At 36.3% G+C, this 72,089-nt stretch overlaps 2 protein-coding genes and 2 long non-coding RNA genes across 4 annotated transcripts in view; 3 read left to right on the top strand and 1 right to left on the bottom strand.

Annotated features, from left to right (window-relative positions):
- Positions 1-33,751: 33,751 nt before the first annotated feature.
- LOC129263018 (golgin subfamily A member 6-like protein 25) lies at positions 33,752-36,258 on the bottom strand. The gene has a single exon (XM_064103127.1). The coding sequence runs from the start codon at positions 36,118-36,120 to the stop codon at positions 34,732-34,734; it is 1,389 nt and encodes a 462-aa protein (XP_063959197.1). The 5' UTR covers positions 36,121-36,258; the 3' UTR covers positions 33,752-34,731.
- A 5,571-nt stretch (positions 36,259-41,829) lies between these two features.
- On the top strand, positions 41,830-48,420 carry LOC135155114 (uncharacterized). The gene is made up of 4 exons (XM_064103814.1): positions 41,830-41,891; positions 42,749-43,096; positions 43,593-44,003; positions 44,419-48,420. The coding sequence occupies exons 2-4, from the start codon at positions 42,967-42,969 to the stop codon at positions 44,505-44,507; spliced, it is 630 nt and encodes a 209-aa protein (XP_063959884.1). The 5' UTR covers positions 41,830-41,891; positions 42,749-42,966; the 3' UTR covers positions 44,508-48,420.
- Positions 48,421-55,493: 7,073 nt separating this feature from the next.
- Positions 55,494-59,083, top strand: LOC135155113 (uncharacterized). Its single transcript, XR_010294469.1, has 3 exons — positions 55,494-55,776; positions 56,527-56,568; positions 58,853-59,083. It is a non-coding gene; the product is annotated as an uncharacterized LOC135155113 (long non-coding RNA).
- Positions 59,084-70,588: 11,505 nt separating this feature from the next.
- The window catches only part of LOC135155112 (uncharacterized), a 3,281-nt gene continuing 1,780 nt past the window's right edge, over positions 70,589-72,089 (top strand). The window contains exons 1-2 of the long non-coding RNA XR_010294468.1: positions 70,589-70,660; positions 71,881-72,089. The exon at positions 71,881-72,089 is cut by the window's right edge and continues 1,780 nt beyond it. This is a non-coding gene — a long non-coding RNA (uncharacterized LOC135155112). The remainder of the gene's footprint in view (positions 70,661-71,880) is intronic.

Here is a 72,089-nt window from a genome sequence, read left to right as displayed (position 1 = left end):
GAATTATGTTTTCAGACAATATTTTACTCTTAAATCACAATTATATGCATGTTATGGTGCTCACTCACGTGAAAATTGGTTTCCCAGATCGATTGTACATAATACAGTCAATGTCTTTTGGCGGCCATTTTGAAAGTCAAAATACAATATTTAACACAAATATGAAACCCGAATAATATATTTCGTTGCAAATTATATTTGAAGACAGTATTCCACTAATTTACCACAAAAAATACGTTTTAGTGCTCACCTTGTGATTGTTTTTGTCCTCTCTCACATCGTATAGATCATAATTTTAGGGCCTTTGGCGGTCATATTAAATATCAAAATACAGGGTTTATCACATACATGGCATGTTAAATAATAAATTTCGTTAACAAAAATGTTTTTAGTCAGTATTCCACTCGTTTATCTCAACAAAATGCATTTTAGTGCTCACTCTTGTGATTTTTTTGTGTCACCATTCACATTGTACATAATAGTGTTAGGGCTTTTGAAGGCCATTTTGAATATCAAAATACAGGATTTATCACATGACTGACAAAACAAATGATATATATCGTTAGCAATCATGTTTACAGACATTGCTTCACTCATAGATCATAATTACTTGCATTTCAGTGCTCAATTTTGTAAAAATTAATTTTCCCCATTCATATTGTACAGGGGTCTATGATGGCGGCCATTTTGATATCAAGAAAATAAATATTTTGACAAAAATCATTTTTTCGGATATTATTTCACTCCGGCAGCACAATTGCATGTACTTTAAAGCCAATGTGTGGACAATTTTATGATTTTCATGGGTAATTTGAATATTTTGGCGGCCATATTGGATTTTGCCAATTTGCAGAAAATGCTCAAGGTTACACGAGTGGCATCATTCAGATTCGGAATCAGCACCCTCGAATTGACAAGAAACCATAAAAAAAACATTGTATATATAAAAAAACAAGGTTCGACCCCTTCTATCCTGGACTACAACACTGCTCTCATAAACGCCTACACACTATCTATATGCTTCTATGCTCCAGTTACTCGATCCGGTCTTCTGTCAGTTCCAAAATGAAGAACAAAGTGGGGTGGGGGGGGGGGGGGCATTCATCGATCTATGCGGGGCCCCTCGCTATGGAATAGACCGGTTTTCTAATGTAGTAAAATTTATGAATGTGTCTTCCCTCGGGGCCTAGTAACGAGTTATTCCTTCAACCTGTACCTCACAATGGTATTTCAATACTTGGAATCCACTTTGCATACATTAGTTGTTTCTACGTCGGACAAACCTCAGGCAAACTTTCCGGTTGTTAGGGGCAACCTTTGTTAATCTGGTATGCATAAAATTTGAATATGTTAGTAAACCGGTCTACCCCCTTCCGCGAGAGATCAGTAATAGCAAGTGTGTCGAAACTTTTAAAGAGGGTGGATAGTTTTGGTAATTCCTCAAAATCGGCATGTCACCATTCTAATTAATTTGTATATTATATGAATGTGTATGTCCTAAAACAGTCATGATGTGGATGATATAAAATGAAAAGGTGTTTTTCATGATAAATTATGCTCTTACATGTGTGGATTTTACTTTGTCGGGATACCCAGCTTTTTGAAACGTAGCTGCATGCAGACACTCAAAGTGCGCACCACCGCCTCTGCCGTGCGTGTGTTACGCGAGAACGATAATGTAGTCCTCGCTACACAATTGCGTTGTCAATCAGTTTTACCATAGAGCTATTACAGCTCTATGGTTTTACGAAGCTCATAGTCGTAGATACATTGCCGTTTCCAGACTTTCCTTGCATGATTGCATCACATTACAACGAACGGCAGAGCAGACTTTAGATCTAAACAGCCTTGATCGATATTAGGAGTACGTACCTCATTCCTACCTTCCTTGAAGTTTGAACTTGCCCTTGGCTGGGGGCCGCTTGCATATAACAAACCTCGACCGTCCCATCTTCCCCATTAAAAAAATGCAACCACGATATTAGCTGTTGCAAATAAGAATCTGCTCTCTGATTGCTAATATAACACTGGAACAATTTATAAATCAGAATGAATATAACGTACAGCACAGAATTAGAATTGGAAAAACTTCTTTTTTTGGTTCTTCTCCGACTTCCCGCGTATTAGCCTCAGCTCATGTTGTTTCAGATTGACAAAAAGTTTTATTTTACGATTCTAATGATTCAAAAGAAAAGAAAGGAAAATGAAACCAACAGAAAGAACCCTTACATTCAAAGAAAATTCCAAGATTGTGCATCCTGTTTATGTTTTGGAAATGCATTGATTTAATTCTCACTAAAATGATATATAAGCAGTCTTTGTGTTAATTGTGTCTGAATTCGTAGACTAGTACAGTGTGCACGTTTGATGTATGTTCTGTGTATGCAGTAGGACTGGCCGGGAATTTCATTCACTTGTGCGTGGGTGTACACGTGTACGGTATGAGTGTGTGTGTTTGTGTTGAATAGTGCGTGTGGAGACGTTACGTAATAAGGTCAACAGATACATTGCATGCAATGATCTTGTATACCGGGCCTCCTAAAGGTCATGAAGAGTTCAGTTCACTGGTCATGTACATGGAGAGATCCTGCGTGTCCCGAGATAATTTGATTCAATCGAAACCATGGGCCTAGTATACAGCTCAGCATGCCGAGTTTCAGAAAACTGGCTCTCCTATGGAATAAGTAATTTATTGGATAAAGTTCTGTAAATAATGTTATTCAGTTTGATCGTATATCTTTCCATAATATGGCCATTTCACATGGTAATAACCACTATCTCACTAACTAAATAGGCCTACCAAAAGAACAATAACAATAATAATGTGGGTCGGGTGTAACGTCGATATAGGGCCTCGATATCATTTTATATATTTCCCCATAATTTTATTTTTTTCCTGAATATGTGGAATAACCGCTGAGGATTATATCTATGGTTCAGTCAAGTTGGTCCTTATTTTCAAATCTCTAATTAAAATATAATTCAAACAAGCCAGGGGGGCGGTGGGGGCGGTCGCCCCCCCCCCCCAAAAAAAAAAACGTCCCCAAAAAGAAAAAAAGAGAAAAAAGAGAGGAGAAAAGGAAAAGGGAAGGGAGGAAAGGGAAGAAAGGTAGCTTTGAGTTTTTTTTTTCTTTTTATTCTTTTTTTTTTCTCAAAAGAGAAACTCCTTCACTCTAATTGCTCTAGATTTATATATGAATTTTGCTTCCGCGCTGCGCGCGGTTAAATGACAATATTGAAGATCTCCATTGTTCCCCCACCCTTTCTCTAACCCTGTTTTTCCACCTCAGCTATATATGTGTTTCTTGCCGGGTAAAGTTCAAATGTATACATTAGGGCATGGTTAGGCCGAAGTATATGAAGTTATCTTTTTTTTTAATTGATCGCGCAACTTCTGGTCGGGTCGGCTCCGGTTGGGTGAAATCTTTATATCAATTTCTGCCGTCACCTCCATAAAGTCAACTTCTCCCGCTTTTCAGCTCATTACTAAACAACCATAATTTTGGGGGCAAACAGGTTCCTAATTTAAAAAGAGGAAGGTATAAAATTCGTATCTTATTAAATAAAAAAGTACAATATTTTTTATCAAATTCTATTAAACTTCATGTCATTTCCCTGCACATTCATCTCCTGTCCTGTTTTGCGCCCTCAGTTTGAAATTTTGAATGACACCAAAGTTTCTTTATAATTCAAAATGAAGCGCTTCAGGATAAGTCAAAGAAATTAGGTATCCTTTTTATATAATTTCAATAAATCACAGAAGTTTCAACTTTTTGCGCACTATTTTCCTTGTAATGAAGTTCAATAATCTTAGAAAATTAATTGAATTAGAGCCGATCGGGTATTGGAGATATCTGCATTTGATGAAACGTCTGCCCTTTGAAATTTCAGAGTTTCGTTGTTCTGCGCGGGGAGGAATATCTTCCTCCCGGCATATACACTTCTTCTCCTCTGTTTTGCGAGTTAAAGATATGCACTGTCGCTAAATTATTTGTAATCAAATCTGATCTTTCCAAGGGAAGTATCCAATATGTGTTTGAGAATACCGTTTTCTCGGGACCCTTTTCATGGCAAAAAATTGATAAAACGCTTTAGTTTCCGCGCTTCGCGCGGGGTTATTATCATTTTAATTTCCTCCATTGTTTTCCTTTTTTGTGCGTTCACAATCTTTTTTGAAAACAATGTTCAAAATCACAATATAGTCAACTGAATTGGAGCTGATATATAGGTACTAAAGACAAGAGAGACGGCTCCTTTTCATTTTAATTTATGAAACACCAAAAGCTTCGCAAGGGAGGGGGAAACTCCCCCTCCCTGCACCCACCCCCTAGGGAGCGCGCTTCGCGCGCTCTGTAAGTGTTGGCACGCTTCGCGTGCATTTACCGCCCCCTCCAAAATGAAATCCTGGCTACGCGGTTGGTAGTGATCGAGGGACATCATCAACTCTCATTTGCATAATACTGAGTTGTGCATATAACTATTTTGTGAAAAATATAGGCTATGTGAAATTTGGAAATGCCATACTGATTTACTCATTTTTACATCCAATTTTGATGAATTTTTCAAAATTATGCTTGTTGGATTTTTTTTCTATTGATTCAAATCAACATTTCTTTTTTCTGGGGTGGACTTGACCTTTAATTAAACATTGAACTGTGGGAGAGATGCAAAAAAATGGCAGGGACAATGATTTACAAGCCAAGCACTGATCGACTTTCAAGTCATTATCAGAAAAAGGAGGTGAAAGAACGGGAAGGGGAAAAAATGCAATGAAAGAAAGAAATTATATAGAGAAAGAAAGAACGTAGGGGAGGGGGGTTGGGTGGGGATCGAGCTGCATGGGAACGAGTCGTTGGGAATTTGTCTAGTCTGACAAACTTTATTATTGCAATTCTTTGTTTCTAACTTGACAACCAAACGATACACGTCCCTCATGAATAACCGGATATATATTGTCACTCGGACTGTTATGAGTGAGAGAAAAGCAAAAAAAACCCAAAACAAACATGTTGCGATATCGGCCTAAATTAATTGCATCATAATTCATAGTGTATTGAAGTAATATTATTTCTTCACACACACTTTCTTGTGAAAATGCCTATTTGTTCAACTGCATGGCCTATCCCTTCCCCAATAGGCCTACCCCCCCCCCCCCCCCCCCACCTCACCAATCGCATAGGGTGGACAAAATAATACTGCACGAGCAAGTATTTGGCCTTCGGCTGTATAAAACGTGTAATTTTTGTTTGTCAACGAAACAAAGTACGAATCTCTTGAAATGAAAAGATCTCTGACTTCATAATTTTATAAAGTCAAAACTTATTCCCAAAATATTTTATGAATGTGAGAAAGACCAGCGGTCGAGAATACAGCATATACGCCAGTTTTCCCATAATTTTTCTTTCCACATGTAAATTGGCGGATCAGGGCTGGGGGCGACCAAGGTATATTTTGAAAATTGCTCATAGACATACATTTTTATTTATTTACTTTAATAATTGTATGCATTTATTCATTCATTCATGCATGGTCATTTATCATATATTCTGTTTCATTTCCCCAGTGTAAGAGAGTCTTGCACAATAGAGCTAAATGTACGAAAATTGCTATTATAAAATATGGGCCCGTCTGTTTTGCTGTTTCCACCAATTTTTATTTCAAAATCCAAAATGATACATTTTCTTTTGTTCCACGTTCCAATAAATAAAAAAACTTACTTGACATCTAACACGAAACGAGTGACCATTTTTTAACTTTCTTCACAACGTAAAATTTTATAAGAATCTTTTTACTATAATTGGCGACCTTGCCTGACACAGTCCAATTCGATATTGCCATAAACTATATAAATCGCTCTTGTACCATGATTGGTATACCCTGGCCAAATGGCACTGGATGCATGATCAGTTTCAAGTTTCCAATTTGCACCTTTCTAATGAGTCTGAGCAGAAACACAAGTAAAGAACTGTATATAGCTCCTTTATAGAGGCATATTTACAAATGATATGTTGGGTACAGGGGCGGATCCAGCTTCGCTGATATGGGGGGGGGGGATTTTTCAGTCACATTTTCCACAATCGGCCGCTCGAAGTTGATTTATGTATGTTTATTTGAAGGGGTAGTCCATTAGCTGTATTCCTATAAATCAACATAAATATTTAATAATCTCATAAGCCTTATATAAATAGTTCGAGCGCGAAGCGCGAGCTAATTTTGTATTTGAAATTTTAACATTCTGGGCAATGTTTGTGAGCCTGAACGAATCATGTATATATGCAACTAAATAATTACTGCGAAGCGTGAACAGAAATTTTAAATATACGTTTTGATCTGATCGAAAAGGAACCATGCACCTGTCAAGGACGTCTTGCAGTTAGCCATGAATGCGTTGCATATTTCAACAATCAAATAGAAGTACATTTTTACCTAAAGAAGGGAAATTCTAAGCTTTTTTGTAAACGTAAACAGGATATGTATATCACTGAACTATTGATGCGAGGGTGAAGCGCGAGCGTAAAAAAAAAGAGATTTAGACTAAAACGGGACACATCATTCATGTTTTGTAAATAATGAAAAGGATGAGTAATTTGGGATCTTTCTAGATTAATAACATGAATAATGCGAGCGCGGATCCAGGGCGAAGTTCCCGGGTCCCTCTAGGAGTGGGGAAAATAAAAAAAGGGAAAAGAGAGGAGAAAAAAAGGAGGAAAAGAGGAGGAAGACAAATGAAAAAAATAAGGTGAGAAGAAGACTTGGAAAATACAAAAAAAATAAGAATCTTTCATATCACTATATGAATTTTTCGCTCGCACTTGCATGTTTGATATCGAGATACAAATAATCCTCAATGGGCTGATATGGAGCTTAAAATATCACGTTGCTTGATTTACAAATTGATTTTTTTTAATGTGCAGCCGTAGTCCGTTTATGGTCTGATCGAGTATCAATGCAGCTCGCGCTACGCGCTCGCATTATTTGTCAAGTACCCAATCTCTAGTCTTCGTATTTACAATAAATTCTCAAAATATTCTTATTCAGGTCTGATTGTCAAAACATATCAGCTCTGATTGTCAAAACCTATCAGCTAGCGCTGCGCGCTCACATTTCGATTGGTTAGTTATTTATCTCTATAACAAACTATTTAAAATCCCTTTTCATGACAATTTATTAAAAAAAATCGGTTCGTGATTTGCGCTCGCATTAATTGTTAAAGATATATCAACCAATGCCTTCTATTCATAAATAGAAAAATACTTAGAATATCCAGTTTTCAAAAATTGATATTAACAAATTTCTCGCTCTTATTGGGCTTATTAGAGTAATAAATAAGATAATAACAATAACATTTCATGAATTGCTAATCACTATATTGTCTTTTTTTATAATTGAAAGAATTTTCATCTCGCGCTTGGGGACACTTAATAGGTAGATAATTTCTATTTTCATATGACAAAATGTCCTTAGAATGTTCCCGTCCTAGGTCAGAATAATTTCCGAAAAATATCCGCTCGAGCTTCGCGCTTGAATCATTTATTGAGTGCGATCCACATCCAGTCAGTTTCATTTTCAGTGTTTGAAATAGTTTTCAGATTAGAATTCTGCTCGCACTTCCCGCTCGCATTACGTAGGAAGATGCCTAATTACCCATCTTCACGCCTTACAAAACATGAACTAGTGTCCCGTTTTTAGCTCTAAATCTTAATTTTCCCCATCGCGCTTATTGCTCGTATTGTCTAGTTATATACCTATTCAGTTCAGGATTAATGCTTAGAATGTCAATTTTCTTGTTGGAATGTCAAAAATGTTCAGCCCGCACTTCGCGCTCGCATTATTCCATTCTTGAAATAGGCCATCATAATTATATAGGCCTATGTATCGTCTTCATGGCTACTATCTACAATCAGAACAGGTCCCTTGTTTATCAGGCCAGAATATATATGAAAAAAAAATCTGCTCGTGCTTCGTATTTGCAGTATAGTTATTAGTTAGATGTTTTATTTTCAGGACAAAATATGACATTTACGAAAAATTTTAACTCGCGCATCACTCGCACTATATTGAATAGTACGTATAGGATTATACATTTCAGGGGTCGCGGAAGCGAGGGGGGACTCCAGCCCCTGCTTTTTTCCATAACCGTGTTCAAAAAAGTAAAAATGACCATTTGATTGTGATTTTTTGCATGGTCACCCCCCCCCCCCCAAAAAAAACATTTGACTCAGCCCCCCTCACTTTGAAAACCATTCTGCGGCCCCTGCATTTATGTTGTTTTATAAGAATAAAGCTGACTGTTAGGTATACACCTTCAAAGAAAGAAACAAACAAAAATCAACTCAGAGCGGTCGATCGTGGAAAATAATGGGTGAAAAATTCCCCCCCCCCATATTCGTGATATTGGCCGCGAAATTGATCTGCCTCTGCTATCATGTTAGCTCGTTCCATTCTTATTTCCTGTTTCCCTTGCCTCATTTGTTCTTTCTTTTCCTTTACTTGTTATCCTCTTTTTTTTTACCTTTCCCTTTCTTCTTTTCTCCCTTTTCCCACTTCCAAATTAATTTCCCTTCCCCAATGCATGCGCTGAAATATGACGTGAAAGACATGAACACATCGTACACGCAAAACTGTGTATGAACAGAATGCATAGAGTTGGATAAAGCGTGAGAGAATGTCAGGCCGAAGCGCCGAGCTGAGCGAGCGTGACCAATGTCCATCGCATCGCATCGCATGCAGCATGCAGTATAATGTATCTCGCAGTTTCAAGAACCATGAACCAATCTTGTCGCACGTGGAAATTTGTAGCCAAAATTTTGACAGACTCATCTCTAATACGTTTTCATGAACGTCAAAATAAACTACTGTAACATGTGAACTACAGGTTGGAGGGACAGCATAAGGGGTAAGTTAGTCCACATTTTTTTAAATAATTATCTAACCCATCTAACAAAAATTCATCGGTTTCCTAGCTGTGCTCCTCGCCGATCTCGCTGGCGGAGAAACTCGACGGAGGCCATGCTAAAACTAAGGAACAATGATCGACGAGCGCGCACACGGAATTAGCAGACTACGCTCGCAGGGATATTTCGGTTTGCTAAAAGTGGAACGGCTAGTGATCAACTAACAGGGGGAAAAATCAGTCGTGGACGAAAGTGGGCGCTATATAAGTGCGCATAAATTCAGCGAACTGTCTTTGAAATTCAGCCGAGGAGAATGATTTTATTTCTCGGAGTTTATTTAAAATTTAATATTTCCAAGAAGAAATTCTGTCAATTTCGCATTGAATCATCATCAGCAATCGTTATTCAATAGGAAAGATCCATTCAACTGGAATTTTTGTATCCTTTACCAACACTATCCACGAGCTTTAAGATTAAGCTAAAACTCACCTCTATCCTTTTGGGGACATCCCGATAGACCGCGGGTCCGATAGTCCGCGGGTCCGATAGACCGCGTGTCCGTTAGTCCGCAGGTCCGATAGACCGCGGGTCCGATAGTCCGCAGTGTGAGTAAAATTATGATCAGATATATCAAATGTCATCGAGAGGTCCAAAGGTCAAATGATACGAGACCATGGGGTTCTATCAGGTGCGGATCCATGGGGGGCCGAGGGGGAACTGCCTCACCCCCCATTCACCCCAGCTCAAAAAAAGAGGGGGGAAGAGCGGGAAAAAAAAGAGAGAGAGAGGAAGATGGGAAAATAAGAGAATAGAAAAGAGAGTAAGAGGGAGAAAGGAAGAGAAAAAAAAATAAGAAAAAGGGGGAAAGAAAGACAAAGAAAAAGGGAGAAGAAAAGGGGAAAGAAGAGAAAAAAAGAGAGGAGGGAAAAGGAAGAGAAGAAAAGAAAGGAGAAAGGAGGAAAAAGACGGAAAAAAAAGAGGAAGGAAGAGAATAATATTTCAATAGAGAGGAAGATGGGAAGAAAGATAAGAAAAGAGAGAGAGAGAGAGGAAGAGGGGAAAAGAAGAGAAGAAAAAGAGAGGGGGAAAGAGAGGTAGAGAAGAAAAATAAGATTAAAAGAGAAAAGGGGGAAGGAAAGAAAAAGGGGAAGAGAAAAAAATAGGAAGAGGGAAAATAAGGGGGGAGAAGAAAAAAAAAGAGGAAGGAAGAGAATAATATAAAAAAGAGAGGAAGATGGGAAGAAAGATAAGAAAAGAGAGAGGGGAATAGAGGAAAAGAGAAGAAAACAAGAGAGAGTAAGGGGGAAGGAAGAGAAGAATAGAGAGAGGAAAAGAGAGAAAGAAAAGACGGGAAAAAAGAGAAGAAAAGGGGGAAAGAAAAGATGGGGGAAAAGAGAAGAAAAGGGGGGAAAGGAAGACAAGAAAAAAAAAGAGAAGAAAAGGGGAAAATAAAGAGAAGAAAAGAGAAAGAGAGGAGGAAGGAAAATAAGATAAGAAGAAAAGGGGAGAGGAAGAGGGGGACAGAAAGAGAGAAAGGAAGGGGAATGAGGATAAGAGAAAGAAAAAAAAAAGAAAGAAAAGTATCCCGTTTTTACGATAATAGACATAAACAATATAAAAGGGTTATTATCAAATTGAGCTCGCGCTACGCGCTCGCAATATTTCATCTGTGAGGTATGCATCCACTGTATCAATCCCACATGTAAGTGTTAGTGTTTTTCAAGTCAACATACATAGGCCGATCCAAGAGGAAAAGATTCCCCCCCCCCATGGTGGCGCTAAAAAGGGGTAAGAAACAGAAAAAGAAGAGAAAAAAGGACAAGCAATTAGAATAGGAATAATACCTTAGTCTTTCTTAAGTCAGTATATAAAAAAGTGAGCTCGCGCTGGCATCAATAAATTGTTTAGTTATATAGGCATCCCGACCTCACAGTTTTTTATGCGAACAAGAAGCACAAGCTGAAAGTATTTAATATTCTAACCTGACAACTGAAAATGTATTTTTCATTTCATCATTATAAAAGTTTTCAGCTAGCGCTTCGCGCTCGAATTCATTTCTTAATAGATATGCATCGTGTTCATCATAACAACTACTAACATAGGCGGATCCAGGGGGCCCGAAGGCCCTTCCCCCTATTGACGGAGCAAATAAATTGGGGAAAACGGGGAAAGAAAGAAAAAGAAGGGGAAAGTTAGGAGGAAAAAAGACGAAACATAAAAGGAGGAAGACGAGTGAATAAAATAAGGTCAGGAGAAGACTTGGAAAATACTTTTTGAAAATATTTAATGTCACTATATTAAAATTTAGCTCGTGCATCACGCTCGCATTGCCTGTTCGATGAGATACATATCTCGGTCAATATAGGCTGATATATAGGTCAAAATATCAAGTTTTGAAGTCAATATACAAAACATAATTCAGCTCGGACATCGCTCTTTCTTTTTTTTTTTTATTTACCAATTTATTTTTTAAGTGCTCTGGAAAACGTCCGTTTCATGGTGTGAATCAACATTTGCAACATTTTGTGCGCTCGCATTATTTGCTAAGTAGGCCTACCTATTGTCTTTTTGTATTTTATATAAGATTATTTTCAGGTGTCTCGATTCTAAAAAAAAAATGAAGGCCTATAATAACGATGTGCTCTCGCATTTTGGTGAGTTATGTACACCTATATATTAATTCTGTAACAAACTACTGAAATCCACCCCCCCCCCCCATTTAAAAATTTCGGATCGCGATTTGCGCTCTCGTTATTTGCTAAAAATATATCAACCAATGAATCCTATTCATGATTACAAATATTCTTAAAATTTCCAGTTTTCAGGCCTCATACACTGTCAACAAATTTCACACACTCATTAGGCTTATTAGATTAATAAATATGAAATAAAATTTTCATGAATTCATAATAACTAAAGTGTCCCTTTTTCATGAATAAATATCGACAGTTTTAGGAAAAGAAATAGAAGATAGTCATCATTATTTCATGATGACAAAATATCCTTAGGCCTAAAATGTCTCAATCCTAGGTTAGAATGATAATAAAATATCAGCTCACGCTTCGCGCTCGCATCATTTAGTGCTATCCACATCGACGACACAATTTCCGTATATATACAGTGCTTAAATTGACTCATTTAATATCGGAATTTCAAATATTATTTTCAACTCGCGCTCTGCGCTCACACTATTGATTTTCATGATGAAAAATGAAATGTATTCAGAATGCAGATTCTGTCTAACTCTAAAACAAGCGCACGCATGTTTTTTTTTAGATACGCAGCTTGATCTTATTCAAAACGTACTAAAATTATCCAGTTTCAGATCAGAATATCAAATATTTTCTGCCCCCGCTTTGCGCTCGCATTATGAAGATACCAAAAATTACCCATCCTTTTTCATGATTGACAAAACATGACTCGAGTGTCCCGTTGGGGGGTTTGAAATCTCATCTTTTTAGGTTGGAATATCAAAAATGTTCAGCTCGCGCTTCGCACTCACATTATTCAATCGTTGAAATATGTATCGTCTTAATGGCTAACTGCAAAACGTCCTTAACAGGTCTCTTTTCGACTAGGCCAGAATGCATATTGAACACTTCTGATCGCGCTGAACGCGCTCATGGTAATTATCTAGTTACATAACGCGTTCTGGTCAGGTTCACAAACATTGCCCAGAACTTTCAATTTTCAGGACAAAATACATAAAATTTCATTTTTTTAGCTTGCATAGGGCTTATGAGATTATTACACATTTATGTTGTTTATAAAGTCTCCTTCCAAGCCACTGCTGCGTATTAGTCTATTTAAAGGACAGTATTGACTAACACATATTAGTGGTTTCGAAGGAGACCAATAATAGACAGATATAATAAATAACGATAGTCTTCATATTCGCTTTGTTTCATGTGTGTGTGTGTAATTTAGTTTTTGTCAGACGTGTATCAATCAGATTTATATACTTTGTCTCCTTCCAAGTCACTATTGTGTACAAGTCTTTTGAGGGGGCTCCATAAACGTGTACACAATATTACAGTAACTTCCAAGGAGACCAAATATGGAATGACTAACCAGAGTGAATGATTATCATTATTTGTATTGAGTCCCCCACACCCCCTGTACTGGTTTTAAGAAAAAAAAACGTTGTTTCTGCCTATACATGTAGAATGAAATCGTTTCGTAATCAGAAATCGTTGTTTCGATGAGGAAACACGGGTTAAATCTAGGTCACTATCATCAATTGGTGTGCGGGAGTTTCGCATCGAGAACAAAAGAATTCTTTACAAAATCACTGAACCTGATATTTCATTGAAATTTGCATGCAAATATGAAAGGTTTGAAACTTAGCGACAACAAGCGCGGCAAGTGATGATAGATATTCTTGGGCAACTAATAAAGTCCCCATAACACCCTAAACGGATCAGATGATACTACCTTATTGGACTTATCTGAAGGAGTAATAGTCCCAATTAATGTTTATGTGATGAAAAAGTTCTCAGATGTGTATTATTGATTCTATATGAAGTGATTTTTTAGGCATAATGAACAATTCAAAACAATGTTCTTGAAAATTACAAAGAGACAAAACGCATGCTATATCAGATCTCTTTAATTTCAGCATGTCTCAAAATCATGATTGATTAATATTTTAAGGCCACCGAAGAAGAAGATATTTAATTACAGCATTACAATTTTTTTTTAAACTCTGGAATTCTGCTGCTTGTATAGTGACCCTTCATAACAAATTTACCCAAATGTTTTTTAAATCTTTACATTCGTTGCCCATAAGTGAACGTGTCAAATTGAAAATCCTTTTGCTGGTATATTACTCAGTTCATGGGCCTGCTTCACAGTACAACACTGCTCCCATCATCTATAGGCTTCTTCGCTCCAATGACTCTGGTCTTCTTACAGTTCCAAAATGTAAAACAAAATGGGGGGGGGGGCATTCATCTATGCGGGGCCCTCGCTATAGAATTTCCTCCCGCGAGAGATCCGTAATAGCAAGTGTGTCGAAACTTTTAGGATTAAGCTAAAACTCACCTTTATCCTTTTGGGCCATTCTTGGTCTCTTGTGTGACCAAAATTATGAAAAAAAATTGACTTTCATCAGTTATAAATATACAAATTTTATAGATTTTGTCATTCAAAGGTTATGTAACATGAACATGGTTAGTCAGCTATCGTTTGGAAATATTTGTTGTCTCCGGTATGCAGGTTCAAGGTCAGAGGTTAAAGGAAAGGGGTCACGTCTGTGACTTCAGACCAACACCTTATTCTGAAAGTTTGATTCCTTTTTGAAATTCATGTTAATTTACAAATGAAAGTAAGCTTCACTATCATCGTAATCAGTTAGAAATTTCTAAAATTGTTATACTTATACCCAATTAAAGTCATGATTTGTCACAATTTATGTCACACATGTGACCAAAAATTACCCTTTCGTCAATGATGCCCGTGTTCCTCTGTTATTTTGTTTGCTTCCCCTTCACTTTTGCGTTACGAGCATCTCTAGCGAGATTGATATGGCGCCTAATAAATTGCATTTGTTATGATTATGGTGATCTCCAGTGGCGTACCGTGGGTCACGGCATTGGGGGGGGGGGCACGAGCAACAATTTTGAGTCACTTAGTGAGCGCAGCGCGCCCAGTTGCCAGGTATACTGACCTAATAGAGACATTTTAAGGACAGTGCCATTAAACGGATATGTATCTCACTGGTCAAATAATGCGAGCGCGAAGCGCGAGCTTGAAATTTTTGATATTCAGACCTAAAAAAGGACATTATAAAATTCTTTTGTAATCATGATACGTACCTGTCTCGCTAAATAATGCGAGCGCGAAGCGCGAGCTGAAATTTTTGTAAATATTGACCCCAAACAGGAAGATTTTAAGGACTATATTTTAGGAATCCGTTAAGAGTATACACATCTCACCATAGTCATCTAATGCGAGTGCCAATAAGCGCTTGCTGATTTTGTTAGAATTACATCTAAACATATGCACATAAAGCACTTGTAATCATGATTAACATACCCATCTCACTAATCAAATCTTGCGAGCGCGAAGCGCGAGCTGAAAATTTAGGAAATTCAGACCTGAAGAGGGGCATTTTAAGGCTTGTTTGTAGGAATTCACGAAGACCATACGTAGTTCACTAACCAAACGGTGCGAGCGCGACATGGGGTCATTGGATTCTGTTTTCCAAGAACACAGATGAGGAAGAGATAGTGAAATCACAAAGTCATATCTTGTAGACAAATATTACTACATCCTACGTTGAAGTAGGTAGTATTAATCACTTCTTCAACTGGAGCAGAGATTTTAATGATTTCCTAAGTGAATTTGCCATGGTACCTGACTGAGTTTCCTAATCAGATTATGTTCCCACCTAACATGAGTGAGGCAACTAGCCGTCAGGGAAGGGTAGTTCACTAACCAAACGGTGCGAGCGCGAAGCGCGAGGTGAAAATTTTTGATATTCAGATCAGAAAAAGGAACATTTTAAGGACTGATTCTAGGAATTCATTGAGAGCAGACATATTTCACCAATCCGCTACTGCTAACGTAAGCACGGACAGGAAATGTTTTATATTAAGACCTTAAAATGGGGCAATCACTTTAGTCATGAAAAAGAAGCATACTGTTGTACATAAAACAATAACTCGAAGTGCGAGGAAATATATTTGGCAGTTTGGTATATATTGACTTGAAAACGGGAGGTTTTAGTTTTTATCAGGGTTATATATCTCGGTAAACAGACAATGCGAGCATCAGGAGCAATGAAAACATAGGCCCTGAGCAAATTATGTTTCATTAAGTTATGAAAAATGTTTCTTATGTAATATAACATAACATATTATTATGAAATAATATAACATTATAATGAACAATAATGTCTTTTTCCCCACTACGTTTCTCTCCCTTTCTCCCTCTTTTTCTCCTTTTCCCCGTTATTTTTTTTTTTTTTTGGTCAGCCGATTGGGGGGGCACGTGCCCCCCCATGCCCCCCCCCCCCCGTAGTTACGCCACTGGTGATCTCAATAGGTATATTTTAAGACTAGCCATTTCTAACACACAGTCAATGAGAACAAGAAAGAAAAAATGTCTGTACTTGGTCTCCTTCCAAGCCACTACTGCGTATTAGTCTATTTAAAGGACAATATTGACTAACACATATTGTGGTTTCGAAGGAGACCAATAATAGACAGATATCATAATAAATAATAATAGTCTTCATATTCACTTTGTTTCATCTGTGTGTGTGTGTGTAATTTAGTTTTTGTCAGACGTGTATCAATTAAATTTCTATAATTCGTCTCCTTCCAAGTCGTGTACACAATATTATAGTCACTTGGATCCTTGGAGACCAAATATGGAATGACTAACCAGAGTGCATTATTATCATCATTTATATTGAGTCCCCCCCACTCCCATTGCTGGTTTTAAGGAAAACATGTTCCTGATTATGCATGTAGAATGAAATCGTGTCCTAATCAGAAATCATTGTATCATTGGGAAAATACGGGTTAAAGCTAGCTCACTATCATCGGTTAGTGTGCGGGAGTTTCGCATAGAGAATAAAAGACTTCTTTACAAAATCACTGAACCCGACATTTCATTGAAATTTGCATGCAAATATGAAAGGTTTGAAACTTAGCGACAACAAGCGCGGCAAGTGATGATAGATATTCTTGGGCAACTAATAAAGTCCCCATAACACCCTAAACGGATCAGATGATACTACCTTATTGGACTTATCTGAAGCAGTAATAGTCCCAATTAATGTTTATGTGATGAAAAAGTTCTCAGATGTGTATTATTGATTCTATATGAAGTGATTTTTTAGGCATAATGAACAATTCAAAACAATGTTCTTGAAAAGTACAAAGAGACAAAACGCATGCTATATCAGATCTCTTTAATTTCAGCATGTCTCAAAATCATGATTGATTAATATTTTAAGGCCAGCGAAGAAGAAGGTATTTAATTACAGCATTACAATTTTTTTTAACTCTGGAATTCTGCTGCTTGTATAGTGACCCTTCATAACAAATTTACCCAAATGTTTTTAAATCTTTACATTCGTTGCCCATAAGTGAACGTGTCAAATTGAAAATCCTTTTGTTGGTATATTACTCAGTTAATGGACCTGCTCCGCAGTACAACACTGCTCTCATCAACACCTACAGACCATCTATATGCTTCTCTGCTCCATTTACTCGATCCGGTCTTCTGTCAGTTCCAAAATGTAGAACAAAGTGGGGCGGGTGCATTCATCGATCTATGCGGGGGCCCTCGCTATGGAATAGACCGGTTTTCTAATGTAGTCAAATTTATGGATGTTTCTTCCCTCGGGGCCTAGTAACGAGTTATTCCATTAACCTGTACCTCACAATGCTATTTCAATACTTGGAATCTACTTTGCATACATTAGTTATTGCTACGTCGGAAAACCCTCGGGCAAGCTTTCCGGTTGTTAGGGGCAACCTTTGTTAATCTGGTATGCATAAAATTTGAATATGATAGTATACCGGTCTATTCCCTTCCGCGAGAGATCAGTAATAGCAAGTGTGTCGAAACTTTTAAAGATTAAGCTAAAACTCGCCTCTATCCTTTTGGGCCATTCATGGTCTCTTGTGTGACCAAAATTATGAAAAAATTACTTTAATCATTTATAAATCTAAAGATTTTTATAGATTTAATCAGTCATAGGTTATGTAACATTGACATGTTCCGTCCTTTGGAAATATTATTTGTTGTCTCCAATATGCAGGTTCAAGGTCAGAGGTCAAAGGAAAGGGGTAACGTCTGTGACTTCAGATCAACACCTTATTCTGAAAGTTTGATTTATTTTTGAAATTCATGTTAATTTAAAAATGAAAGTAAGCTTCACTATCATCATAATCAGTTAGAAATTTCTAAAATGTTTAGACTTATACCAAATTAAAGTCATGATTTGTCACAATTTATGTCAGACATGTGACCAATAATGGCCCTTTCGTCAATGAGATTGATAGCGAGATTCATATGGCGCATAATAAATTGCATTTGTGATGACCGTCTCACTAGGTATATTTCAACACTAGCCATTTATAACACACAGTCAATGAGAACGAGAAAAAAAACTGTCTGGACCTGGTCTCCTTCCAAGCCACGGCTGCGTATTAGTCTATTTAAAGGACAATATTGACTTACACATATTAGTGGTTTCGAGGGAGACCAATAATAGACAGATATAATAAATAATAATAGTCTTCATATTCGCTTTGTTTCATGTGTGTGTGTGTGTGTGTGTGTGTGTGTGTAATTTAGTTTTTGTCAGACGTGTATCAATCAGATTTCTATACTTCGTCTCCTTCCAAGTCACTATTGTGTACAAGTCTTTTGACGGGGCTCCATAAACGTGTACACAATATTACAGTAACTTCCAAGGAGACCAAATATGGAATGACTAACCAGAGTGAATGATTATCATTATTTGTATTGAGTCCCCCACACCCCCTGTACTGGTTTTAAGAAAAAAAAATCGTTGTTTCTGCCTATACATGTAGAATGAAATCGTGTCGTAATCAGAAATCATTGTATCGATGAGGAAACACGGGTTAAATCTAGGTCACTATCATCAATTGGTGCGCGGGAGTTTCGCATCGAGAACAAAATAATTCTTTACAAAATCACTGAACCTGATATTTCATTGAAATTTGCATGCAAATATGAAGGGTTTGAAACTTAGCGACAACAAGCACGGCAAGTGATGATAGATATTCTTGGGCAACAAATAAAGTCCCCATAACACCCTAAACGGATCAGATGATACTACCTTATTGGACTTATCTGAAGCAGTAATAGTCCCAATTAATGTTTATGTGATTAAAAAGTTCTCAGATGTGTATCATTGATTCTATATGAAGTGATTTTTTAGGCATAATGAACAATTCAAAACAATGTTCTTGAAAATTACAAAGAGACAAAACGTATGCTATATCAGATCTCTTTAATTTCAGCATGTCTCAAAATCATGATTGATTAATATTTTAAGGCCACCGAAGAAGAAGATATTTAATTACAGCATTACAATTTTTTTTTTTTACTCTGGAATTGTGCTGCTTGTATAGTGAGCCTTTAAAACAAATTTTCCAAAATGTTTTTAAATCTTTACATTCGTTGCCCATAAGTGAACGTGTCAAATTGAAAATCCTTTTGTTGGTATTTTACTCAGTTCATGGGCCTGATCCACAGTACAACACTGCTCTCATCAACACCTACATACCATCTATATGCTTCTATGCTCCAGATACTCGATCCGGTCTTCTGTCAGTTCCAAAATGAAGAACAAAGTGGGGCGGGGGGGGGGGGCATTCATCGATCTATGCGGGGGCCCCTTGCTATGGAATAGACCGGTTTTCTAATGTAGTCAAATTTGTGGATGTTTCTTCCCTCGGGGCCTAGTAACGAGTTATTCCATTAACCTGTACCTCACAATGGTATTTCAATACTTGTAATTCACTTTGCATACATTAATTATTGCTACGTCGGACAAACTTCGGGCAAGCTTTCCGGTTGTTAGGGGCAACCTTTGTTAATCTGGTATGCATAAAATTTGAATATGTTAGTAAACCGGTCTATTCCCTTCCGCGAGAGATCAGTAATAGCAAGTGTGTCGAAACTTTTAAGATTAAGCTAAAACTCACCTCTATATTTTGTGCCACATTCTTGGTCTCTTGTGTGACCAAAATTATGAAAAATGACTTTAATCAGTTATAAATCTAAAGATTTTTATAGATTTAATCAGTCAAAGGTTATGTAACATTTACATGTTCCGTCGTTTGGAAATATTATTAGTTGTCTCCAATATGCAGGTTCAAGGTCAGAGGTCAAAGGAAAGGGGTCACGTCTGTGACTTCAGCCAACACTTTATTCTGAAAGCTTGATTTATTTTTGAAATTCATGTTAATTTAAAAATGAAAGTAAGCTTCACTATCATTATAATCAGTTAGAAATTTCTAAAATGTTTAGACTTATACCAAATTAAAGTCATGATTTGTTACAATTTATGTCACACATGTGACCAATAGTGGCCCTTTCGTCAATGAGATTGATAGCGAGATTGATATGGCGCATAATAAATTGCATTTGTGATGACTATTGTAATCTCACTAGGTATATTTCAACACTAGCCATTTATAACACACAGTCAATGAGAACGAGACAAAAACTGTCTGTACATGGTCTCCTTCCAAGCCACTGCTGCGTATTAGTCTATTTAAAGGACAATATTGACTTACACATATTAGTGGTTTCGAAGGAGACCAATAATAGACAGATATAATAAATAACGATAGTCTTCATATTCGCTTTGTTTCATGTGTGTGTGTGTGTGTGTGTGTGTGTGTGTGTGTAATTTAGTTTTTGTCAGACGTGTATCAATCAGATTTCTATACTTCGTCTCCTTCCAAGTCACTATTGTGTACAAGTCTTTTGAGGGGGCTCCATAAACGTGTACACAATATTACAGTAACTTCCAAGGAGACCAAATATGGAATGACTAACAAGAGTGAATGATTATCGTTATTTGTATTGAGTCCTTCCACACCCCCTTTACTGGTTTTAAGAAAAAAATGTCGTTCCTTATTTATACATGTAGAATGAAAATGTGTCCTAATCAGAAATAATTGTATCATTGGGAAAACACACGTTAAAGCTAGGTCACTATCATCGGTTAGTGTGCGGGAGTTTCGCATCGAGAACATTCCACTACTTTTGAAAATCACTGAACCCGAACTTTCATTGAAATTTGCCTGCAAATGTTGGCACAGTAGGTTTTTTTTTTTAATTTAGCGACAACAATGATGATAGATATTCTTGGGCAACTAATAAAGTCCCCATAACACCCTAAAATGATCAGATGATACTACCTTATTGGACTTATCTGAAGCAGTAATAGTCCCAATTCATGTTCATGTGATTAAAAAGTTCTCAGATGTGTATTATTGATTCTATACGAAGTGATTTATCTGTATGACGTCATTCTACGGGTCAGGGGGAACTCCCCGATATGACCGGAACCTATTCGTAGTGCACTGCCTTCATGACACATCATGCCGCTGTAGCTGAAGATGGCGGGTTCCAAAAGACAACTGGCTCTCTGGATATCATCTGTTGTGAACCTTTGCCTCCTTGTGACGTTTTCAGGTTGGTGGTAATTAATTAAAGATTTTGAACAATAGATCATGCTATTGTTTTTTGACAAAAAAATAGTGTTTGATGCTTGCATGGAAAGTCTGCAAATGTAAATAAGTTAAGGGCGTTCCACAGTTGAAATGAAATCTTCGTCGTTTTAATTTTGCACAGGGTTGCTTAAAGCCCTTACATATTCACATAGTGCAAAACAAATAATAACATGGGTTCATGCGCTTGATATTTTGCTATCGATATTTGAAATTCACCCAATTGAAAATGTTCAAAGATGGTGTAATCAAAGGAATTGGGCGTCTATAGGCGTCGTGACATCACACCGTTAGTTTAAACTTCTATTTTTCAGTCAAAATCTATGTAACTTTCATCGAACTTTACAGTTTACTTTAAAATTGTATACTTTAGATGGAGAGTCTATTAATATTGCAATTCAACGGCTTTTCAATGGATAATGCCACCTTCAATTCAGGAAATAGTACTAAAAAAAATCATGATTGGATTAAAAATGGAATCTGATTCACAAGGTTAAGAAGTAGAATCTATGGTAAGGTCCCCCAAGTCTGCGCAGTGTCCCTTCTCTGTGCATGGACGCTATCTGCGTGATTCTTATGTTCACCTTACGTTCACCTTATGTTCAAAAGGTAGTCAATGATGAAATTATTTATAAAGAAAAATTAGTGTCATCATAATCTTGAACAAGAATAGACTGGGGAACATTCATAAGATGATAACCAAAGTGCAATCTGCTGGCACGAGTGCCCTTTATATTAAAATAATTTACAAAAACCTTTGATTTGTAGAGAATATTTGCGATACGAAAGAAAATTACTTAAGATATGAGATAGAAATTGGTGCACAGACCATTCTCCCCTTTCCTCTCCCCCATCTTATTTACAATAAATCTCTTTTCATCTAAAGGCCTAGCTATAACCTATTTCAAAAACTTATCTTCATAACGTTTGTTTTATATTTCATTCCCTTTGTTATTTCGGCGTTCAATCTGAATCTATATTATAACTTCATTTGCATTTATTCAATGGACAGTTGGTAATTTTGTTCTATTTTCGTCTTTATTTGAATTTGTTGTTGTGCTTTTTGTCGTTTACTTTAAAATTTTATACTTAAGATGGAGAGTCCATTAATATAGCAATTCATCGGCTTTTCAAAGGATACACTGTAAAAACTGTGGTGTTAAAACTGACACCAATTGGTGTTAATAGAGGACCACACCCTGAGGTGTTAAAATAACACCCTGAGATTGAACATAACAATCTTCTAATCTTCTAAAAACTTTGCTATTTAACTCTTAGCTCTATGCGCCTTGAGCAGTCTACAGAATGGATTTGGCGCTTTACAAGTCTCATTATAATTATTATTATTATCATAATAACACCAAAGAGTGTAAATGTAACAACCATAGGTGTTGCAATAACACCTATAGGTGTAAAACTAACACCACCAATTTAACACTGGTGTAAAATAACTGGTGTGGTCCTCTATGTACACCGGTTAACACCATAGTTTTTGCTGTGTAGTGCCACTTTTAATTCAGAAAATAGTACTAAAAAATGGCATGATTGGATTGAAAATGGAATCTGTTTCACAAAGTTAAGAAGTAGAATCTAAGGTAAGGTCTCCCGAGTTTGCGCAGTATCCCTTCTCTGCGCATGTACGCGTATCTGCGCGATTCTTAAATAACACATGCAACGACACCAACTGTACACCTGCGATACACATATCTACACAAATAATTATTGAACGGTCTGACTCAAAATGGTGGGAAAAGGTTATTAAATTTTAGGCATTTCATGTTACGGCCTCAAATTTCAGCCACTGTCAAAATCCCCGAATGGTGTATGAAGTTAATGGGTAAGCAGACATGGGGCATTTTTCTTTATCTTTTTAAAAGTTATGACATTTTTAAGTTTAGCTTGATTTAACAAAATAGTTATATGCACATCCTGGTCGGTATGCAAATAAGGGAACTGATGACCTTACTCACTCACTTTTTTTTAAATTTTATCATATGACATATTATTTTTTTATTCTCTCCTCATTGTCCTGTGACAAAAGTTTTACTTTTTACTTAACATGAGGAATTCCCATTGTTCAACATTTTATGTTTCATTGGAGTTGGTTCTTATCATAAAATGTGTAAGAATTTAAATATTGTTTAACTCAAACAATAAAAAAAAGAAGTAATGATCTCTATTTTCAACAAGTGCACACCTAGTTACCAATAATGCTTACAGCATTTATGTTAGCAGGTTAAAATAGCATTGTAGATTAAACGCCTTGCTCACGGACATAGGTGCCGCGGCCTGGGATCGGACCCCGGCATTTCCATGTATAGCCAGGCACCTTAGACCACTCGGCCACGGCACCTACAGTGAGAAACATCATCGATTCTCTCATTTGCATGTGACTAATTGTGCATATATCTATTTTGTGATAAATAAGAAAAATTGTAAAATGTCTTGTTTATTTTACATCCGACTTTGATGAAATTTACAGCGTTATGCTTGATTGATTCAAGTGAACATTCTTCTGAGTTGGACTTGATCTTTAATTATTTGAAATAGTCAAGAAATATTGCTTGTTACCACCTATATTTTCTGATACGTTGTACGAGCTGCGAGAAATATCCCCCCCCAAAAAAAAAAAAAAAAAAAATCAATCAATCAATCAATCAATCAATAAATAAAATATAAAAAAAATAGAATAAAATAAAATTTAAAAAAATGAGAAAAATTCGTAATGAACCTGGCCCAGATAACAATAATTAGTAAAATTAGTGCGCTTCGGGAAACAGTTGAACTAACACTTGGGGTAAATAATCGACTAGTAAGGTTAACTTTGGCAGGGAAGGGTGGGTGGGGGTGTGGACTTGCCCTTGCAGCCACCTCTCCCAATGACGTCATATTGACTCATATCCTGACGGCATAACCTTGCCCCATCTGTCTGGTATTGTTTAGGGTTTGCAAATTTAGTTAGCCATAGCCCTGAATATTTATGCATATACCCGTGTCATCGTCATTTCACACAGCAATTACAATATCACATTTTCTTATATGTGCGCACGCATGCGCACTGCTCCAAGAGCGCAATTTTGTTTATGGTGGAATCATTTTCCCTCCATTCCAATCATACGCAACAAGTGAGCATGTATGCGCTGCGTCCCCTAGCTTAAATTCAAACACACGTGCTATTTCGATTCTTATGTTCTTGCCATTTTTTTATCAAAATATTAATGAGTTCATTGAAAACATGATCAGGGAGTAGGAACTTGAATGTATCGACCTCTTGACACTTTTTAAACGTAAGATTAAGTTGAGCATGATCAGGGAGTGGGAACTTGAAAGTATCGACCTCTTGACACTTTTTAAACGTAAGATTAAGTTGAGGAATGTACCTAGTTCAGTACCATATATAAGACTAACTATAGGCCTTATTTGTATGATTAGCAGTTTGAAGATCTGAAGAAGAAGGTTTGACTCTGAGAGTCATTTTGCCAAGGGTTTCAGAATCGGTTGTTCTACGTGAATGTGAGAGTGAGAGAGATTTAGTTCAAGTAAACTCACTTTTTTCTTCAAGGAACACATTCCTCAAGTGGTTACAGAGTATAACCGACTGTTGGATATTATATGGATGAGTCCTCTGTCAAGTTTTTGTTTAAGTGTATTATTCGTTTATACACCTTAGTTGAGTAAGGTCAGGCTGCGTGGTCAGCGTATAAGCTGGGTGAGCAGAGGCGGTTAGAGAGTGCCCAACGCAGAGTCACTAAATCCTAGGTATTAAGCACTTTGATACATACTTTCATTCATACTTCGCCATCTGAAATTGCGGTCACTCAGTCAAAGACGAAAAAAGGGACACATAACTGATCTGTACAAATGTATGCATGGTTACTATGAAACAAGTTATGAGCTTTTCTGTCTGAGGAATAGTGGGAAAACAAGTGGTCATTGAAAAGATTTTCACGTTTTGATGTGCGTATACATTTTTCTTGTTGCAAACAGATCTGAGTGATTGTTGTGTGGAAAAGTCTCCCAGAAGAGGTACTTACTGCCTTTTTAGTAAATGAATTTAAGAACATACTTGATAAGGATTGGGAGAAGATTGCCAGATTTTGAGTAATTTTCAAGTGTTTTTGGAATTTGTTGCTGTCCATGATACCCATGCCACCCCTCTCTGCTAACACAAGTGTATTTATTTCTAAAGGAGAGCAGCAATGGACATTAATTTTCTCTACTTAGATCGATGAACTTGCTTAGTTTAAAAGTGTAGTTAGTTAAGTGAAATGGAAAGGATGATTATGTCCAGAGAGACCCTATTAAAACAATTTGAGTTGTGGATTTGAAATTACAATATCCCCAGCTAAGGCTAAGGCTCTAACATTAATATCTGTTTGAGTGTGCTTTAAAGCAACAACAGTCGATTTACACCCAACTTTTGGAAGTCAACGTAGATTTTTTTAACATACCATGACTGTTCTTGTAACTTACCCTAGTGTATTACTTGAACCTTTAAACCATGGTTAAGACACCAAACTCATATTCCCCAGACAGATATTGAACAAACTATGTCCTTTTATAAGTGACATACATTTTTTGCTCCATTTTTGGAAGCCCTCTTGGAATTTTGGACATACTAGACCTCTGACTGTCATTGTAACTTGTCCTAAATTATAATTTGACCCTTGAAATCATACTTTTCACAGGTGGATATAAAATGAGCTATGCCACTCTTAAACATCAGCAGCATGGGTGTCGATCGGTATTCTTGGTGGGGGGGGGGGGTGATTGACACAAATGTTCTTGTGGATGGGGATCTTTCAACATTACCCCCACTAAAATCACAAGTTAGGACATTTTGGAGTGGTTGATATGCATGGTGTTTTTGGAAATTCCTTCATTGTTGCAGTGTACTGTACTTATATATTTTTTTTTGAAAATTCAATTTGTGTTACCAGTAAGCCTATTCTAAACTCATACGAAAGAAAAAATGACAAAAATTGTTTATTTAATAACAATATACACAAAGTGCGAGGAAAATAAACTGATTGATGGCATACTATAATCATCATGATCAAACTTTTCATTTTTTATCATCATTATTATAATTTTTCTATCCTAAATTATTGGTTACACTTCGTAATTCCGAAGGTTCGTAATTCCAAAGGTTCTTTATTCCGAAGGTTCGTAATTCCGAAACACGCAAATTGCCTATACCTCGATGTTCGTTAATCCGAAAACGTAAAAGGGTTCGTTAATCCGAACATTTGTGGCGTTATTACGAAGGTTCGATAATGCGAAAACGAAATAAGGTTCGATGTTCCGAAGGTTCGTTAATCCGAAAAGGAAATAAGGTTTGTTGTTCCGAAGGTACGTTAGTCCGAAAACGAAATAACATTCGTTAATCATTTCGTTTTCGGACTAACGAACCTTCAGAATTACGAACCTCATTTCGTTTTCGAATTAACGAACCTTCGGAATTACGAACCTCACTTCTTTTTCGGACTAACGAACCTTGGGAATTACGAACCTATAATGGCTGCTGATCATGGGTGTCGATCACGGGGGGGGGGGGGATGGGGGATATATCCCCCCATCTCCCCCCCCCCCCGTGATCGACACCCATGATCAGCAGCCATTATAGGATCAATTTTTGGAAGCCATATTGGATTTTCGGTTATACTGGAGCACTGACCATGCTGACTGACCTTAAAGCCTGTCCTAATCTATTTTTTCACCCTTGAAAGCAGTGGTTTAGACATCAAAGTCACATCTCCCAGGCCAAAACGAAAGCCATGTCCGCTTTAAGTGTTAGCAGCCATTTCCAGAATCAATTTATGAAATCCATTGTGGATTTTTTAACATACCAGACCATTTATCCAGATCTGAAATTTCATTCTATATGGTCAAGGTGAATCAGAGCAGAAAAAACACTACAACAAACTATTTCATTTGATAATTGAAGAAAAAATACATATTTTGAATAATATTCCTAAATTTAGACAAATTAACTACCAGTGGACTATTTGTAAAGAACACTTATTTCATTCTATTTATATTACTATAAACAAAATCCAAAAAAGGTATTTCATTGTAAGAAAACAAATGAAGCAAATGGTACAAGGCTAGAAAATCTAATTGCAACTTTTTATGCATTCGCCGCAGTTAATAAGGCTTACTGACTGACATTGTACAGAACATTCCTTGATTTTGAAGCATTTTATTTGCGATATTTGTGCCCAGTATGTCTAAAATTTGGTGCAGGGATTTTGAACAGTGCATGTGCTTCTTTATTTTATTTTGTTTTTGCTTTAAGTTGATATAAACATTTATGTGGGAAATATGGATGTTTTTTATTCGAATGATTTGCAAAAGAATATTACATTGCAATTGTTTCCTTCGCCTACTTAATCAGATTTGTTTTCTTTCTTTATTATTTTTGCAGGAGTTTCTGCATTTTATTCATAAATCAACAAATGAAAATAGAATGATACAATAACAATGACATAAATGAGTACATTTTTTTTGTGTGACAATCGAAAATATGAATAAATAAGGCTGAAAAATACATAAATGAAGCATGTAAACTGGTAAAGTGAGTAAAAAATGCAGGGGCCAGCTATAATAAGCAGGTAACTGCTTGAAACAATAGCAGCCATGAGGGAGGGCTACATGGGAACTGTAATAGGTTATAAATACAATTCGATAAAATGATGTCACAAAAGAGAAAGCATAAAAGTTTAGATATTTAATGGGAAGAGACAAGATAAAGTTTTTTTTTAAAGTGCGAGTGAGTGCTAGTGGATAAGTGCAGGTGATACATTTAAGAATACTTAGAAATAAGAAACTTTTTCAATGAAGCTTTAAAAGAAATAAGAGACGCGGACTGTTTGATGTTATGTGGCAAGGCATTCCAAATATTTGGACCATGGTGGCGAATTGTTTTATGAGTGAGTAAGATTCTGGGGTTGGTTAGGTGGATATATGTTGAATGACGCGTTGGATAAGGATGTATGTCTTTGTTATTGATAAAAAAATGCGAAATGGAATTGGAATGGTATTTGTGGAAAATTTAAACATAAATATGGCTATTTGGTATGTGTTAATATCCTCAATTTTCAATGTCTTTAAGTTGTGAAATATTGGATTAGTGTGTGCAATGTAATGTGAAAGTGTACAGATGCGAAGTGCTTTTTTTTTAAGACGGAATATCGTTTCAATTCTCGACTTACTACTATACCCCCAAACAATGTTGCAGTAAGATAAGTGGGATAAGATGAATTAATTGTAAAGCATAAATGATGACTTTTTTGAGATATAATATTTCAATCTATATAAGATCCCTATCCCTCTGGATGTCAACATACAAATATTGCGAATGTGACTGTTCCAAGTCAAATTTGAATCAATCAAAACTCCAAAAAATGTGGTTTCTTGTTTTTCCGTGATGGGAATATCATCTATAAAAATGTTGTTGAGAAACTTGTGTTTACTTTGAATGTGTTGAAAGTACATAAAATTTGTTTTGTTTATATTTAAAGAGAGCTTATTAGCTCTAAACCACATTGATAATTTCTTCAATTCTAAATTAAGTGTTGGAACATGTATATTAAAGTTTTTGTGTGAATAAAATACATTTGTATCATCTGCAAATAAAACAAACGTTAATTTTCTAGATGCATTCACAATATCATTTATATATATCAAAAATAACAAGGGACCTAGAATAGATCCTTGTGGTACTCCACATTTCAAAGTGCAAATATTAGATGATTAAGATTTAAAACAAACATAATGGCGTCGATTGCTTAAGTAATCTTTAAACCAAGCGAGAACCACCCCCTAACTCCATATTTCATTAATTTACAAAGTAAAATGCGATGATCCATGGTATCGAATGCTTTCGACAAATCCATAAAAACACCAACAGTGTGTTCCTTTTTAGATAAAGAATCGAAAATTTTGTCACATAATTGCAAAAGTGAAAGGTCCGTTGAATGATTATCTCTGAAACCATATTGATTAGGAATCAGTAAATTATTGCTGTTCAAAAAAGAATATATACGTTTGTAAACTATTCTCTAAAGTATTTTAGAGATACCCAGTAATAAAGAAATTGGACGATAGTTTGAGATAAGACATGGATCATCTTTTTTATATATTGGAATTATTTTTGCAATTTTCAGTAGATCGGGGAAAATACCACAAGAAAGAGAACGATTGAAAATATGCGAAAGCGGGGAGGCTATAAATAAATTATTTTTTTCAAAAGATAGACACTTATACCATCATGCCCACAGGATTTAGTTGGTTTCATGGACCTAACAATTTCTAAAATCTCGTTAGTATTTGTTGGATTAAAAAATAAGGAATGTTCTGGAAAATCGTTTAAATATACAGAAAAGTCATCATCATTAGATGTTATTTTTGAAGCTAGTTTTGGGCCAATATTATTGAAGAAATTATTAAATGCATTAGCAACATCAAAGGGGTCTTGCATTTGTTGACCATTGTCTACGAAATTAACGTTATCACATGTTTCCCTTTTTTTACCTAATATTTCTTTTATAGATTTCCATAATGTATAATTATTATCTTTATTATTTTCAATTTTATCAGAAAAGTAGGATTTTCGAGCTTGGCGTATAACTGATGTTAATTTATTGCGGTATTTTTTGTATTTATTTATATTTTCAGTTGTAGGCGATTTAATTGATATCTTATATAATCTATTTCTAGTAAATATGGATTTGATTTTACTTTGGGTAATCCAAGGTTGTTTGCTCTTCTTTTTATTCGATTTGATTTTTATTAATGGCACATTTTTTTTCGTAATAATAAAGAAGTTTGTCCAAAAATCTTTCATAAGAGTAATTAACATTATGTTCAAGATAAATATCTTGCCAAGATTCTTCAGCCAAATCTGCCTTCAATGACTCAATATTACGATGGGTTTCTTTCCTTCGCATAGTGTTCGATTTGTCAGTAGCCTTGAGTTGGCATTTATCGTTTGGATACATTGCAAAAATAGGCAGATGGTCTGAAATGTCATAGTAAATTGTTCCATTATTGTTATTATCAAGTGTGTTAGAAAAAATATTATCAAGTATTGTATTGGATACGTTTGTAATTCTAGTGGGTTTATTTATAAGATGCTGAAGTCCAAAAGATGATAATAGATTTGTAAAATGTTGAGCGATTGTATTGTAGGGAAATGATAGATCAATGTTAAAGTCACCCATGATATAAATATCTTTGTTTTCACGCGAAATTGAATCAAGACTGGCTTCCAATTCATTTTAAAATGTTTCAGCTAAACTGATTGGGGGTCTATATATAACACCGATTATTTTATTTTTATTTTATTCTATGAATAAGGATTCTATATTTTTCAGCTCAATATCATGTCTTAATTTGAAATTAAATCATTATGAATATAGAAAGCGACACCACCCCCCTTACCAATTTCACGATCAATGTGGAGAAATTTGTAGTTATCGATATTGAGAATGAGAGGTGACGTTGAATGCAACCAAGTCTCTGTGAGGCCAATGATAGAAAATGGAAATGTATCAAGAATGGATAAAAGTTCGCAAAGCGTATCAAAAATTTTCTGTAAGCTTCTTATATTTACGTGCATTAAACTAAAGTAATCTGGAATAGAATTTGGAACTGTTTTGTTGAAAGCATTATTGAATTCGTTTGCAGTATAGTATTTACTTTGGGGTGAAAAAATTTCAGCATTCAGTAAATCTGTTGAATCAAGCATGAAAGAACAATGTTTGGCATATGGCGAGTTAAAGAAGTAACCAAAATAGTGCTCGGTGTGTGCAAGTGCAAGAGGTAGGCTAAAAGCAATAAATAAAGAGTCTGTATACATGTTCACCTTTGCGTGACGATCTGACAGACTCGGGGCCGGTGCATAAATTAATCATTGTCATAAAAAAAGGTTTTAAACGTCTATGAATCTATTGATATAGTTTTAATTTCCTAATTTTCGTGAATTGAATTGAATTTATTGGAACTTCACTGGCAATTGCCAATATTTTGTTCGAAACAAGAGGTACAAAATAATACAATACAAATATACAATGCAATGAATATAAGCAAATAAACAAAAACAAAATAGTATTTCGTAAAAAAAAAAGAGAAACAACTTATATATATACACAATAAACATATGAATCATCTGGATAGATAATTGACAATGGATATAGAGACTGCTATCCAAGAAAAGATAAAGAAACATAAAGAAAGTGAGAGAGGAGAGGGAAATAAAGAGGAAAGAAGTTCGAAAATGGAGAGGGCGGGAAAGAGAGGAAGAATGAGAAGAATGGCATTACATGTAAACTCATTGTGTAAAAATATTGCGAATATATTACTTCAAAGTGTTTGCCGGTTGATATTTTTGTACTCAGAAATCCCCCCTAATAGCAATTATGTTTTGGACAAAAGAACAAAACGATTTAATCAGGGCTTCCGTTTCCAATTTCATGATATAGATACATTTTTTCTGGCACTCCATTTCAGTAAACCTAGTATTGAGGGTAATTATCTTTTCAAAAAAATCTTTACGTAAATCTTTATATTTGTTACATTTCATTATTATGTGGAACTCATCCCCGACCAAATTCAAATTACAATCTTCGCAAAATCTCAGGTTATGTGGTATCTTCTCCGGTCTTTTGTACCTCCCCGTTTCTATTGGTAGGTTATGAGCGCTCAGTCGGAGCTTGGTTATATTTTTTCTCAAATTTACATTGTGTATTGAACATAAATAATTTTCTTGTCTTATATTGAATTTGAATTGCCTAAAAGTTCTTAGTTTATTTCCTTCCCTAGTGTCCCTGTCTTTAAATAAATCCAATTCAAATTGTTTGTCAAATCTTGTTTCCAAGGATGTTTTGCATATTGTAATAAATTCTTTTTGGGAAATTGGTATATTTTCTGGATCAAGTACGGGGGTTTCATTTTTCCGACAAATATCTAGTGTGTTAAAAATATCTTGAATTGTCTTAAGCCAGCAATTGTTTCCGTTATTCAATAAACTTACATTTTCTACAAACGCTTTGTAAACCAAACTATCTTCGTCCATATTACGTATTCGAATCCAATATTTAAGTATATTTATGGCAATTTGGATGACTTTTGGATATCTACCGATTTCAGCTGTCGCTGCTAAATTACTGCATTTGCGGTTTACCCCGAGAATATATTTACAAAATTGAATGTGCACCTTTTCAGATTCGTGTTTAAAATATAGCCCTGATTTCCCATCCATTAATTGTAGATTTTTTTCCATGTCTATAACATTAGTACCCCAAATTTCAGATCCATAAAGTAATATCGGTTGTATCGTTGCATCGAAAAGATGCAACAAGGTTTTAGTGCTAGGAGTATAGGAACCAAATGATTTGTACAATTTGAACAATGCTCTTCTCGCTTTATCAGCTAAATCCCCTGCGGCCACTTTAAGTGATCCATTATTTGCGAAAACAATACCAAGATATTTCATTTCCCTAACTGTGCATAGTGTTTCACCATTAATTTCAAATGAGACCCCTTCGTTCGATCTCCCTGATTTTGAGCACACCATAATCTTAGTCTTAGATACATTTATGTTTAACATCCAGGATTTACAGTATGCGGTGAATTTATCTAAACAGTGTTGCATACCTTTAGGGGATTTCGACACAATAACAAGATCATCAGCATACATTATACAATTAAGTTCTTTATCAAAAAGTGTTACTGGATCGCTTACTGATGTATCAAATATATTAGTTATGTCATTTACAAATAAATTAAATAAAGTTGGACTAATTACGCAACCCTGTTTTACTCCAATATCAGTACGAAAATATGGGGTAACACCTTCGTCTAATTTGATCGATACTGTACATTTTGAATACATATCACGGATGACTCTTAAGAAATTGCCACCAATCCCATGTTCTAGTAGTTTGTACCAGAGACCATCCCTCCAAACGTTGTCAAAAGCTTTTCTTAAGTCTACAAAGCATACGTATAATTTATTATAGTTGTCATTTATTTTACATCTTATATATTTATCAAGAATAGTTTTTAGAACGAACATGTGGTCTGACGTTCTATAACCTGCTCTAAAAGCGATCTGATTGGCTGTATTGAGACTATATTCTTCTAGAAATGATACCAAGCGACGGTTTAGAACTGAGCAAAAAACCTTTCCAAGACAGCTTGAGAGGGATATCACTCGATAATTTGAGGGATCGCAAACTGACCCACTTTTGTAAAGAGGCTTTAGGAGGCTTACTGACCAATTATCGGGAAAATGACCACTGATAAGGATTAAATTAAATACCTTTGACAAAACTGGTGACAACATAAATTTTCCAGCTTTCAACATTTCGTTCAAAATAGCATAATTTCCTGGGGCTTTCTTTCTCTTCAAAGTTTGAATACACTCTAACACTTCATTGGGAGTGATCTTGAAATCAAGAGATGAAAACGTGTCCAGCAGTTTTGGGTTATTTACATGATTCTTAATTTCATTTTGATCTTTTGAAAGTAGGGGTTTGTGATTCATGAGTTCTTTAAAATACTCAAACCACCGTTTTGGTTGTATGTTATTTACTGGACTTTTTCTATCTGTGTGCAGTTTTTCTAGGTCGTTAATCAGATCCCAATAAAGTTTAGGGTTCTCACTTTGAAGATTGTCTAGCTTGTCAATTATATGATTTCTCTTATTACGCACAATTTCTTTTAATCTTCTTTTCAACCTTTTCTTCATGGTGTAATATTGCTGCCTGAGGCCTCTATCAAATGGATTGTTACACACTTGTCTACACAATAGTTTTACGCGACGCCGAAGAGCAAGGCATTCCGCATTAAACATTTTCTTTCTGTTCTTTTTCTTTGTGCTTTTTACCCGAGGTATTTTTACTTTTATTTTCGCTTTATCTGCGATAGTTAAGATACAGTTTGTTACATCATTAACTGCGTTTTCAATACCAATGTCATTTATACAATATACCTTTTCCTTTTTTTTTTTTCTTTTATTGTGGTCAATATCTCGGGTGATTGTAGCGTTTTAGTAAAGGCTGCATCACTTATATGCGGTTCCCATATATAAGCTTTAGGATGGGGGTTCAAAACTTGTTTTTCTATTTCACACGGTATTTGATGTTCAAGTGTGGATGACATTAAAGATAAGATAATGGGGCAATGATCAGAAAAGATATTGAGGTCATCAACATAGAAGTACAATATATCATCAAAAGCACCATTTTCAACAAGGGCATAATCTAATACACTGGGAATTCTGGCATTCGCCTCATAACAAGTAAATTTCCCAGTCAAATCTCCAAGCATTCTTATGTCTCTTCCTGTATATTATTTTGTTGACATATCCTTGCAGAGACATATTTTCCTTCGGCCCTATTTTTATTTCTGCCAGACAAACAATATCATACAAATTAAAAACGTTGACAAAATCTTCTTCTTCTAATTTTGAGGAAGATTTAACCCCGTCCCATCTCTTATGTATCCCATTTACATTCCAATAACAAATTTGAATATTTTTTCTTTCAGTCATAAGGTTTATTCAAGTTTCTCGGTCCTCAGGTAGACCCTAAACAATAAGTCTATCGTTTATTTCGTGAGGAGCTCCTTTCAATTGCCCATCGGAGATTTCCTGCTAATACTCTAGTTCCATTCTTGCTAAGGTGATAACGATCATCACTATACAGATTAGTGTTAATTGTTCCACGGTAGAGCAGGTTTCTGTGATGAACAGTTTTAACTCTTCTGTCATATAATGCATCAGCCATCAACATACTATTGGCCATGTCCACACGCTGCTGATACAATTGGTTATCATCTCGGGGTGTGCCGAGAGATATAACTATCTTAATTGATTTGAAGGAGACTTTGATCAGACCAATGAGATTGTTCATTTTACAAGCACAATCAAGTGCACTAGACCGTTTAACGTCATTCGTTAATTCGTGGATTATCACGGTTTCTGCATCACTAAGAGTTTGCTTTGCCTCACTAGATTTCAACCAAGACTCAACATCATCCATTGTGTATTTAATTACTTTATGTAACTTAACATTTTGGGAAAACTTATCCGGATCAATTCCACTTATCTGTGAATTTCCAACTATAACAACTTTTCTCATTTTCTTTTCGTTTCTGTCATTCATTTGCCCTCTGCTTCCATCATACTTGTTATGTTGCTCTCTACTCATATCACACTCGTGTTTGTTTCTTTCCTCATGTATTTCGTTCATCCCCTCAGTCGTTCGCTCATTTCCTTTATTTCGTGCATTCCTCTGTGGTGATATCTCTCGACGTTGACCATTCCTCGGTCGGTCACGTGATTGAACGTCACGATATGGGGCAGCAACTTCGCTGTATAGGCTGTATCTTTTTTGTTCTCCTTCTTTGTAGATGGGTCTTCTGTATGTTCCTTCTTCTCGTCTATCATAAATGATTCTCTTACGTTCTCTCCATTGCCCATCTCCTCTGTGATACATTCCTCTATATTCACTCCATTTTTCATCATCTCTTCCTTCTTTCCTTCCTCTGGTATGAGCGTATCTTTTTTGTTCCCTCCATTCACCATCACTTTCACTGGCTTGCCATTGTCGTTTGATATTGATATTTTCTTCATTGAATTTGTCGATTTCTTTCTTCGCCATCTTGAGTTGCTCAACTGTTTGATCCAACTCACTTTGGAGCTTGTTTGATTTCTTTTCCTCATTTTCATTGTATTTTTTATGCATATTCAGTTCTTGTTCTTTGCTTTTGACGACTAGTCTTTGTTCTTTGAGCAGTAGCTCATATTCGTTCACACGAATATTGATTTCTGATTTCAGTTGATTAATACATTCTTTCAGAGAGATTATTTCATCCCGCTGTTTGTCCATCGTTGTTTTTAGTTCATTTTCATCAGCACAGGTACATCTACCTTCATTTTGTGTTTGGAATTTGATATCTCTAATACACTTGATTACTTCCTTTTCCATATTTTCTATGGCTCCTTTTAGTTGAGTGATATCGTTAACATCCTGTTCATGATTTTCATTGTTCCGTTTAGGTTCATTTTGCTCACATAATTCACGGATAATATCTGCATCAGCAATTTCACATTCATCACAAATATATTTCGCCCCATTAACACGCCTAATATAGGTAAGCATGTGAGCGGGTGGAAATAAGCTTTACACTTCTTGGTACTGCATCTGGTCATAGTTTTAGTATCACCTGGCGATTTAAACTTTTTGCAGTAATACTGAATATTTCTATCTCCATCTTGAGACAGTAATTCAGATTGTGTGTCAGGTGGAGTCTGAAACGGACCATCATCAGTTTCGTCATCGTCAGGATTCATCTTGCTTATCCAGCGTGTATTGCAAATACCTAGGTTAACGTGGTCCGCTTCGGTGATTCGGAACAGCGGCGTTGAAGGGTTCAATGCCGGTCTGATACGGCGTACAGGCCTATAGGCATACGAAGTATATAGTACGTAGTATATGCGTAGGTATGTCCTGTATACTCACAGTGTTTATCAGCCAAATTGAGAGTTCAAAAACTTCCTCCTTGAGTCTTTCAAAATGTTGAGGTGTCATTCCACTAGCCTTCCCGAGAGTATATACTCTTAAAACAAACACTAGCTTTCCGAAGTAAGAAAATATTATATCCAGGACATGTACAGGACACGTACCGCCACCGCCACCATCAGTCAGATCATGAGGATGAAAAGATAATTAAAAATATTTTTGAATTGATAGAAAACAGTAATTAGATTAGAAATATACTTTTCTATCGTTTCATGACATCATTATACCTTGAATAACAGAAGATATATCATGGAGAAAAGGTAGTGTTAAAGCAAAATATATGTATATGTAAATCACAGCTTACTGGAGCCTCGGAAGAACATTTTGGGAGGCAAAATAGATATATAAGCAATTATGTGGAAGAAATTTATAGACGCTGATGGAACTAATACCAGTACATAAAAACCCATACAATAGATGCACATGATGTAATCAGATTCATGATGACGAATAAGGAATATAATAATCATGTGCATTCGTAAACTGGCGTCAAACAGCATTTTGGAATGGAAAAAATAAATCCTGCCCTCTTAGAAAAAAAAGAAGAAAAAGATGTCATTGACAAATTAGTGTGGTTGGAATGTAAAGCAACAGATGGTAGAGAATGTAACGAGCAATATCAGTTAACATTTGATGTACAAAATGGAAGTAGGGGTCAATGAACGGTAAAACAAGGATTCTATTTAGCATAGTAGTGTATAGGAACGAGCATTAAAGATCCTCATTTGCATAGGAATTCGACTTATTCACGTGCTGTAAATTGTAACATATTCATAAAAAACAGAACTTATGATAATGTCATCTGAGTGCAATTAAGATTTTTTGCAATACATCTGACAATAATCAATGAATGGTTTGATTTAAAATGGGAAGAAATAAAGAGAAAAATGCATAGCAAGCAGAGGTGACGAAACGTATAATGTATCGGAGACGCAATTATATGAGATCCCTGTCATGCAGGAATTTATGTTAAAATAGGGCAAATAGAAATGGACCCTGTACCAAATGAGGAATTTTGACTCTGAAAAGGGCAAGTCGATTTTAAAATGTAACAGCTGAATAATCTCATTCGCATTGGTATAATGTAGAAATGCGCATGTAAACCAAGGATGATAGAAATATTTTCCTTTTACATAATAAAAGCAGGGGAACAATGTATATAACAAGATCTCCTTAGTGTTGGAGTTCATGACATGTAAGACGCGCTAGATGGATCACATTTGCATAGGAATCCGACACATTCACGTGCTGTAATTGTAGCCTATTCATCAAATACTGCATGTATTATAATGATAATCGAAAAAAAAGGTATTAGGAATTTTGCAGTGCACTTGAACAACCAAAGCATTACAAATGGTTTGATGTGAAATATAAAGAGATAAAAAGCAAAATGCATAGGCGTGTTTTGTATCGAAGATACAATAATGAGATCCCTAATTACAATGGGTTTTCTATTTACCAAATGAGACCCAACATTAGCTCTGAAAAATGCAAGGTGAAGTTGAAAATACAATCGTATTTATAAACTCATTCGCAATGACCATAATATAAATAGCGATATTTGTATAGGAATGTGTTTGTAAGGCAACCTGTTCTAGAAAAAAAGAAAAAAAAATCGAAGAAAATAATAATAATAATAATAATAATAGTACATTTCTTAAAAACGCATAACACCTACAGGTCTCTATGCGCGATTGACTAAATCAAACATTCTGAAAGAGGTGGGTTTTTAATTGAACTTTGAATTTCTCAAGCTGGGTAATATTTCTTAATGTCAGTGGTAGAGAATTCCATAGTGCTGGTGCAGCTTTCTGGAAAGCCCGATCCCCATATGATTTGGTCTTGACAGTAATTACAGAGAGAAGATTTTGTGAGCCAGAACGGAGATTACGCTTGGGTTTATGAATCTGGACAAGTTCTTGAAGATAAGCAGGGGCAATACCATGAATACATTTGAATGTTAATATGATAAGTTTATATTTGATCCTTGATCGAATGGGTAGCCAGTGAAGGTCAGATAAGATAGGGATTTTAACTTCATAAAACTTCGGAGGAGAGTATGGAAAATATTTCGGTTAATAACAAACAAACAAACAGACAACGGAATTATAAAGGCATCGTGTACGAGATCAGGTCATATGCAATATTATCACGTTGAGCTTCATTTTAATGAATTACTTCATTTGCATATGAAAAAATTAATGCAAGATAATGAAGATATCCAAACATGTTCACATGTTATACGTTGACAATAACCACAGGCAAAATAATGCCTAGATATAAAAATTCAAACTTTTTTGTGTAATCAAAGTATAAAGAGTGTAGTGTTTACATGTTTGGTCATTTTATTTTTGAGATACATTTTTTTTTCATATTCGAAACTCATTCTTATGTTGTTTTTTTTCGAAAAAGAAAATCTCAAACATGCCAACACGCAACATCGCCTATCACAATATGGTTTTATTCATGGATCTATTGCAGGAGAAAATTTACCCCTTCCGCAAAGTCATGTATTATTGAAATTGAAATCATGCACTGAATAAGCTTTCTTATCCCTTAAGCAAAAAATAATTTAGTATTTGTATGACAGCGATGTTTACTCTATATTTCCAAAAGAGAATAGAAAAATCTATCCATGCTCAAATAGCATATAAAAAAAAACCCGTTTACAAGTTTATCACTAAAACAGCAGCAGGATGACTGCAGTGATAAAATGATTCTTCGTGTTCATTTTACAAGTATGGAATCATGTAGTGTATATTTCCAAAGAATATCAAACGTGGACGTGTTTAGTGATAAAAAAAACTTATGTTACCTCAGTCGAGATATTTATCATAGCAAGGATGCAAATTTGAAATACAAGAGAAAACAAATAGCATGTTCATTTTTTTTTTTTTTTTAAAGGAGATTCATGAATAAGTATAGAAGCCGAGTATCTCACTCTCCTTAAAAAAATAAAAAGAAAAGTCTATAAATATGATTGTAGGGAAGTTTATTCATTTAGCTTTTATCGAAAGTCTCAACATATCGAACGTACAATTTTCCTCGATTAAGGTGATAAATGCAACAATGGAATTTTTGTTTGCATAATCGAAATCTTAAGTCATGATGTGGGTATATTAGCTTCCTATGTCTTCTGAGCCATATCAGTAAAATATATTCAGTGATAACAAAGTTAATACTTCATTGAGAAGAAATAGAAAAAAACCCAAATCTGTGACACGTACACCTTGTAGGCCGATTATAATTTTTGCGACTATAAAGCTGTGCGGAAAAATGTTTTAATCATGTTTTGTTTTTTTTTTTTACATAAAAACAACTATTATCCATGATATCAATGAAATGATTTAGGCATATGACAGGGGCGGATCCAGCTTTCGCCAATAGGGGGGGCCGAAAAATATTTTCATCAACATTTTTCTCGATTGGCCGCTATAATCTGATTTTTTTTTTTTTTTTTTTTTGGGGGGGGGGGGTTCAGGGGGTAGTCCTAACTAGAGACTGAAGTTTTAAGTATATGTTAGTTTTTATTGTTATAAACAAGATAAGGTATATCATGTGGTCTTAATATATAATGCGAGCGCGAAGCGCGAGCTCAAATTCTTTGATATTTTATGTCCTTAGACCTGAAGATTCTGAGGAGATTTTATAATCATGAAAAAGATAAGTATCCAACTAAACAATGCGAGCGCGAAGCGCGAGCCGAAATTTTATCATAGTAACGTGAAAAGGGACTCAATTAGGACTGTTTTTAGTGATTAATGAAGAGGATACAAGTATCACCAATTAAATAATGAGAGTGCGAAGCGCGAGCTCAAAATTTTTGATATTCCGACCTGAAAACTGGACAGTCTAAGCGCGTTTTTATTTAAATACAGAACAAGCTCAATTTTTTTATATACTGACATGATAAAGGAGCATTTTGACAAATTTTGGTAAAAATTTCCAAAGAGGATAGGTAACTCACAAATCAAACAATGCGAGCGCGCAGCGCGAGCTGAAAATTTTGATATAAACAATTTGTGTAAAACAAATAAAATAATTAAAGCTTGATGTGCGAGCTAAAATATTGTGTGCAAATTGATTTCAGATCTGGATATATAAGTGTAATTTAATCCTCTTGAATGGGATTCATTGGCACAGGCAATGCGAGCGCGAAGCGCGAGCGAAATTTTTTATATAAAGTTCTTTTTCCAATTCTTCCCCTCACCCTTTTTTTCTTTCCTTTCGGGGTCGGGCCGGCCGTTACGAGGTTGTAAATTACACATCCTGGGTATGATACCTCTTTCCTACTTTTCTTTAGTGTTTTTCCTATAGTACACTTTTCCTGCAGGTTGTCAAAAAATAGGGGGGGGGGGCCGGGGCCGGCTCGGCCCCCTCCTGGATCCGCGCCTGTATGATGCCTGGAAATTAAAAGGATTGTAAACATTTTGGCCAATATTTTGAGGCATAACATTTCTGCAGGCCTACATGTGTATGTGATTTATAATTTCACTGAAGAAAAAAAAAACAATGAGATTATTACTTTTGTATTATATATATTTTTTACATTGTAAAATTAAAGTGTTTAGAAGTTGACATCAGTTCAGTACTATTGTTATAGCATGCCAACAGATTTTAGAATATCGTTACAATCAATTGTCTAATTTAGGTACAGATGTTTGGACATCTCTTACAGACAGTATCTTTTGAGGGATAACTCATGTACATTAAAATGAATTATAGATTTCTTACTGTTGATGTCCTGTTTTGTATCGTTCCTAATCACGCCTAGTATCGTGGATCGAAGAAGACTTCCAATCGAATACACTGATTCTCAAGTCGCGATTTGAATTTACTCATCGTTGTATATTTTCCATTCTCGCTCATTTCACACAAGTATATTCAATCCACATAAAGTGAGCATTGATGAATAAAAAACATCCATCAATTGTGAATGAAATGCATTTGTACATAATGAGTTGTCGTTTTCAATGGGTAGCAGGGACTTGGATATTTGAACCAGTTACAGTTGAATTGTTTGCTTTAACTCGAGGGGGGGGGGGGGGGCAAATTGACGCGCCTCAATGTATTTCCTGACTACGCCGCCGCGCGATATTTTTAGGGCCGGAAACGCTCCCTGACTTTCTACTTTCGAGTCTTGTGCATCTATATTGAGACCATTTTGCGACTCCCGGGTACGCGGTTCGGAAATAATACAATATTAGATAGCTTTCGATTGTCTGCGACTGCAACGTATTCCTAATTCACCGGAAGTGGTGACACAGCTCGTTCAGTATCACGTTCGTACATTGATGAAAACAGTTTTGATTTAAGTCGACGTATACCCGTACCAGGCCACAGCATATACCAGCGTGATAGCGAGCGGGCCGTGGGCCGATGCTCGGCCGGAAAATCAGGCGTAGCATCACGCTACGAACCAGTTGGGCGACTGTTGGTGCAACATTTGCACTCTTGCGCAAAAAGCCGAAAAAACACAGTTGTTTGGAAATAGAACATCATTTACCTATCGGATATGTAGTGTCTGAAAACAGGACACACTAAATGTAATGGAAAAGCTGGTAACAAGTAGTAATTTGCAGTTTACCAGCCCTGCTGAATCAACGAAACTCAAGTGTTGATGCGGCTTCGTTCATTTTTGCTAAGCTTGGATGACGTCATCATGTACGAACAAACGCTCGTTCGAGCACTATGACACCGAACGTCAAAACCCTCAAATACGAGTCACAGATTTGGGCAGTGAACGAGAAGGCTCGTCACATATTACTTCGCGCATGCGCAGCGCTCCCAAAATTCCTTAATCTCGTACGTTCACATGGCACGTCACAGAAAACGAAAGCTGCCAATTGTGCGTATGTCAGACGCAAAATTGCCTAAAAGGTTGATGTCCTACAAGCTTTGATTTTTTTAAACATTCTTAGATTTATTTACCTTCATGTATGCTTCAATAGATTGAAATGAGACAAAACTACGAACATTAAAAAAAATAATGCAGGTTTACTAAATTTTGAATAACCTTATTTGTGTCATTCAGGGATACGAGGTGATGTTCCTGATGATGTTGTCTGGACTGAGTTACACAAAGATGTAAGAATAGGAGCCAGAGCAGTCCTGACATGTCGGTTTCAAGGTTCACCATTGGCTGTCTATTGGAAGAAAGGATATGATCCTAGACGATCACCAAATCTTGTCTCATGGATCCCAACTGATGACGCTACCGGTGAATGTCAACTTCATACGGTGTGTGAGATCATGAAGATGAATGAAAATTATTCGTTGATCATCAAGGACGTCGGCATTTCCGAACAAGGTCGATATATCTGTAGAGTTGCAAACTACAAGGGGAACATCATACAAAATTTTACAGACGTTAGTTTATATGGTAAGATTTCATCATTATGTTTCCATTCCTTTTGAATAGATGGTAAACACTTTTCGCCAGATGAATATATCTTTTGGAGCTCAATAGCGTTGAGATGATCTTACATTAAACATAATATGCATTTTATCCTCACATTCAAATACATTTAATGGATATGCAATAAGCACTCTTGACAACAATTAGTGATTTTACATAAAAGAACATCTCTAATTATTGTTTTGGCCGTTGAATTTTTTAGATGTGTAGTTTGCATTGACAATACTAAGACTTCTGAAAAGGATATTTTGGTAGGCTGACAGATCTATATGATTGTCTTTCTGCGATATTGATATAAAACATGTTAGATACAAATACAAATATAACTTGCACGAAATATTATTTTTCTATATAAAAAACTGAACCTAAGTAGCAGTTAATCCCAATCCCATGATTGCCCATAAGTGATGTCAATCTATTAATAGAGGTCATCCCACTCCCCCTTTTTTTCAACTTTCAGCTCCCCCGGAAGAAACCTATCCAGTTATCGATGAGTGTATTAATAGGTCATCGGTCAGCAATCCAGAGCCTTGCCGTGTTCCAACCAACAAAACTATTACCTTAACCTGCTCAGTGACCAATTACTACCCATATATAAAACTTTTCTTCCTACATGGAACTAAACAGATGACTACCATACATAATGAGGAGCAAACTAATGTTGATTCAACAAAAAGCATGTCGATTTCCATCGAGGCTAGCCCAAGTGAAACTTTATACACATGCGTTGCGTCAGATGTACCCGGATCGAAAGAACGGAAAGCCGCATCGGTCTTGGTGGGATCATCTCTTTCAATTCCCGCGGAAACGATACCAGTAACTGTCGAGACTATGAAAGAAGGAATTCCTGTAACCATAGCAGTGATAATTGGTAATTTCCAATTTCTTCTCCATCCACTAAATAAATTATTTTTCCTTCGCACGAAATGCTGTTAACCTAAAAATGCCCCCCCCCCCCGAGCAACAAATACTATGCTTTCTTGAAAGGAAGGATACATGCCACGTGGAGAATGTGCTAATATTAGCTCTCAGTATAGCTGATATCATATAATACCAAAAAATCATGTATTTAAGCCGCTTGACACATCTAGAGAATAATCATAATAATAGTAATATAATAGCAATAATTATGATAAAAATTATAACGAGAAGAAGAAGATGAAGAAGAACGCAACCCCCACCCCCCCCCCCCCCAAAAAAAAAAAGATTGATTCAAATAAAAATTGGGGAGAGAAACCTTAATCCACTTTCACAATTCTAGCTCATCATTCTATTATGTTTTCCAGCTATTTCGAACGTTCTCCTTGGGGCTGCAGTGGTGCTTTACATTTGGCATGTTTGGTGGAAACGTAGACAACGGTGGAATAGAAGGTAATCTTGCTAGAAATTACAATTAGCATAAAAAGCATTTATGGCCCTAATTAATGCTGAAAAAATTACGAATTGACTAACATAGAATACATATAGGTCTAAGCATTTCTTGTTGTTGAATTGTAATACTTTATCAATAAAATGTACCGAGGAATGTGAGGTGGTACCTTTATGGCGAAAGTAAATCATGATATTCCAATCAGGGCGCATCATTGGACTGGTTCAAGAGTTACTTCGCTTGCAGGACACAATTGGTCCCTATAAAAAGGATTGACTCTCTTTTACAGATGGATAATGTCACATGTGCTGTTCAAGTCCTCTGTGAACTCTCCTTGGTCTGTTACTTTATTTATACATTAATTGTTTTCAATAGACCTCTGGGGAGGGTTTCATCGACATTTTTGTCTCTACAGATTGTTAGATCTGACATCTTTCCTTGATTTTGATTGGCTGAGAAGCGCTGTTACTATCATAATTGTCAGATAAAACGTGTTTTCATAAAATGCTTGATCTTTCATCGTGAATTGTATTCATGTCTTTTTTAGTTAGTGTTGTCAAACAAAAACCTATAGTCCTATTTAAAAATGTAATTGGTGAATTAATGATAGTCACTTTGTGGATTGAATTATCTACAGAAAACAAATTATATGCTCTTTAAGCAACACAAGATAAAGAGATTCCAAGAGATGTTACGTTTAATGATCTACTGAGTAATAACGACAAAGGTCTGAGGTCATTGCACATGGAAAATCATGTCTTCAAGCCTCCAACTCCACCCTAAAAAAATGGAATACAATTTCAAATCCTTCTTCCAAATCGTTATTTATGATATAATAATTCAATATTAATTCTTCCAATTATGATGTTCTCGAATGGGGTCATTCTCCTATAGCTAATCTTGAAAGGGTTTTTTTCATTTTAAAAGTTGTGATAAGAATTTGTTCATTCGAGCCAAATTTTTTTTATAAGGATATAATTTCAAAGTTGCGAGATATCCATCATTTAAAATATAGAAGATCTCATGTATAGTATTAGCCATAGGCGGATCCAGGGGGCCCGAGCCCCCCCCCCCCCCCTATTGGCGGAGCAAAAAAAGGAAAAGGGGAAAGAAAGAAAAAAAGAAGGGAAGAGAGAGGAGAAAAAAAGGGGGAAACAGAAGAGGAAGTAGACGAGTGAATAAAATAACGTGAGGGTAAGACTTGGAAAATAATTAAGAAAATCTTTCATGTCATTAAACAAAAATTTCGCTCGCCCTTAAATATCTTGTTCAATATGGAGTTTAAATATCAATATATAATATACAAAACATATTTCATCTCGGAAATCGAAATTTCATTATTTTGTGTGATTTAAAAATTGACTTTTAAAAAGTGCTCTGTAAAAATGTCAGTTTTATGGTCTGAATATTAACATTTTCTGCTCGCTCGCAAATTTTGATTTATCAGGTTACCTATTATTTTCGTGCATTCCATAAAGTTTTCAAAATATCCCTTTTCAGGTCTGATTGTCAAAACGTATCAGCTAGCATTTTTTTAGCGATTTATATATGTCTCAACATTGATTATACAACAAACTACTTAAAATCCACTTTTCATAACAGTGTATAAAAAAAAAATTAGGCTTGCAATTTGCGCTCGCATTAATGGTTAATAATATATTAACTGATGCATCCTAGTTATAATTACAAAAGTGATTGAAATGTACAGTTCTCAGGCCATCAAATCATCAGAGTTCGTGCCCTCATTAGGCATTAATGAATAAGATATTAATTTAATGATTTAATTATTGTCCCCTTTGTTTCATATCGAGCTTAGCAAGAGGAATAGGAAGACATGCAGTCTTCATTTTCATATGATGACATGTCCTATAAGGACATTATTATTATCCAGTTTCAGATCACAATATCAAAAAAAATTTGCTCGCGCTTTGTGTTCTCATGATTAATGTACAAATATCCCCTATTAGGCTATTACTCATTCTTTTCATGATTTACAAAACATGAATAGATTGTCCCGTTTTTAGGTCTAAATCCCGATTTTTTTCCGCTCGCGATTTGCGGTCTCATCAATTGTTTAGTTATACAGTGCGTATAAAAAAAGTTTACACTTTGAAAAAGCCCTGGGAATAAAACAATATACAACATTTGGGTAATTTTTTCACATATAATCTTGGCTTTGGGTCTCATCTATCCAATGAAAGTAAAGGTTTTGACAGAATGTTACACTTGAGTGAGTACTGTCCATTTTTGTAAAGCTCGCAGAAATCTGTTTGCGCAGAAATGCTCGTTTTCATGCTGTTTCAGAGAGAAAGGGCGAAATCAAACTTACCCTGCGAAACATTTCTCACGCATTTCCCTTGCACTTTTAGTCAGTTGAAATAAAACTGATACATTTGAACTGAAGCATTTTGTAACAATTTTGCCACCCGAATTGAAATTTCAGCACTTAGAAAGCACATCCTTTACCCTTTTGTGCCAGCTGGATCTGAGGACATAACTGAATCTGAACAAAAGTTGATATCAGACATCTCCAGCATTTTTTCACTAAGTTTTTATCCTTTAAAGTGGGTTTACATTTCATTTTTCATTTAATACTTGTATCTCCACACTTTTCCCAAACTTGACAATGATTAACAAAATGAAAATCAAGCCCAAGCCATTTCACGTAAATCACAGCTCAGTGTAAAGCAAATATCGTCACGATGGCCTCGGTGTGTGGGGGAGTGGGGTGGGGCGCAATGCACTCTTCGAAGTGTTTTGGGCAAGGAAACAAGTTTAAAAAGGTAAAAGATATCGTCAAATCAATTTTACTAGCTAAATTCCACGTGTTCTTTAAAGGTCTACTTTTATTCGCATAACTATTTCAAAGTTCAAATTATTTTTCAATAACTTTTCAAAAGTAAGTGGTGCTCACTCAAGCGGAAATATTTTTGCAAAATTATATCGTCATTTGCTGAAATGGAGCTGTACCAATGTTAAAATGTGGAAAATCTTCAGGATATTACAAATGTACAATTTTACAGTATTTTTTCTAGTTGTAATTTTTTTTGGATACGCACTGTATAGCTATCTTGTTCACGATAATAAAAATTGATTAAAACTTTCCATTCTTTATGAAGAAATGTCAAAAATTTTCATCTCTCTCTTCGCGCTCGCATTATTTGATTGTTCAAATATGTAACGTCTTCATGGCTAAGTGACAGTCCTTAACAGGTACCTTTTCGATCAGTTCAAAACGCATATGAAAATTTTCTGCTCGCGCTTTGCGCTCGCATTATTAATGTAAGGAAGATCTCCAATTACTCATCCTTTTCATGATTTACAAAACATGAATAGAGTGTCTCGTTCAGTAGGTCTCAATCTCAAAATATTCCGCTCACGCTTCGCGCTCGCATTAATTGTTTGGTTATATACCTATTCTGTTTAAGTTACAAAAGAGTGCTTAGAATTTCCATTCTTCGGGTAAAAATGTCAAAAAATTTCAGCTCGCCCTTCGCGCTCGCATTATTTGATTTTTGAAATATGAAACGTCTTCCTGGCTAACTACATTCAATCTTTAACATGTACCTTTTCCGACAGTTTATTTCCGCTTGCGCTTTGCGTTTTGCGTTCTTATTTAGTTGCATACACGTCTTTATCAGGATAACAAACATAGCCCAGAATGTTCAAATTTTAAGATTTCCTAAAAATCTAGCCGGCGCTTCGCGCTCGCATTATATAAATAAGGATTATGATATTGAAGAAACCGTGCAGGTTCCTCGTTTGAGATATACACCCGACAGAAAACATTGCTGGAGTCAAGTTTTAGATTGGTGACTTTTAATGAAGGAGAAAGAAACCCCTGCATTGTACAGAAATAAAAACAGAAATACAGAATATGTAAAGGCGGTCGATGGATCACATATCAGGTAAATCATAGTATATCAAATATAACTCGGAATTGAATAGTTAACTGCCATAAAACATCATAATTCAACATACATTAATATCATCATTTAATCGTTCAATATTAAATAACGTACATTGGCTGATTACTGTAATTAAAACTGCCTTGCCACGTACAAACAGAAAATCGATTATTAAGACGACGTACGGTCTGGTCCACCTTTCTCGATGACTTATTACCTGCAAGTGACGCTAAACATGCCTTCCCGGAAGGGCTTGCCTGACATGAGTTATCGGACTATTTTAATAAAATAAATTGGGGCTTCCGAATGAAAAGGCAGGTAATAAATGAGTATATTAAAACAATTGCTATATGTAATCTTATTTTTAATATATACAAATACTTCACTGTTATTTTTAAGAAATAAAAGAAATATGTTATTGCTGGACTACTTAGTCAGCGTAGGAAATTATAAGTAATACGATTTGTAAAGACTGTGACGTATCTAAAAAACGGCGGCAAAAGAAACTAGTGGGTCTTTAATAGGACAAAACTAAAAATAAGGTTGATTAAAGTATTTTGGTCGCTACAATATCATATATTTATGTTGATTAATAACAATAAAGCTAAAAAGTGACTATTAGGACTACCCCTTTAAAGAAACAAAAAATCATCTTCGAGCGGCCGATCGGGGAAAATATGGCTAAAATAATCCGCCCCCCCCCCTATTGGCGAAGGCTGGATCCGCCCCTGTTAGCTGTAATGTTTAAGACAATAGTAACCTTGTGGGGGTTCTAACTAGTTATTTGACAAATAGTTCCCCTTCCCCCTCTCGTTTATTGTATTGTGTATTACGGGTTTTTTTTTCATTAATGTGTCTTTATTCTTCTCTGTCTCATTTTATTTTCCTTTCACATTTTAATATGTTAACTATATTCCTTACCAATGTTGGTATAAAGCACCGTTTCCTTTTTAATTAATTTTCTACTTTATGATATTTTCTTGTTTGTTTGGTAGTTAGACTTACTAAATGAGAACTAGATGAATTTATTGGATGGCCATGCGTTTTATGCTGTGCCCACAAATAGGTTGTATCGTTACACATCGCACAGAAATGATTAACTGTATAAAACTTGAAATGAATATGCTACATGGGTATATTTTGTATCACATTAAAGGGAATCTTTACACCAATTATTTTGAAGAAAAATAAATACCTGAGATTACATCATTTACCAGTAATTAGCCATTATGTAACATCAATTGGTCATTTGCAAGGTGGTAGACGAGGGGGGCATATTTTTTTTTTTTAATTAAGAAGCAAAATATGTAACATCACAGTACCTGAAATATGTAGTAGTTTTGGGGCTCACTAATTTATTCTTTAATCATATTAAAAGTGGGTCAAATTTGAACTTTTAAGTTTAAAAGGTACCTAATTAAGCTAATTAGTATAATTAGTTGATGTAAATCATGAAATTAATACGATTGAAATTGTGGCTGTCTAATGTAAAGAAAATGAGGAGAGATAAAATATAGTTGTGGGTTACACCTTCAATAAAATGTAGGAGCTGCAAAAATTTGGAAAGGAAAAGCACAAACTAATTAAAGACTTAGAGAGAAATCAATCTATTGTTAATTTTGACCTCATGGTTTCAATTTTGACAGTGTAGACTGATGGTGATGACTTTGATGTGTCCGAATCTTTATTCTGGTAACATAACAGATAGCCAGTACACCTTTTATGCAATTTCGATTGCTGAAAACTTGTTTGTAGCAATAAAGCCCTCATGTGATGCTATTTTATTCTGTTTTTCTAAATTTTACATCACACTGCGTCTATGAATCAGTAGATGACACATATTTGGCTGGCACAAAAGTTTTCAGAGAATATTTATCCCAATTAACATAAGAAAATCTACTTGAGAACGACACTAGTACAAAGATTAAACTAAAACAGAGGCAATTATACCCAAAGAATGTGTATTGTATTGGCATTGACATTCAACCCAGTAGCTGCAGAATGTTGAGCAAGAGGATATATTTGAAATATAACACTATAAAATAACATAATCGAAGTTTTTTTTTTGCGAGGTGTAACAACATGTTAGTTGATTTTGTTCACACTAAGTTTAAGCTAAAGCAGTTATGAGAAGTTTTCATTGTGCATTCATATTTTTCCTATATTTATGTTAAATCTGACTCTCAGTTGCCAATCTTTGGTCCACCGGTCTTTGGGCCAAGAGATGACAAATCCCACGATTTGAGTCAAATGAAATCGTTTGTTATTCATAACAACCACAGTAAATATATTACAATAATACTGGTTAGTGTTTGCAAGTGTATTTATGTAACTTAAGACAAAATTACATACTATTCTGTGGGTAAATCAAGCATTGTTAGATATTTACCCGAAGGATTGTGATGTTAAATTTTGTCTTAAAATATGATCGAGCAAAATTATTTTGGTAAAAGTTATCCCTAACAAGTTATAGGGTGCGTCCCCCCAAAAAACTATACACTTTTGAAATGGCTGCCAAATAAAAAATATATCACTTTGGGAGAAAACACTTACATATATAGAAGCCAATAAAGTCAACTTTCAAATGACACCAAAAAGTTGAAAAACTATTCATCTGTTCATTCTTGAGCGAGCACTGCCCACTGAAACCACAGGTATGAAAATTAGGGTGGGCAGGAATTAGCCTTCCAATTTCTTTCAGTTTTTGAGATGCGAGTCCCTTGGAACTTGCAAAGTTGAGGGTATTTTGATAAATCAATGATCAAGCATTATCAATTTAGGTTTTTAGAGCAAATTTCAAGAAATATTAAATTGAAATTTAATGCATGAGTGAATATAAAATAAAATGTTTCACTTTTAAAGTGGATCTCAGCAATGTATTCATGGAAGTCAGAATAGGGATAGGACTTAGGTGGGGGAAGTAGGTTGACGGGATATGGGTCAACAGAACACTTAATCCCCCCTCTCTCTCTACCCCTTTCACCCCTCCTGAGAGACTAGCGTTTGCTAGGGTGAGCAGAAAGTAGCCTTCCAGGTTTTTTTAGAGGTGAGTTCTTTGGAACTTGTAAAGTTAAGGGTGTTATGCTAAATTACTGATGAATTGAGATCAGTTTTGGTTTCTTAAGCAAATTTCATGAGGTACTAAATTGAAATGTAATGCATGAGTAAACAAGAATTGTAATTTTATTATAGCATTTTTAGTTTATTATGTGAATCTTAGCAAGTGTGCTTGTGAGAGTCAGAGTGATATGATGGTACCTGTTACATGCAAGGGGGTGAAATAGGGTAAGACTGGTTTAAAGGGGAATTCTTCTTTGTGTTCTCTTACAAATTACATGTCATGTACTCACCCCCGTCCTCCACCCCTTTTTTCTCCTGGATGATATTTAAAACTTAAATGCCAAGTGACTTATGGTTGACGGGTCTTTCTTTTCCATTGAATGATTATTAAGAACTTGACTAATTATGATGATTTATGAAATGATTTATTGAAAAGGCTGAATGTTTGATTGATAATTCATTGAAAAAGGTGAATATTTGATTGATCACATTGATTGAGTTGATTTACTAACAGATTGTTGATTGAATGATTGATAGGTAAAAGTTGATAACCTAATTTTCAGAACTTATTATCAAATTGACAGTCCGCTCTGCACCTAATGCGTACATAGCAATCAGTCTCAATCTCAACAGGAGGGGGGGTGGGGGCGTACCTATACGAGGGAGGCTAAACGTTCTGTCGACCCTTTTCCCATCAGTTTAGTTCACCCCCGGAGGGGACACTCAATGCATAGTGGGTATGTGCCGCGGAGGGGACCCCCATTTTTACACTCGAATTTCCGTTCCAAGGCATTGCATTTTTGTCTTTTTGAGAAAAAGAACAAAGAAAGCTGCTCCAAAGCATAGCATTTTCTTCTTATCGAGAAAAAATAATAAAGAAATCCGTTCCAAAGCTTCGCATATTTTCCTTTACGCCGTTCCGACCGCATTGATCTGCTACAATGAGCGGCAATTTTGGTGAAAGGCGGCCGCAGAGCGCTGTCCAAGCATCGCATTTGCGCTAGCGCACGCGGCGCCTGTGCCGCCGGGCTAGCTGCATGCACGTTCCATAGCATACGCACTCACACGTAGGCGACCCTTTCCAAGGACCCCCGTTTTCACAAACATTTGTAGTTCCGTGGACCCTCCTTTCTACAATAAGCCCGCTCCAAGCCTCCCGTTTTTTGTCTCGCCCGCGGCATATATAGACGGGTCAATATATGGTTTGACCCGGACCAAATTGCAACAAATGATTTTCCAACTGTTTCTGACAGTATTTGACCTCAGGAATAACATACTAAAAATCTACTAAAATCCGCATATAGGAAAGTAGTTATTTTCAAGATGGCGTCCAAGATGGCCGCCATTCACTGAAAATGGATATAACTCACTCATTATCCACACTAGAATTTTATTTGGGTTCATATTCCATGGTCCAGTTGGTAAACATATTTATTGATACAAGTTAGAGTGAGTATAAGCACTCCGGGTACTAGAAAATCCAAGATGGCGCCCAAAAATGGCTGCCGTAGGCTAAAAAATAAAAAATTCATCTATCACTTACTTAAGTGGCTTTAATTTTGTTTTTATTCAATGGTTTTGATGGTGAAGTAGCATATCGGGACAAGTTACAAGGACTACCGGTGGTCTGGTGTGTCCAAAAATCCACGATGGCCTTCAAAAATTGAGTTTAAAATTGCTGTTAATACTTAAAAACAAACATAGTTTGTTCAATATCCGGGAATATGATTTGTGTGCCTATACCATGGTTAAATGGGTCAAATAATACATAGGTTATAAGGACGATGGGTGGTCAAGTATGTCCAAAAGTCCACAGGGGCTTAAAAATAATATGAATTAGCCGCTGGTATTTACAAATTGACATAGTTCATGTAATATCTGTCAAGGGAATATGATTTTGATGTCTATTCAATTTTCATACTATACCGTTTCAAAAGTCAGAAAATTAGTTACAAGGACTGTCAGTGGTCCAGTAAGTCGAAATTCCAAAATGGCTTCCAAAAAATCGGAGTTTAAAATGACTGCTGCTATTTAAAAATGGACATAGCTCATTTAAAATCCACCAAGGAGACATGACTTTTGTGTTCACACTATGGTTTCATTGTTAAAATAATACGTTTGGCTGGTTACATTAATATGCAGTTGTCCAGTTTGCCTTTCAAAAAGGCATCTAAAACGACTCATATCACTCAATAATGGTCAGAGTTCTATAACATCTATCTGTAAGAAATAGTGTTAGTGTCTAAATTGTGTTATGAAGGGTCAAATAATACATTCGGACAAGTAACAAGGAGGGTAAGTATTCCATTTTGTCAAAAAAAAATCCATGGCGGATTCTAATATTTCATAAAAATGCGTGCTGTTAACAACTCATGAAACAATATAACTTATCCCATGCATTTAAGTGTAGGCACCAAGATTATTTCTCACAGGTGAATATTGTATAAAGTCTGCCCATCTGTCCAAGTAACAGCAGTCATTTTAACCCATTTTTGAAGCCAACTGGGATTTTAAGTCAAAATAGATAACTGCATATCATTGTAACCAGTCCCAAAGTATTACTTTACCCTTGAAACCCTAGTGTAGACACCAAAATAATATCCCCAAGGTATATTTGGAATATTCTATATCCACTTTTAAGTAAAAACAGTTATTTAAACCCCCCATTTTTAAAGCCATCTTCGATTTTTTGGACATACCTGACGCCTGACTGTCCTTTCAACTTAACCCAATGTATTACTTGACCATTTAAACTCTAGTGTAGATGACAAATCATACCTCCAATGTGTATTTCTATTAAACTATGTATACTTTTAAGTAACAACAGTCAATTTACAAACCATTTCTTAAGTCATCTGGAATTTGTTTAACATACAGACAGCTGACTGGTCTTGTAACTTACCCTAGTGTATTACTTGACCCTTTAAACCATGGTTTAGACACCAAACTCATTCCCCAGACATATATTAAACAGACTAGGTCCTTTATAAGTAACATCAGACATGATTTTACTCCAGTTTTGGAAGCCATCTTGGAATTTTGGACATACTAGATCACTGACTGTCATTGTAACTTGTCCTAATGTATAATTTGACCCTTGAAACCATAGTTTAGACCCCGAAATCATATATCTCACAGGCGGATATAAAGTGAGATATGCCACTTTCAAGTGTCAGCAGCCATTTTAGAATCAATTTTGGAAGCCATATTGGATTTTTGGCCTACCAGAATACTGACTGTCCTTAAAATTTGTCCAAATGTATTATTTTGACCCTTGAAAACAGTGGTTTAGACACCAGAATCGCATATCCCAGGCCGATATGAAATAAGATGACAAGAATAGATCAATTATAACACGAGCATAACCCGGAAAGATAAGAAAAAATATGAATTATCAACATTTTCGAGGGTAAAAACGTGAACACACAAAAAAGTTTACCTAGACAAAGAAGCTGATATAAATAAAGAAAGAGAAAGAATCTCACAACCATGACGCATCCAAATCATTAAAAAGAGTGTAAAATAAAAAGTTATGACATTTTAAAGAATCGCATAATTTTATAAAACAGCTATATGCACACACTGTTCGGTATGCAAATTAGGAAACTAATGACGTCACCCACTCACTCTTTATTTTCTTTTTCACGATATGAAGTACGGGACATTCTAATTCCTCCTCATTTTTAAACTCCTCCCTGAACATGTCATTACCATTGTTTAAATATTACATGGTTTAATACAGTTGGTCCCCATTGTGAAACTTGTAAAGAATGAAATATTGTACAATTCAAACATTAACAAACAAAAAATAAAGAGTGATTTTGGTGAAATATACAGCATTATGCCTTTTTCGATTTTTCTCTATTGATTCACATCAATATTTTCTTGGGTGGAATTGACTTTTAGAAAGTAAAAAAAAATGATTGGAGATAATTTGGGAGTTGAAAGGCCGTAATAGAGGAAATCAGCACAGTTATGAGAATTCACACTCTGTAATCATTTATCAAATAAACTTTTTAGGATGAATCCTGCTCGAGGGAAGGACTTTGATGACATCTTAAAAACCATTGCAGATAAAGTTGTCTCACGTAAAGAGATATATGATCTGGGAATGGCCCTTGGCTTCGGACCAGAGGATATTGACCGTTACGTTGAGGAGAACAAGAGAGAGACAGGAGTGTCGTTTATGGGAACTCTTTCAATGCTCCGTAGGTGGAGAAAGAAGCAAACAAAGCATACAGAGCTGAAAGCCTTGCAGACTGCTCTAGAAAAGGCTGGTCAAATCCATCTCGCTGCTGAACTATTTGGTGAATGATTTAATGGATTTTTATGAACTATGAACTATGTTTTTCAATTGAGAATTAGATAGAGGCAGTCAGTTGGCAGGTCCTCAAAAAGAGTAGCTAATTTTATCCTAGTGATATTCACGATCGGAAGGTGTTTGCACTATTTTCATGCAACCAAAATTGTTGTTATATACTCAATTACTGTGCGAACCTAGATGATCTTAAAATTATGATAAAGCTGAAGATCTAAGCTTTAATATGATATAGGTTTTATAAGAAGAGGTGTTTAGATGGGTCAGCAGTCAGCTTTTCATAGGCCAAGTTCATTTAGCAGCTTATAAAGAAAGAATACTTCACTCTGATTGGTCAAAGAGACCACACACCCACGCAAATTCCGACGTTTCCACACTGGGCATCTGCAAGGTCACACTCGCAATGTGGTTACCTCTTCGAATTACCTGCGTCTGTTGTTTGTCATTTGTCTATTGTATTTGTGATTAAGTTATGATAAATCATCGATACATCTCGATTTCGTTTTTCTGGGACGCACTGTATAACTGTTTTGTGAAATAAAGCGAAACTTTAAAATGTCATAACTTTCTTATTTTACATCCGATTTTGATGAAATTTTCAGCGTTGTGCTTGTTGTATTTTTATCTGTTTATTCAAATCAAATTAATGTTGGGGTGGACTTGTCCTTTAAGGCACAAAAATCATGTACGTAAAAGAAGAAAGAGGGGCAAATAAATATCCTATTATCTTACCTCACAGATTTGGAAAATGATGAACCTGAAAGTAATCCAATGCTTGATGGTAAGTTTATGATGAAACGTCACAATTTAAAAAAAGAAAATCATCGTAATGCGAATAAATGGGACTCTTTCTTTCTTGCTCATGAAATGAGAAGAACTGTGAACCAGGCGATTGTTTTAATTTTATGTTTATGTATTTTGCGAGGTGCTAAATTCTTATTCTCAACATTATACACACGGCAAAAAAAGTTCTTGGACACTTATAAAAATCAAAATATTCCATATAGATACTCGATTAAAGGCAACTTATTGTATGTCAACATGACCAGACAATATTCCTCTTCCAATATTACATGACATTTTCATGTGAACAGTCATGCATGGGTGGTTACATGCTTTAAACAATAGCAATGTCAGTAAAAGGAAATTGCAAGAAATGGATCAGTCATATGTTCACATGAAAATGTCATGTCATGTTGGAAGAGGAATATTGTCTGGTCATGTTGACATACAATAATTTGCCTTTAATCAAATATCTATATGGAATATTTTAACTTTTATAAGTGTCCAAGAACTTTTTTTGCCGAGTGTATATGAAAGATATCAGCTTATCGGGATAGCTGTCTTCTGCTTGGCGTCGTGTACAAACCAATGGTTGCAAAATGCCTTGACTTGTCCTCTTTATCTGTTTAACAATCCCTAAGGCAAAGTTAGAACCACAATATCATTTGGAATTACGAACCATCAGAATTACGAATCTTAGGAATAACGAACCTTCAGAATATTCGAACCTTCGGGATAATGAACCTTCGGAATAACGACCGTAACCCACAGAGGCCAAACCACATTTCTATTGTGAATGCTTCTTACATGCTAGACAAAAAAAATTAATCGTAATAATATCAGCAATGGCAATACTATACTTTCTAGGTCGTATCGGTTACAGCCCGATAGACCGCGGGTCCGATAGTCCGCGCTGTGTGTAAAATTATGATCAGGATATAGTGAGATCCAATGTCATCAAGAGGTCAAAAGGTCAATGATACGAGTCCATGGGGTTCTTTAACGATGACCCAAAGGACAATCGCCCCCTGACAACTACTTCAAGAAAAATATTCCCATATTTTATCGTCGGGGACTGTTCCCCCCCCCCCGGAAATTTACCCTCTAGACGCCAATTACCCCTCGTACGGAGCCTTTCAAATGCCATTGACTTGACGACATGGCGAGATACTTTATCGTGCCATGTCGACTAAATAAGCTTATTATGTCCGCATGGCGAGATACGTTATCCTGCCAAGTCCACATATAAAAAGTTATACGTCAACATGGTGAGATATTTTATCTTTCCAAGTCGACTTGTAACAAGTTATCTGTCAACATGGCGATATATCGGGATTCTCGCCGGGACTTGTACACTTCATATCTCGCCATGTCGACATATCGACTTGACAAGATAGAATATATCTCCATGTCGAAATAATAAGCTTATTAATCACACATGGCAAGAAAAAGTATCACGTCATGTCGTCACGTCGATGGCATTTTAAAGGCTCTGTACCGAGGGTAATTGTCTGGAGGGTAAATTTCCGGGGGTAACAGTCCCCGGGGGTAAAAATATTGGGATCATATTTTCCTTGAAGTAGTTGTCAGGGGATGATTGCCCTAATTGGGTTATTGTTATAGAACCCAGGTGCAGATCCAGGATTTCGTGAGAAGGGGGGGGGGGGCATGAATTTGACCTGATTCTTGGCGCCCATGTGTACTTTTCGAAAAATGGCGCCCACTCCCTCCCAGCCAGGCTAACCTTGTTTCAAATAACCAGAACTTTATTATTTCTTGACCATTTTCTTTAATTGAGGTATCAAATAAAAGAGCAGATATTGAACTTTTAGGCATGTGATTTTCTTTTTTATATTCAGATAGTCCCCGCCAAATGACTTTTTGGTATCCCCTCTTCAAATTGCTTTTGCTCACTCATGCGTGAATGATAAATAATCTAAGTAATTTCAGATGAAAGAGGAGATTCTAAGCTTTACAATGGTAGGTCATTTGTCTATTGTATTTGTGATTAAGTTATGATAAATCATCGATACATCTCGATTTCGTTTTTCTGGGACGCACTGTATAACTGTTTTGTGAAATAAAGCGAAACTTTAAAATGTCATAACTTTCTTATTTTACATCCGATTTTGATGAAATTTTCAGCGTTGTGCTTGTTGTATTTTTATCTGTTTATTCAAATCGAATTAATGTTGGGGTGGACTTGTCCTTTAAGGCACAAAAATCATGTACGTAAAAGAAGAAAGAGGGGCAAATAAATATCCTATTATCTTACCTCACAGATTTGGAAAATGATGAACCTGAAAGTAATCCAATGCTTGATGGTAAGTTTATGATGAAACGTCACAATTTAAAAAAAGAAAATCATCGTAATGCGAATAAATGGGACTCTTTCTTTCTTGCTCATGAAATGAGAAGAACTGTGAACCAGGCGATTGTTTTAATTTTATGTTTATGTATTTTGCGAGGTGCTAAATTCTTATTCTCAACATTATACACACGGCAAAAAAAGTTCTTGGACACTTATAAAAATCAAAATATTCCATATAGATACTCGATTAAAGGCAAATTATTGTATGTCAACATGACCAGACAATATTCCTCTTCCAATATTACATGACATTTTCATGTGAACAGTCATGCATGGGTGGTTACATGCTTTAAACAATAGCAATGTCAGTAAAAGGAAATTGCAAGAAATGGATCAGTCATATGTTCACATGAAAATGTCATGTCATGTTGGAAGAGGAATATTGTCTGGTCATGTTGACATACAATAATTTGCCTTTAATCAAATATCTATATGGAATATTTTAACTTTTATAAGTGTCCAAGAACTTTTTTTGCCGAGTGTATATGAAAGATATCAGCTTATCGGGATAGTTGTCTTCTGCTTGGCGTCGTGTACAAACCAATGGTTGCAAAATGCCTTGACTTGTCCTCTTTATCTGTTTAACAATCCCTAAGGCAAAGTTAGAACCACAATATCATTTGGAATTACGAACCATCAGAATTACGAATCTTAGGAATAACGAACCTTCAGAATATTCGAACCTTCGGGATAATGAACCTTCGGAATAACGACCGTAACCCACAGAGGCCAAACCACATTTCTATTGTGAATGCTTCTTACATGCTAGACAAAAAAATAATTAATCGTAATAATATCAGCAATGACAATACTATACTTTCCAGGTCGTATCGGTTATAGCCCGATCCCAGGTAACAATACAGCGTTGGACCAACGTTGGATCAACGTTGGGAATTTTTTTCCCAACGTTGCCTCAACGTTGGCAGGCCAACGTTGCATCATCGATAGAAGTGCACGCGCATACATCGTCAGACCAACAACATTTCCAACGTTAGTTCAACGTTGTCCAGCAACAATGTTTCAACGTTGTCTGGCAACGTTGATCCAATGTTGGCTAAATAGTCAAATACAACATTGCTACAACGTTGGTAAGCAACGTTGTATCATCGATAGAAGTGCACGTCCATACATCGTCAGACCAACAACATTTCCAACGTCAGTTCAACGTTGTCCACCATCAATGCTCCAACGTTGGTATAATGTCGGCTGAGTCATCAATAACAGCGTTGCTGCAACGTTGATGGGCAACGTTGAAGCAGCGATGGACGTGCACTTGCATACATCGTCAGTCCAACTATGTTTACAACGTTGGTTCAACGCTGTCCAGCAACAATGCTCCAACGTTGTCTGGCAACATTGCTCCAACATTGTTACAACGTTGTCACAACGTTGCTCCAACATTGCTCCAACGTTATTCCAACGTATGGCAGTAATTAACAAAACATTAATTGGTTTCAAGGTGAAGTCCACCATTACAACTCTACACTCAAATCTTTATCATCATATGTCTTATCCTATCCTAAAATCCTACATCCTAATCCTATATCCTATTCCTATCATCCTACACCTATCCACTGTAACCTGTCATTGACTCCTATATATAGAGCAACTTTGCTATACTTGGCAGAATACAGTTAATATCATTTTCCACACTTAACCTTGAATATTTCACTTAGAATAATATGTTTTGATTATATATGATATGGTAATGGAGCCACATACTTTTCTGAAACTTTTCATGGTGGAAATATTGAATAAACATAAATACTCTAATTATTATAGCAATATTACCTAAAATTTTGGTCATTTACTGATGTAATGAATATTCATGAGTGCATAATCATTGTCCAGATGAGGCAGGTATGGCAGCGTTGGTCCAATGTTGGTCCAACGTTGGGTGACGTTGATCCAACGTTGGTATAATGTTGGTCCAATGTTGATGGAAAGTTGATTCAACTTTAGTCCAATGTTAGTCCAACGTTGGCGTAAACGTTGATTCAATGTTTGTCTAATATCGGTTAAATGTTGTTGTAACGTTGATTCTTTGTTGGTCTAATTCTAAACAAATCCAACGATGCGCCATCTCCATCAAACAGTTTTCAACACTGCCATCATCATCTGTAATCTGTTCATGATTCTATCAAAAAACATTACAACTATTATTACAGCTATTCATTTCTTTTCATTCTTTCTGTTACAAGTCTCTTCACATAATTAAGAGAAATCAAGATAATTACGTGTGATATTTATTGAGGCCTTTGTAGCATTCAAACTTTTTTGACATCCTCTTTTTCTCAAACAAGACTAATACCAAAAAAACATATGCATATGTAATAAAAATTAAGATGTACTAGTATTACATTTTCTTGCGAGTTGCAATCTCTGTTTCTGTCTACAATTGTTTAATGACTCGGTATGCAATGCCAATTGCAACGTCAGTAATCATCACAAAAACTCACATGTGTAATTGCAGTCTCTCAGTATTTACAAAATCAAAAAAGGAGGTCGCGTAACTTGGCCTCACTCAGAGTAACGTAGCTACTGCCTACTGTAACTAAAGAGTGCCTCTTTTTGATTAAGATAGAAGTCAACTGATATCTCAATATGCATGGCCATGGCCTAGTCTCGCTCGTGCCATAACTATTAAATGATATTTCAGCGTCAAGTGTAGCATGCCTCACATAGCAACTACAGGTTTGACTGCAGTTGGAAAACACTCGGTCCAGGCTAGGCCAGGCAGGACCGACCAAGTCAATTCAAGGCAGCGTATAATAAATAAGGCAGGAATGCCAGGTAGCAAGTCATTTGGGTGATTTCAAGTACGGTGTACGGTGTTGAGAGCGTGAAAGGGCTGCTGAACTGAGCTCCAACACCAAGCGTAATATTATTTTTCATTGAAATGTATTAAAACTCTAATGATTTGCTCTCATCTTAAATGTAAAAGATAATTTTACGGAGATGGTTCGTCGTGTTCGCCCCCTGTTCGTAATAGCTACAGTTCATCAACACCAACACTGAACTTTAAATCACGATTCTCCCAATCCCTGGGGTACGTCGGTGTTGCTGAATGGGGAAATTGCTTGTAGATCATCAACACCATGCAGCCACAGTGCAGTGTTGGGTTCAGCAGATGACAATCAACACCAGCCTTCAACACAAACTGCCGGAAATACACCATATTTTCCGAGGTCAATCTTAACACCAGCCTGATTCAAGTACGGTGTTGTCACAACACCAACACTAACCCAGGGAGCTCCGGCCCGCTCAGCGGGCCGGAGCCCAGGGGCTTACCGTGTAATTCACCATACCCACGGTAGTAGCGTGAAGTATGGTCTAAATAATTATCCGAATAAATAGTTAAAACAGAAATTAAGCACTTACCACGATTATATGGATGAAGGTCTAACGATTGGCAGCTTCCTGACATCGAGGCACAGACTGGAACCTCAAAAAACGAAAAAGTTATGTCGCGGTAGCTCTCCTTCTTTCAGAATTCATAGCAAAATGGCCGTTCGAGACCGGTACCGAGGGTGTAGGGCGCATGCGCGAATTTGACAAAGTCTATATCATAGAGATGTATACTAATGCACTAGTGCTATTAGTCTCGGTCTCAATCGGCCATTTTGTTTTGAATTCTGAAAGAGGAGAGCTACCGCGACAGAACTTTTCGTTTTTTTAGGTTCCAGTCTGTGCCTCGATGTCAGGAAGCTGCCACTCGTTAGACCTTCATCCATATAATCGTGGTAAGTGCTTAATTTCTGTTTTAACTATTTATTCGGATAATTATTTAGACCATACTTCACGCTACTACCGTGGGTATGGTGAATTACACGGTAAGCCCCTGGGCTCCGGCCCGCGCAGCGGGCCGGAGCTCCCTGGGTTACACTCACACGTATTGCCAGGTTAGTATTAGTATACTAACCTCGCACCACGAACCGCGTTTGGCAGTGGATTTCTTACTAGTGGGTCGCACGTGCTGGGATCTCACTTCTTGGGTCCACAACACACGACTTCTATGGCTTGATTTTTCTGTGCGCGGCGGCATGTAATGAACCCTTGGGTGCCTGGGTTACACCAACACCAGATTTCAACACTGTACGTACTTGAATTTTGAAATCATCCAATGACTGTTGCCTTGCCATTGGTATCGCATACTCGTTCCCACTCACACGTATTGCGAGGTTAGTATTAGTCACTCACACTAAGCTAATTACGAGGTTAGTTAGTATGTTATACTGTGCAGTGACTGGTGTTAAGTACTACTTTACTACTACTTACAGTACACGAATATACTAGCGTCGGACTGTACGCACACAGAAGCTGACTCCGGGATCTTTCGGAGGGGATCAATGGTTGCAGTTACCGATTATCTGCAAGTGCAAAGAAAATTCAACTGTAGATTGTAGGTCCTAAATATACAGCTTATAAGTACTGTTCCAGATCACTAGATATTCTGGAATTTACTTATCTATATCCACTATCCAGTCCAAATTCTGCCAGATTCTTCAAGTTCAAAATTGAAGGAAGCAGACTACACAGACATGACAGAAGGAGTCCGACGTCGCGACTAATTCTGCGCATCAGAATAGTATGGTATTTTTAAATAGGCACATTTGATGCTTGTATTTCCTTCTTCAATTTCTTCTAGTTATGTGACGGTATGCCTATGACATATCTCGTACTTACTGTGAAAGGCCTTGCCAGCTGCAAAGGATCGACGAGGGCGTTTCTGGAAATTCTGGTCTTGAACTACATTTTTTTTCTTGTTTTTCTTCTTTATTTTCTATATTAATCGACACATTTGCATCCCCAGGTGCATGCAGCCTCTCTATTCTACCCCATCTTTATTTTTGTTTTCCCCTTAGACTTAGTTTTAGTTCCTCTTTCCCTTCCCATTATTTTCCTTCTCTCTCGATTTCTTTTCCCCTTATTGCTGGGGGATACCAAGGGTGACATGGATAGACAAGCAAACTTACTTGATCGACCCCCCCCCCTTGGCCCCATTTGAAATTATGCCAGTAGTCTTGTCTTGTCTTGGGTTAAGTCGGCATATGCAGACTTGCTGTACTCCGCCAACTTTATCAATTATCAATTCTCCAATGAACCAGTTTCTAACGTTCTCAACACTGTGTATATTATGCCAGGATATTATGTTGACTGTCAAACAAATATCCAACAAACTATAGTTTCCAACATTGTGTCAATGTTAACTGTCCAATAAACTATTCCAATTACGCTGTCCACGTTGTGCCATTGTCCGTTGTTCAACAACTCTCCATCAAACTAGTTTCCAACTTTGTCAACGTTGTGCCATTGTCGACTGTCCAACAAATCTCCAAGAAAATAGTTTCCAACGTTGTTCCTTTGTCGGTTGTTCAGCAACTCTCCATCGAACTAGTTTCCGACGTAGTCAACGCTGTGCCTTTGTTGGCTGTTCAACACCTATCCAATCAAACACGCGTTTCCAACGTTGTGACGTTGTTGGCTGTCCAACAAATCTCCAACACACTAGTTTCCAATGTTGTGCCATTGTCTGTTGTTCAACAACTTTCCAACATTGCCAACGTTGTGTCATCGTCGACTATCCTACTGATCTCCAATCTACCAGTTTCCAACGTTGTGCCAGTGTCAGTTGTTCAACAACTTTCCATCTAACTAGTTTCCAGCTTTATCAACGTTGTGTCATTGTATACTATCTAACTAATCTCCAATCTACCAGTTTCCAACGTTGTGCCATCGTCGACTATCCAACAAATCTCCATCGAACTAGTTTCTAGCTTTGACAACGTTGTGCCATAGTTGGTTGTTCAACAACTTTCCATCGAACTAGTTTCCAACGTTGCCAACCTTGTGTCATCGTTGACTATCCAACTAATCTCCAACCTACTAATTTCCATCGTTGTGCCATTGTCGACTGTCCAACAACTCTCCAACTAACAAGTTTCCAACGTTGCCAACGTCGTGTCATTGTTGATTGTTCAACAACTTTCCAGCGAACTAGTTTCCAACGTTGCCAACGTTGTGTCTTTGCTGGCTGTCAACAACTATCCAATCAAACGTGTCTCCAACGTTGTGACATTGTCGACTGTCCAACAACTCTCCAACTTACTAGTCTCCAACGTTGTGCCATTGTCGACCGTCCAACAAATCTCCAACAAACTAGTTTCCAACTTTGTCAACGTTGTGCCATTGTCGGTTGTTCAACAACTTTCCAGCGAACTAGTTTCCAACGTTGCCAACGTTGTGTCTTTGCTGGCTGTCAACAACTATCCAATCAAACGTGTCTCCAACGTTGTGACATTGTCGACTGTCCAACAACTCTCCAACTTACTAGTCTCCAACGTTGTGCCATTGTCGACCGTCCAACAAATCTCCAACAAACTAGTTTCCAACTTTGTCAACGTTGTGCCATTGTCGGTTGTTCAACAACTTTCCAGCGAACTAGTTTCCAACGTTGCCAACGTTGTGCCTTTGCTGGCTGTTCAACAACTATCCAATCAAACGTGTTTCCAACGTTGTGACATTGTCGACTGTCCAACAACTCTCCGACTAACAAGTTTCCAACGTTGCCAACGTCGTGTCATTGTTGATTGTCCATCATCTTTCCATCAAACTAGTTTCCAACGTCGATTCAACGTTAATCCATCAAGTTTTCCCAACGTCCAACGGCTTTCAAGTTTCCAACGTGGAGCCAACGTTGGCTTGTTACCTGGGATAGACCGCGGGTCCGATAGTCCGCGGGTCCGATAGTCCGCGGTGTGTGTAAAATTATGATCAGGATATAGTGAGATCCAATGTCATCAAGAGGTCAAAAGGTCAATGATACGAGTCCATGGGGTTCTTTAACGATGACCCAAAGGACAATCGCCCCCTGACAACTACTTCAAGAAAAATATTATCCCCATATTTTATCGTCGGGGACTGTTACCCCCCCCCCCCGGAAATTTACCCTCTAGACGCCAATTACCCCTCGTACGGAGCCTTTTAAATGCCATTGACTTGACGACATGGCGAGATACTTTATCGTGCCATGTCGACTAAATAAGCTTATTATGTCCGCATGGCGAGATACGTTATCCTGCCAAGTCCACATATAAAAAGTTATACGTCAACATGGTGAGATATTTTATCTTGCCAAGTCGACTTGTAACAAGTTATCTGTCAACATGGCGATATATCGGGATTCTCGCCGGGACTTGTACACTTCATATCTCGCCATGTCGACATATCGACTTGACAAGATAGAATATATATCCATGTCGAAATAATAAGCTTATTAATCACACATGGAAATAAAAAGTATCACGTCATGTTGTCACGTCGATGGCATTTTAAAGGCTCCGTACCGAGGGTAATTATCCGGGGTAATTGTCTGGAGGGTAAATTTCCGGGGGTAACAGTCCCCGGGGGTAAAAATATTGGAATCATATTTTTCTTGAAGTAGTTGTCACGGGATGATTGCCCTAATTGTGTTATTGTTATAGAACCCAGGTGCAGATCCAGGATTTCGTGAGAAGGGGGGGTGGGGCATGAATTTGACCTGATTCTTGGCGCCCATGTGTACTTTTCGAAAAATGGCGCCCACTCCCTCCCAGCCAGGCTAACTTAAGTGATTTTAAATTATCTTATAATCACATTTAAAAAAGGCAATTAAAGACCGTTCTTTTAATGTGTTCTTAAAATAAATCCATGAATATATAATGAAATATCAATGGGAGCGCGAAGCGCGAGCGATATTGGGGGTTTCAATTTGGTTTAAATTCTCACCAGAGTAGGCCCTACTAGAATATTGTGTGAACGGGAGCTGTAGTTCCTTTACTAGTTGTAGCCTTCAATAATATTAATGATAACCTCTTGGGAATAATGCAATCTCGAATCAATCGACTCATTCTCCTCATTAGTGGCGTATTTATTCAGCATGGGTGCACGGGGGATGGGGTCTTGTTGAACTTTTGTAGAGGGCACCAAGATAAAAAAAAATAAATGAAATGGGGGGTAGAAGTTAAAGAATATCTGAGATTTTATTCTTAAAAACACATTGAGGTATTTCACAAGGCCTAAATACATAATGAAAACGCGAAGCACGATCTGATTTTTTGTTCATGTATTTTATCCTGAAAGTCTAATTCCGGGGGCGGACCCAGCTTCCGCAAATGAGGAGGGGGCGATTTTTTTCACCCATATTTTCCCCGATCGGCCGCTCCACTTTGATTTTTTTTTTCTTTTCTTTGAAGGGGTTGTTTCAGTGGCGTAATGAGCCAACAATTTTGAGGGGGCTCGATATGGCGTATCGCATAAAATTAATAAGAAGTTTCCAGTGAGCGAAGCGAGCAAGCAAGTATGCTGACATTTTTATTACACAAGTACATGGTTGTGATAGATTTTGACATAATATTTGAAAAATAATATCATATTTCATCCTAATCCCTTTCCTTTTCTCTCTTTTTTTTCTTGGTCGTGATTCTTTTTTTTTTGGGGGGGGGGGGGGGCAAAACACCCATGTCCTAACAGTCATTTCCTAGCTTTACTTTATAAACAACAGTAATGTGTAATAATCTCATAAGCCCTATGCAAGCTGAAAAAAATGAAATTTCATGTATTTTGTCCTGAAAATTGAAAATTCTGGGCAATGTTTGTGAACCTGAACAGAACGCGTTATGTAACTAGATAATTACCATGAGCGCGAAACGCGATCAGAAGTATTAAATATGCATTCTGGCCTAGTCGAAAAGGGACTTGTTAAGGACGTTTTGCAGTAAGCCATTAAGACTATACCACGATTAAATAATGTGAGCGCGAAGGGCGAGCTGAACATTTTTGATATTCCAACCTAAAAAGATGAGATTTCAAACCCCTCAACGGGACACTCGAGTCATGTTTTGTCAATCATGAAAAAGTATGGGTGATTTTTGGTAGCTTCATAATGCGAGCGCAAAGCGCGAGCAGAAAATTTTTGATATTCTGATCTGAAACTGGATAATTATAGTACGTTTTGAATAAGATCAAGCTGCATATCTCAAAAAACATGCGTGCGTGTGTTTTATAGTTAGACAGAATCTGCATTCTAAATACATTTCATTTTTCATCATGAAAATCAATAATGCGAGCCCAGAGTGCGAGTTGAAAATAATATTTTAAATTCTGATATGAAATGAGTCAATTTAAGCACTATTTACAGCACTGTGTGTATAGGGAAATTGTGACGTCAATGTGGATAGCACTAAATAAATGATGCGAGCGCGAAGCGTGAGCTGATATTTTATTATTATTTTAACCTAGGATCGAGACATTTTAGGCCTAAGGATATTTTGTCATCATATAAGAATGATGACTATCTTCTATTTCTTTTCCTAAAACGTGTCGATATTTATTTATGAATAAGGGACAATTTAGTTATTATCAACTTGCCCCATGTTGAATTGGCTTAAACTACCCCAGTCCGAACTTATTGCGATATTTTCACATCCACACATTTCTTATGCATTCATCATGTAAAAGACTATGACAAGAATGATAATCCATACCTGGACTAACAATATTGTTCTTATTTCTATAATATATTTAAAGACATGTGTGGGTAAAAAGCACTTATCTATTTCACACCTTTTTTACTTTTTTGGCTGAAATTTGTATTTTCCCTCTAAAAAGTACTTTTTGTTTCAAAGTTGAAAACAATGTGGTGGGGTTAAGGGTTATGCAATGGGTCATCAATACATGACACCACCACAATGTCTGACTCATTCATTATTGGCCTGGGGGTGGTGGCTCAACTTGCCCCTATGCTCAACTTACCCCGTCTTCCCCTACAGTGAGATAAAAAAATTACACTTTTTAACTCAAGTATTTTTCAAGAAAATGCGGGATTCAGAGAGAAATTCTCGCATCTAAGGATAGAGTAAATATTCCTTTGTCACTTTGCATAATTGGTTTCAGTGTTGTTGTTATGGTTGAGTGCACAACAGCCATTGTTTAAAAAGTGTCAAAACCCATTTGTGCCAAGTCGGGTGATTACCTGTACCTGATGAAACAGAGACAAGTGCATTCTCACAAACAATGAGCGTAAAGTTTATGCGTATGCTTATTAATCAAGAAAAATAAACAAAACAGAACCAGAAAATCAATAAATTATCTTCACCGAAAAGTTCCTTTTCATTGTCATTTTGGCCACAACTTGGACAAAGCTTCCCGCCTTCAATCTTCCACATGTTGTTCATTTCTCTCGATGCACTTCTGAGCTCGATGGAACATTGCTGCCATGGCCCTGCGAAGTGTCTAAATCAAAATCAGTCGACAAATAAAGAAGAAGAAGCATTTTATGTGAATGAAGTCCAAAGTGTACAGCACCCCACCTGCAGATCTGGGTGAATTGCAGCAGCGCATCATCAGAGCAACATGTGGAAGATTGAAGGTGGGAAGCTTTGTCCAAGTTGTGGCCAAAATGACAATGAAAAGGAACTTTTCGGTGAAGATAATTTATTGATTTTCTGGTTCCGTTTTGTTTATTTTTCTTGATTAATAAACATACGCATAAACTTTACGCTCATTGTTTGTGAGAATACATTTGTCTCTGTTTCATCAGGTACATGTTATCACCTGACTTGGCGCAAATGGGTTTTGACACTTTTTCAAACAATGGCTGTTGTACACTCAACCATAACAACAGCACTGGAACCAATTCACCAAGTAACAAAATAATATCTACTCTATCCATACATGCTAAAAACTCCCTCTGAATCCCACATTTTCGTGAAAAATACTTCATTTAAAAAGTGTAACGTTTTTTCTGACTCGCACTGTATATATACAGCTTAGAAGTGACTATTAGGACTAACTCTTCTAAGAAACAAACAAAAATTAATTTCGAGCGCCCGATCAGGCAAGTGTGGCTGAAAAAAAAATTCCGCCCCCCCCCCCTATTTGCGAAGGCTGCAAATATCACAATTCAGTTTAGCTTTAAAATAATCCACATCAACGGTTCAGGTAGGCTTCGACCTATTGGTCATGTAAAAAGGGGAAAATGGATCTAAAGTAATAAAAAAGGTAACAAAATAGTGGAGCAAAACAGAAGAGAAAACGGTACAGCCGTATCCTTATCCGTAATGTGTAACATTACGATTTTATTTTTTTGTAATCTTAGATATATAGGTAAGTTCAATATCATGAGCAAGATTTAACACAATTTATGTAAATTCGTCATGTACTAATTTTTACCTACAAGCCATTGCCTTTTGAGCTATTTAAATGTAATAAAGTAAATAATTGGTATAAAAGACCACTTTTGCATTCATGGTTTACTATTAGGTGGTTTGCAAAGAAAACAAATGCAAAGATCAACAATCTATCATGTTTTTATTAAATTTATACATACCAAAATATCTGCTTCATATTAATGATTGTTCTATTATTTGCTACGTACTGTACATTGTCTGGAAGATTTTTTTTCTTCCCAGTCTTTTGTGTTGTGCTGTGTATTTGTTGCCATCTTTGCTTTCAGAGTTGTCAGGAGTTGTCACCTTCGTTATATTCTTTCTTTTATAAATGTGTTAATGCTTAATCTTTTTTTTTAGGGGGGGGATGTTGAATTAAATTGAACTACATGTATAGTATAATGAAATAATGGATGTCATAATTACATTTCGGTGTTTTTAGGAGTAAAACTGAGTGCAACATGTTTAGAGACTCAGCAGACGTCAATTCGAAGAAGAGAGGGAACCTTATGGTAAGTAATGATCATTTAATATACTTCTAATAATTTTATCATTGCTAATTGATTGCAGGTCATGCTGAAATATCAAAATCGAACCTCCCTTCTAAAAATAATAACAAAAACATGTACATTTATATAGCGCATTTACTACGTGCATATACTCAACTGCATGCGCTTTGATACTTGGTATCATATTATCACCGCGGGTGTAGCTAAGCCGCCATATTAATAGGCGCTAAACCGTTCAAGGAATAAATCATACCGGGTACCCATTCACCTTAAGTGGGTCGAGTGCAGCACAATGTGGATAAATATCTTGCCAAAGGAAATTACGCCATGGCTGGGATTCGAACCCACGAACCCCTGTTTCGAAGTCCGGAGACTAATCCACTGGGCCACAACGCTCCACACTGTATAACTATGAAGGAGGGATGGGGATTTTCTTCTCCATGTAAATTATTGAAAATGAAAATGGAAAGGAATGCAATTTTAGTAATTCATAGCTTTCGGATGATCTTTAATTGCATTTATTTCCTTTTTAGATGACAAGAATAGTTCAATTATAACACGAGCATAAACCGGAAAGATAAGAAAAAATATGAATTATCAACAATTTCGAGGGTAAAAACGTGAACACACAAAAAAGTTTACCTAGACAAAGAAGCTGATATAAATAAAGAAAGAGAAAGAATTTCACAACCATTACGCATCCAAATCATTAAAAAGAGTGTAAAATAAAAAGTTATGACATTTTAAAGAATCGCATAATTTTATAAAACAGCTATATGCACACACTGTTCGGTATGCAAATTAGGAAACTAATGACGTCACCCACTCACTCTTTATTTTCTTTTTCACGATATGAAGTACGGGACATTCTAATTTCTCCTCATTTTTAAACTCCTCCCTGAACATGTCATTACCATTGTTTAAATATTACATGGTTTAATACAGTTGGTCCCCATTGTGAAACTTGTAAAGAATGAAATATTGTACAATTCAAACATTAACAAACAAAAAATAAAGAGTGATTTTGGTGAAATATACAGCATTATGCCTTTTTCGATTTTTCTCTATTGATTCACATCAATATTTTCATGGGTGGAATTGACTTTTAGAAAGTAAAAAAAAATGATTGGAGATAATTTGGGAGTTGAAAGGCCGTAATAAAGGAAATCAGCACAGTTATGAGAATTCACACTCTGTAATCATTTATCAAATCAATAATCTAGGATGAATCCAGCTCTAGAGAGGGACTTTGATGACATCCTAGGAACCGTTGCAGATAAAGTTGCCTCACGTAAAGAGATAGATGATCTGGGAATGGCCCTTGGCTTCGGACCAGAGGATATTGGCCGTTACGTTGAGGAGAACAAGAGAGAGACAGGAGTGTCGTACATGGGAACTCTTTCAATGCTCCGTAGGTGGAGAAATAATCAAA

Source organism: Lytechinus pictus, chromosome 8, assembly GCF_037042905.1.
Source record: "Lytechinus pictus isolate F3 Inbred chromosome 8, Lp3.0, whole genome shotgun sequence".
Lineage (NCBI taxonomy): Eukaryota > Metazoa > Echinodermata > Echinoidea > Temnopleuroida > Toxopneustidae > Lytechinus > Lytechinus pictus.
This window is presented reverse-complemented; position numbering and strand designations above follow the sequence as displayed.

Bases quoted from the DNA above. Each gene is read 5' to 3' on its own strand.
- LOC129263018 (XM_064103127.1), bottom strand. From the start codon at position 36,120: ATGGAAAAGGAAGTAATCAAGTGTATTAGAGATATCAAATTCCAAACA.
- LOC135155114 (XM_064103814.1), top strand. From the start codon at position 42,967: ATGAAGATGAATGAAAATTATTCGTTGATCATCAAGGACGTCGGCATT. The intron at 43,097-43,592 runs GTAAGATTTCAT...TTCAACTTTCAG, and splicing joins TACAGACGTTAGTTTATATG to CTCCCCCGGAAGAAACCTAT. The intron at 44,004-44,418 runs GTAATTTCCAAT...TATGTTTTCCAG, and splicing joins AACCATAGCAGTGATAATTG to CTATTTCGAACGTTCTCCTT.